At 42.8% G+C, this 69,496-nt stretch overlaps 9 protein-coding genes across 11 annotated transcripts; 5 read left to right on the top strand and 4 right to left on the bottom strand.

The window, feature by feature from the left end:
• Positions 1–807: 807 nt before the first annotated feature.
• Positions 808–2,447, top strand: LOC131884992 (uncharacterized; the record flags this gene model as incomplete). Its single annotated transcript, XM_059232907.1, is given in 1 exon segment — positions 808–2,447. A coding segment is annotated over 1 exon segment (1,509 nt). The 3' UTR covers positions 2,320–2,447.
• Positions 2,448–2,474: 27 nt separating this feature from the next.
• On the top strand, positions 2,475–3,127 carry LOC131884800 (NF-kappa-B inhibitor-interacting Ras-like protein 2). Its single transcript, XM_059232684.1, has 2 exons — positions 2,475–2,564; positions 2,636–3,127. Exons 1-2 carry the CDS (start codon positions 2,475–2,477, stop codon positions 3,125–3,127), a joined length of 582 nt encoding a protein of 193 aa, XP_059088667.1.
• LOC131884993 (transcriptional adapter 2-alpha-like) lies at positions 3,006–4,502 on the top strand. The gene has a single exon (XM_059232908.1). It carries the CDS (start codon positions 3,143–3,145, stop codon positions 4,478–4,480), a length of 1,338 nt encoding a protein of 445 aa, XP_059088891.1. The 5' UTR covers positions 3,006–3,142; the 3' UTR covers positions 4,481–4,502.
• A 2,234-nt stretch (positions 4,503–6,736) lies between these two features.
• On the bottom strand, positions 6,737–9,010 carry LOC131885350 (uncharacterized). 2 transcript variants are annotated; one of them, XM_059233376.1, is made up of 2 exons: positions 8,850–9,010; positions 6,737–7,663 (listed from the first exon to the last, which is right to left on the bottom strand). In XM_059233376.1, exon 2 carries the CDS (start codon positions 7,637–7,639, stop codon positions 6,809–6,811), a length of 831 nt encoding a protein of 276 aa, XP_059089359.1. In that variant the 5' UTR covers positions 7,640–7,663; positions 8,850–9,010; the 3' UTR covers positions 6,737–6,808. The 2 variants fall into 2 exon arrangements, with proteins under 2 accessions (XP_059089359.1, XP_059089360.1); XM_059233377.1 differs by having other exon boundaries at positions 8,765–8,897.
• A 9,563-nt stretch (positions 9,011–18,573) lies between these two features.
• Positions 18,574–25,802, top strand: LOC131884995 (uncharacterized). Its single transcript, XM_059232911.1, has 2 exons — positions 18,574–19,153; positions 23,483–25,802. The coding sequence occupies exons 1-2, from the start codon at positions 19,024–19,026 to the stop codon at positions 24,862–24,864; spliced, it is 1,512 nt and encodes a 503-aa protein (XP_059088894.1). The 5' UTR covers positions 18,574–19,023; the 3' UTR covers positions 24,865–25,802.
• A 1,360-nt stretch (positions 25,803–27,162) lies between these two features.
• On the bottom strand, positions 27,163–29,507 carry LOC131884994 (zinc finger protein 737-like). The gene is made up of 2 exons (XM_059232909.1): positions 27,413–29,507; positions 27,163–27,340 (listed from the first exon to the last, which is right to left on the bottom strand). The coding sequence occupies exons 1-2, from the start codon at positions 29,095–29,097 to the stop codon at positions 27,205–27,207; spliced, it is 1,821 nt and encodes a 606-aa protein (XP_059088892.1). The 5' UTR covers positions 29,098–29,507; the 3' UTR covers positions 27,163–27,204.
• Positions 29,508–30,145: 638 nt separating this feature from the next.
• On the bottom strand, positions 30,146–32,449 carry LOC131885549 (oocyte zinc finger protein XlCOF6-like). 2 transcript variants are annotated; one of them, XM_059233619.1, is made up of 2 exons: positions 30,728–32,449; positions 30,146–30,361 (listed from the first exon to the last, which is right to left on the bottom strand). In XM_059233619.1, exon 1 carries the CDS (start codon positions 32,338–32,340, stop codon positions 30,751–30,753), a length of 1,590 nt encoding a protein of 529 aa, XP_059089602.1. In that variant the 5' UTR covers positions 32,341–32,449; the 3' UTR covers positions 30,146–30,361; positions 30,728–30,750. The 2 variants fall into 2 exon arrangements, with proteins under 2 accessions (XP_059089602.1, XP_059089601.1); XM_059233618.1 differs by having other exon boundaries at positions 30,755–32,448.
• Positions 32,450–34,972: 2,523 nt separating this feature from the next.
• On the top strand, positions 34,973–40,563 carry LOC131885547 (coatomer subunit beta'-like). The gene is made up of 10 exons (XM_059233616.1): positions 34,973–35,290; positions 35,357–35,515; positions 36,330–36,522; positions 37,196–37,543; positions 37,625–38,015; positions 38,087–38,540; positions 38,609–38,739; positions 38,824–39,266; positions 39,762–40,165; positions 40,340–40,563. Exons 1-10 carry the CDS (start codon positions 34,988–34,990, stop codon positions 40,487–40,489), a joined length of 2,976 nt encoding a protein of 991 aa, XP_059089599.1. The 5' UTR covers positions 34,973–34,987; the 3' UTR covers positions 40,490–40,563.
• A 17,171-nt stretch (positions 40,564–57,734) lies between these two features.
• On the bottom strand, positions 57,735–67,083 carry LOC131885552 (uncharacterized). The gene is made up of 6 exons (XM_059233625.1): positions 66,926–67,083; positions 66,272–66,682; positions 64,662–64,998; positions 64,183–64,521; positions 58,175–58,370; positions 57,735–58,016 (listed from the first exon to the last, which is right to left on the bottom strand). Exons 2-6 carry the CDS (start codon positions 66,469–66,471, stop codon positions 57,808–57,810), a joined length of 1,281 nt encoding a protein of 426 aa, XP_059089608.1. The 5' UTR covers positions 66,472–66,682; positions 66,926–67,083; the 3' UTR covers positions 57,735–57,807.
• Positions 67,084–69,496: the final 2,413 nt, after the last annotated feature.

Raw genomic sequence — 69,496 nt, 5'->3', positions numbered from 1 at the left:
TAATATTCAAATAAACATAAATATTTTGGTTAGTTTCATTCTATTCCGAGAGTATTTCCCCCACATAATTAAGGTAAACCAAATCACAACATTAAAAAAATGACAAAACATTTTCGAAATAGATTCAACAATTGAGCTCTATGGATAAAGTAACTTATTATAGCCCTTGCTAGTGTCTACCTTGAAGTTTGATGCACAATGCAAAAAAACAATTTATCTTATTTGCATGATCACTCAAGATGAACATTTTTTGGCGATGAGAACAGTTATAATTTTGTGTAAAAAAAACTTGTTCAAATCCTGAAAATGCATTTTTGCTTAAATAAAACTTGTCACTTTTTGGTGTCCCCTTCTAAGTTTCAGGGTCAAAATTAGGAGAACATCAAAAAAAACACAACTGCATCAATTTTTACTGCTTTTCAACTTATTCTTCAAAAAGTTTAATTTTCAAAATATTACCTGAACGTACCCATTCAAAGAGTGCCAAATATGATTGAATTGTGAAACTGAAATCCTGTATGAGCACCCAAAATAAAAGTAGCATTGCTCTAGCATTTTCGCATTCCAAGAAACATTTTTTTAGCATCAATTTTGCACGAGCTAGCATCACTGGCTGAAGAAAACCTGGCCAGCCTGACTCGTCTTACTGCTGATCTCACTCAGTGGCTCTACAAGGTTGTAAACAAATTTTGTTGCAGACAGCCAAAGTCANTGATCTCACTCAGTGGCTCTACAAGGTTGTAAACAAATTTTGTTGCAGACAGCCAAAGTTGGTCTCATTAGTTCGTCTCGTGGCCATCGCCGTTGGCCATGCCCCCGTTCAAGGGCGTGTCCCGCTTGGAACACACCTGTCTGCACCAATTGGCCCAAGTGTGTAGCACAACGTGCACCCGTTTAGAGGAATGGCATCACGAGAAACGCCCGGATGTGTCTGAACTGAGTGGGCAATTCTCGGCGTCGATCCGCTTGTTGCCCACGGCCTTGCTCGAGCGCATCATCCCCATGGTGCTACGAGCCATGGCCGTGGCCTTGCGACGACGACGGGCCCATCGAGGCCTGCTCAAGGCCCTGGAATGTTTGCCCCAAAAGGGCCTCCGGAAGTTGGATATCGGTGCCTTGTTTGCCGATGTGCGGCTCTTCGGACCCGTCAATACCCAATGCAAGTTGCTTTTGACGCACGCCTTCCAGGCCTTGCCGCATTTGACGCATCTCAATCTGGTGGGCAAATGTACGGATGACATGTTGCGGGAGATTGCCCGTCATTGCCCGCAATTGCTCGAGTTGAACGTGCCCGTGTCGGATATCACGGACCGAGGTTTGATGGCTTTGTGCGGGGAGTCTTTGGGTTCGGAGGGAACGCCCATGAACGGTTGCCGACAATTGCGGAAATTGGGTATTTTGAATTGCGATCGTGTCACGACCATGGGCGTGGCCGGGGTGCTCCGCTATTTAAATGATTTGACCTCGTTGGTGTATGACAAGATGGCCAATGCTGTGGAGTTGTTGGCCAAGGTCGATTTGGATTACATCAACGGCTCCAAGTCCTTGGCCATCACGCACGTGGATCAATTTTCCACATTTTTCGATTTTGACAAACGCCCGGATACGATTTCCATCATACTCCGGGCGTGTCCGCATTTGGAGGCCTTGAAGTTCTACGTGTCGGATGCGGGATGCTATCAATTGACGGCTATTCCCAATATCAAGCATCTTCAAATTGAAACGGAGAACCTCCAGAGTGGTTTCTCCGCTCTCATTGCTCAGTATTCTCAACTCTTGACCTTGGAATTGACCTTCCGCCAGATGAATGTGCACCATATGTTGCAAATTGCGGAGACTTGTTCCCAATTGACGGTGCTCAAATTGATTGGGTTCCAAGTGGAACGCAGCGAGGTTTTGGTGGCCAAGAAAACATATTTCCGGCAATTACGTGTGCTCGATCTCAGGATGGTGAAACAAGACGACTTGTTCGAAGAAGAGGAAGAGGACGATGAGGACACGGTCACTCCGGCTTTGATTCAATTCTTTTTGAACTTCACGCTCAATTTGGAGGAGTTGACCTTGAGCGCCGTGGCCAGCTTTTTCAATAAGGCCTTCCTCATGGATATTTTGTCTAAAAACCATTTACCACAGATGTGGAAACTGGTCATATCTGTGAGTCAAACGGAACAGTTGGACCTAGAAACGGCGAGAGCGGTGATCTATCAATTGCCAAAATTGAAAGTCATGGGCTTGTCGCGGTGGAATGTCCAGTCTAATGAAATTGAAAAGTTATCCCGAGAAATGAAATCTCTCAATTATGATCTCAGTTTTGTGTAACACGAAATAGTGCCATCATTGAAATTTCCATTCAATACATGTGTGCCCATTCGATTAAGGAAAAAAAAAATCAGTATTTTTGTGCTATTTGATACGTTATTGAACATTGTCTTAATGCTCATTCCAGACTATGCCATCCAGCCCGTTCTAGAGTCATGGGCAAGACTTCTAAAGTGATCGTGTGCGGAGCGAAAAAGTGCGGGAAAACCACTATTCTGGAGCAAGCCATCTACGGTCAAGTTGGAGTAAGTGACGCTTCCGTGTTCATTTAAATCAGATTATGTCCTTAACAAACAACCTCTTTCTCGCGCTCTAGCCGTTTCCAACCACTCTTGAAGATATCTACGTCGCCAATGTTGATACAGATCGCGGGACACGTGAAAAAATCCGATTCATCGACACTCAGGGTGTGGATGATGGCACCGTGAAGGAAGTGCCCCGGCATTGGCACGCGATTGCAGATGCGTTTGTGTTGGTGTTCGCCATTGACGACGAGCATTCCTTTCAATTGGCGGAGGTGATTCGAAAAGACATTGAGAAAAACCGTGAGAAGAAAGAGGTGGTCGTCGTGGCCATCGCCAATAAGCTCGATCTTTCCAATCGACGTCAAGTGGACGCCACTCAAGCCCTAAACTGGGCGTCGCGAGAAAAGATCAAACTGTTTGAGGTTAGTTCATTGAATCGAGAATCGCTCTACGAGCCCATGATCTACCTCAGCTCAAGACTGAATCCGCCTCCGAACAAATCCGGATTTCCTCAGATCAATATCGGGAGGAAACAGCCCAAGGTCACCTCCAACGAAAGTTAAATTAAATAAGTCATAATGGATTCATCCGAGTGCTGCTCCAGTTGCTACTTGGTCCTCCGAGACCCCTATATACAATGCCAAGAGTGTCCCCCAAACACCCTGATTTGTACGAGTTGTTTTGCCAAAGGACGCGAGTTCCAAAAGCATCGAAGTGATCACGAGTATTCAGTGGTGAAAAACGATTTCTTCGTCCTAGAACCCGACTGGTCGGCACACGAAGAGAAAGAGCTCGTTGCAGCCGTCATTCAAAGGGGTCTTGGGAATTGGGACGATATCGCCAAGGTTCTAGTCAAGAAAACCCCGGATCAATGTCAGCATCACTTTCAGAAGTATTACATTGAAAATCATGCCCAAAATTTATTGGATGTTTGGGAGAAGCGAAGAGAGCCGTCACGGCGAGATCAACCCGTGGTGTTTAATATCGCCTCTGAAATCCCTTTAAGACCCGTGCACGGCTCAGCCGTCTACAAGGATCTGGCAGGGTACAATGCGGCTCGGGGTGATTTCGAGTTCGAGATTGAAAACGGCGCCGAGCGAAATCTACGGGCATTGGATTATGAAACCATGAAACAAGCAGTTACGTTTTTGCAGGATGAGAGGAACTCCTTGAACTCTTTGGACGTTGTGACTGATTCCGACGCGATGGATGAGCAATTAGTATCTCATTTGCAATTGTCTGCAGCTCAGGTGTACAACAATAAGCTCAAAGCCCGTCAGATGAGGAAACGGATTGTCAAGGAACATGGTTTACTGAATAAGGCTCGTACCACGTCTTTAACTACTACCTATCACGCCTTATGCGCAGCCGGACCTCACTATGAGCATCTCTTTAAGTTAGGTCGACTCATGTGTGCATTTGATTTCGATTTTGTCCTCGAAGGTCTTCAACATGAGCTCACTCTACGGCAGCAGATCCTTCACATGCAAGACTATCGGAGGAACGGGCTCAAGAAGTTCTTGAGTACCGCCGTTTTTACCAAATTAAAGGCCCAGCGACGGAAGATGAAGCGAGAGGTACCACAAGATCGGGTCACAGATTGGATCTACGGGTCGGCCCGATCCATGGGCAAAATCCTACCTTCCGTCCACAGCCGAAGGATTACCACGAAAATGGATATCGTGGACATGCCGAGCTACGATAAATTGACTGACGAAGAACGTTACTTGTGCTCGGATGCGCGGGTTACGCCCGAAAACTTCTTGGAAATGCGGGAGCTCATGATAGAGGAATGTAAGAAGAACAATGGACTCACCTTGGCCGGTGCAAGGCCAGTATTTAAGATCGATGTCAACAAAACCCGCCGATGTTACGATTATTTTTTGTCCAAAAATCTGATCTATAAACCGAAATAAATGCTTGGTTATTTAGTAAAAATCCGCATTAATAGGGAACACGTGTCAATACTTCACAAACTCTAGCGGCCAAAATAGGAAATAATGGATTAGTAAGCTAAAATCGCGACTGTTTTGTTAGCCTGTAGGAGTGCGTCACGCATGCCTATTTAGTATTTTTTTTTCTATTCATATTTATGTATGCTCCATCATAATAAGCGTAACAATAGAATAAAGTCATAAGATTTTTTTGTTCATTTATCACTCAACATGGCGAAGCCGATTAGCCGAAAATGCCTTACCCAAATGAGCCACATCTAATTCTCTGATTTACTACCAATACTATCAACACTGGAAAGATTCTGCAATGTTTCCAATCTGTAAAGGAGGTTTTCGAGGCCTTGGAAAAACACCTAGTATCAAACGGGAGCAAGGACTCTTTGGCCACTCAATTCATACTCAAATTCCTGTTCATGAATCTTGTTACAATATCATGACTCCATCCAAGTAACTATCAAGTAACTATGCAGAGGTTGATAAGCGAAGATATGATAATTTTGAAAAGATTAAATCTAAAGGCGATGAGACCGCTTCAGTTCTGCCATCTTTGAATGCTGGAACTCCTGTATGGATCCAAAATTTGACCATTCGGCTTTAGGGCACAATTGGAGTTATTGAATCTATTTTTGACACGGATCGATACGTTATTACTAGGGGTCGGAAAGATATTTTTTTAGGTTCAATTAAGCTGTTAACTATTTTGGTCATTTTTGGGCAAAAAAAACTGTTTCATTTATCTTAACTACAAAACAACCCAAAACAGGATTTTCGGGGGAAAGAAGGGTTTTGGTCAATTTTAGGGGAAAATTAGGAGAAATGCAGGGTAGGTGCAAAAAATTCGGGGCAATGTGTGTCCCCGCTCACAGATTTGTTTGACATTAAACCTCAAGCTTTCATTAAGAGGAGGTGTTGAGCACAAACAGTAGTGTCATACTGCCACGATTAATTTCAACATTAACGCGAATGGTAACACTCCCAGCCTTTGCCACCAAAAGAATGTTCTAAAATACAAGTGAGATCTATCTCAATAACACAACGAAAACCAAGGGCCTGCTGAAGACCGGCAAGAGGCCCAGACAGGAGGGTGAGCCTTTTGATGTCCATCCTCAAACCGTAGGTAAGAGGAGAACTTCATTCTTCAACTGTGAACTCCTTTACAACAGACCAGACCAAGGATCTGGGATTTCACTGAGCCCAAAGAGCCGAGATCGTGAAAAAGATTATTCAAGCAATTTTTACCTTAATTACCACATCAATACTTGAATTTCCAAACAAATGAGTACTAGATTCACTATTTCTTAAACTCATTTTTGCGTTTTCGGAACTTATTTTCATAGCGTAAAAGAAACCATTTTGACCATATGGGGACGTTTAGGCAAGCTCTGGCAGGTTCGTTTGTTTGCTGGTACCAGTGTCAGGGATGCAAGTTTGGGGCTTCAAACACGTTTTTTAGAAGCTGACCCTTCTTTCGCATTGCAATATGAGGAAAGGTCAGCTTCGTTAAAACCAGTTTGAAACGCCAATTTTGCATCACTNACGTTTTTTAGAAGCTGACCCTTCTTTCGCATTGCAATATGAGGAAAGGTCAGCTTCGTTAAAACCAGTTTGAAACGCCAATTTTGCATCACTGGCATTGGCAGGCAAGTTTGTTTGCTGGTACCAACTCTTGCCTAAATGTCCGAATACCACAAACTTTTTTTCCGACCCCTAGTTAATACCATTGCAAGACCGAAAAGCAACAGAGTAACTGGAATTAAGATGGCTCCTTATAATACAATTCAAATTTTAAAGGGTAATAGAGCAACACAATTCTAATGTTGTTCAAAGCTCAACTTTGAAAGACGATGGTTCTCGAACCATCTTTAGGGTATCTTCATCCTCAGGGCAACCACGTTTTGAAAACTACTTAGGTCAAACTCACAACTGCATGTTGCATGACCAGCAAGCCCTTTTAGAGAGAGAAGCAAAAATTGAACTTAAGCTTGTCTAGTAGGTAGTGTAGTGAGCGTGAGCTCTTTCAGAAATAACTGAAGTGATCGTCATCCTTTCAATTAGCCCAACATTACTTCGTTCGGTAGCGACGGCATACTTCAAGCCGTTCATGACAAAGAGTTAACAAACTCCCAAGAGATTGTTCTATGTAGGAACTCTAATCCGCTAACTTGTTCCTTTTTCATAAGCAACCATCCGTTTCTCATCGTAAAAACCACACTCTCATCAAGTTACAAAGTTTATTTAATTCCTAGCATTACTTTGAAACATGAGGCAAAGTAAAGGAGAACAAGATTCCTAGAACTTGGTCACATTCCTACTATCAATGGGTGGTTCATCCGTATCCTCACGATGAACCACAGACTGAACAGATATCACAGATGAACTCGACGAGCTCGAGTTATCACTTTCGGAAGCAGGTAACACTGGCGAGGAGCTCTTGCCCGTTTCAGGCGTGGAACTCCGAGAAGGCTCCTCATGTCGGCTCTGGATCTCTCGAACCATATTGTCCATGGCCATTTCCATGTTGTCGATGGCCAAGGTGATCTCCTGGTTCGTGGGTCCGGATCGACTCGACGTCGAGCCTTCCAACACTGACGAATGGTTGAGCAAAGTCACCGGGATGTCCCCCGGATGCGTCCGACTTCTGACGGCTTGCGGACTGAAGATGGCACCACGGCTATGTGATCGAATCAGCCGCTTGGCTTTTCGTCGACTTTCAACCGACATTTTCAAGATGCTCACCCACAAGAGCCAACACAACACGCCCACTACCACTCCTGCTGCGATGGCCAAAGGCACCAACCACACTTTCCCTCCCACGGTTTCGATAAAGAAATCTCGAGAGTCCCATTCTTGGGGCTCGAGAACGATTTTGGTAATATTGGTGTAATCGGACAAATCTACATCGTCCAAGAGGCGTTTATGATTGGGTGTGGGGGATGTGATTGGTTCTGGGAGGGAATCTGCGTTGTAGTAATCGATGTAATCATCGGATACGTCTCCGAATGAAAGAACACCATTAGAGGATGAACTGGTGACGATATCCGTATAGTCGTGATCAAATTGATCTTCCAGCGACGAGAATACGGCACGATTCTCGTCGAAGATTCTCCGATTTTGAGCCATTTTGCGTTGATTTGTGCGAGTACTCTGAAACAGATAATGAACCCTGTCGTAAATCACAAAAGTCTTCGGACGTACGAGAAAGTGGGAATTGAACAACGACGGTTGCTAGCCTTTTGAAAGTCGATTTGCGATTTTGTCGCCAAAACTGCGATCTTAGCTTTGGTACCTGATGGTGGCACTTTCATCTTTCTCGCCAAACCAATGGGAAGATTAGATTTTGTAAGATTAAAACTTGAGAAACGTCTACAATCAAAATGAAGTCCTCAAAGAAAGTTGTTCACACGACCGTACAAACCCCTTTAGATCCATTACCGAAATACCGCTAGTCGTTAGAGTTACTTAATAAGCCCGTTTATTAACAAATTAATAGCCATCCCCGCCCTTTCCAACTGAATTGGGGCAATCGTCTTTGAGTTTGCTTTGTAACGTGCCTACCTACACACAGTATAGTAGCAGTACTGCTACATTCAGTTACGTAAGCATTGAAGGTGGTGTGATGTGTCTCAGGCGTTCTCCCAAGACAATGACGACTGACCAACTAGTTGGGCAGGACACACTAAATTGGAGCAGGGTTTGGGGTTGGTCTTCCAATAATACAAGCCAATACATATTTGCGTCTAGTTTTCATTGCTAGGCAGGATTTTAGGAGTATGGTTTCACCTTCCACTGATGAAGGGAAAGGTAATCCTGATTTGACATGACGATTGCTTTACTTTGTAGATTGAGAGTGACTTTTGAGTTAAGTCGTGCTAGATTTGGAAGTGATAATTGATGAAGGGCGAACAATGAACAAGTCATGATGAATGTTGAAACCCAGCTTCATTTGCTGTGAATTGTTTTTGACGGAATTGTAAGATTGAACTAAGCTAAACGGTTGAAATGGACCGTGACCAGAATAAAGACCATGTCTTTTTGTTCTTTCCAATTCGACCCGGTTACTGACAAGAAGACTGTAATTCAGGATTCAATGTGCCTTCAAATTCAAGAACAATGAAGATATAGAATCAATTTGTTCGATTTTGATTCTCAATATTAAGATAAAAACACGAAACATTGATCAAGTACACCTCTTCTGTTGGACTGGGCTATGACATCATAAAAAAAAGAGTTTAATAAAAGCTTTACTTTCGAAAAACCGTTGTACACTTCAAGAATGACCGAAAATATTGACCCAAAAAGAATTACTATTGGTAAAAATAGCGACACTCACCTACTGTTTGACAATCCCGAGGATTGTTGCAAACCACAACTGCCAAAGACACTTCCAAGTTCGTTTGGAAAATCACTGATGAGTTGGTTCGTTGTTGCCAAAGTTTGAAGAGCAAATGCCGGTTTTGGTCCGAGCGCCGAGCAAGCTTTGACAGAGTGGAGAGCGTACGATTACTCCGCGCAAAAAAGATCATCCATCGTCCATCCATCGATTCAGCCAGCCCAAATCTGTTTGGAGCTCTTCTAGCCTTACGGAACTAAGATTGCATTACGTGGTTGATGTTTGATACGTACATATACCATTTACTAGGGAAAGCATGGGCTCCAAAAAAAAGCACCAAGTACATGCATCATGGTAGAAAAATGAAGATGCTTTGCATCATGTATAGACAACGATTTGCTGCGGTTGTTAGGATTGCTTTTCGGTTGAACATTAGTCTAGAGGTGCTTGTGTAGATGGTAGGGAGGAATTGTTATCAAACTAGAACATAATGAGAGAAGGACGGTTTTAAAGTTTGAGGCCTCCGTTTTTGTAATGACTGGTTTACTTATGGAAAAGACCAAACACTTACATAGCCATATTTTTTTCGTTTCAGTTTTTTTGTAATATAAATGAAATAAAAGTTCCATTCTGTCCAGTATAGGAGTAACCATGATACAAAGAATTCAATTGAAACTGACTTCTATTACTTCATTTTTTTACTTTGGTCCCTAAACAACTCTTTGCCATCGTGACACAAATATCAGGCCTCCTGACATGAAACTAAACATTTTTGTATTGGACTCTGAGGCAAAATCACACTTTAGGATTCAAAATACCCCTAAGACTCAGAATTGCTAGATAATGACCTTGCATGCAGAATTCTGCCAATAGCCATTTATTTAGTTATTGCAACTTGTATCCGTTTTTCGTGCAACCATATTTGATCACAGAATGAAAGACCAATCAGAGCGATCTTCAATATAGAATTAGGCTTGAACTGTGAGGATGGCAAGGTTGTTTTTTATGCTAACGGATTTTTTTCCAACATTCTTTTCGGATATTAATACAGGGGAATGAGTTCCCCGTAAATTATAAGCGACAAAAGATTTGTTCACATAATGTGTTCAAATTTGCCGCTCTAGGGCACCCTTGAACGAAAGGCTGGTCTGGGATTGTTGATAAAAAATGATCTAAATGTCGCTTAAAACTTAACAATGGATCATTTTGTAAATAGAATCGTCGAAGTGAGCATGGTAGCAGATTATAGAGGGTTGGTGCTCGGTTTGGTACGCAAGAGGATTTTAAGGTCTTCACCAACATTTTACCTGATGGGTAGAAATTAAGTATGGTTTCACATGTTTGAAAAGAAGAGGATCAAAGGCTTGCCCGAACTTCTTTTTGAATGAGAACCCCGTGCAGATATCGCGACCATGTGAATATTTTGAAATCCATATTTGTTGAAATACCATTACCGATTATTGTAACAGAAAATGAAAGATGACCTTTTTGCCATCATAGCATGATATTCTTAAATTTGCAAAGATTTGGCCCACGAGGCTCACGAAATTTCTGAGATTTTTTGGCTCCCTGGCGGCTACCTGATGTGTGCGATGGGGCTCGGCTTTGAACACATTTAGTTACGTGATTCTCAAAATCAAGTTCCGAATTCAGGGAGCCAGTGAGTTGATCAGGCTCGTTCTTCTGCTTTGGTTGAAACTGCGTAACGCAAGAGAGAAGCCGATCAGCCCGACACCCTGCTGACCAAGCACCAAAATGTGTTCAAAGCAAAGTCTCAAGTGGCTTGGTTGGAGTGACTTTTCTCTGGGGTCAATTCTATGTAATTGTAACACAATGTCGCAACAGCAGTTCAGATTTTCTCAGTTCTCTGTCAATTATTTCATAAATTTAATCAGTTACAATTGCTTCAATTTCAAACTTGTTTAATGGTAATTCAACGATCTTCAATTATTTTTTTTACATTATTTTTTCTTCTTGTACAAAAAGCTATACGCCATTTGTAAGTGTGTTACGAACTCCGTATTGAATTTTTCTTGCTCTTTTTGCTCGCAGTTTACCCTCAGGATTTATTTGAAATTGTTGTGTGACTTTAGTAGGAATTATTTTATAAATTTAATCAGTTACAATTGCTTCAATTTCAAACTTGCAATAGAGCCATTCAACGATCTTCAATTATTTTTTTTACATTATTTTTTCTTCTTGTACAAAAAGCTATACGCCATTTGTAAGTGTGTTACGAACTCCGTATTGAATTTTTCTTGCTCTTTTTGCTCGCAGTTTACCCTCAGGATTTATTTGAAATTGTTGTGTGACTTTAGTAGGAATTATTTTCATCGTCTGAATGGCTCTATTGGTGTTTCAACCAAATTCATATTTTATTTAGAATTGTTTTGAAAACCGACATTTCATGAATTCTTGTAATGCTACGTTTGAATTTAGAGATGCAAAGAAATTGATTACATTCATCTTCTTTTAGAAAACGCCTTGCTGAACATTTGTCAGTTTATCATCAGGGGTTTGCCAAAGACGATGGAATCTGATAAGATAGATTGGTCTAAAGCATGTAAAAACGGGTAGAAAACGGTTGGAAATATTTGGTTTCTTGTGCTGAACGACTCTGTATATCTAAGAATGATTTTAAAATCTGGGCGTAAAAAGGTGTCTTGTGGGTGAGAATGTAAAAGAAATAGCTCAATTACATTGGTCCAAATGGGATTATTTACAATTACTTTGAGTTCAAATGAGATCAGTTACAATTACATGAATCATAATTATGACACAAATGTGGGTGCTCCTAACAAGGAACAAACAACCTCCAGTTACAGAAAAGCACGAATAAAGCAAAAAAAGGAATACAATGCACACCAAAAAAAGTCAAGAAAAATGCTTGCTTAAATTGCATATTTTGTTTTTTGTGATTGAGTTTGCAATGTTTGGTATCACATTCAATCAATGCTCTCGCAATCCTTCCATCTTCCTTTTCAAATGGGAAAACCAATTCAAGTACATGTAATGTCTGTGATTCCCCTCTTCCCTTTTTATGTGCGCTTAACCAAGGAGTTGACTGAACCAACTCTAGTCATCTTTGCTGTGATACCGCACTCTAGTCAACTATTTTATCATTCTGTCCATTATATTATTTCATTCTTGCATCGTTCACTGTATTTGATATTTTTGCATCCAGTTTTATACATTTTACAAACTGATATGACCAAGAGTCGCAATAAAGATAATAGTTCAAGACTTACAACATGTTCTCCTCTTCTCTTATTGATCTTCTTTAAATAGGCATCTAGCATCCGTCCGTGAAACGCCTCAAGCATCCTGAAGTTCTCTTTGAACGATGAATTGCACAAGAGACATATTGCCAATCGCTCTAATTCATTGGCGAATATGATGGTGCTTCCCCTTGAAAACAGGCCAGTCAAGCGTCTAGTCCGAGGGTCAATGTGCACTCAATTTCAATGGCTCATCTTTGTTACAAGGTATGTTAAGGAAACTGAGGTTGAGAGAACATTCAAGTTCCGTAACGTTTGTTGCGTTTCATTCTCAGACTGTACTGGGTTAGAGCGATAAATTGATATAGTTTTGAACTTCATTCAAAATCAAAATGAGTGCAAGTACAGACCAAATTCGTATTTTGTTTAATTCTTTGGTGCATAGCAATCAATTTTTACTCATAATGTTCTCCTTCATTGTCAGCCACATGTTCAACCCGGCGCCTGAATGCCTTGCAGGCCCTGCCGACCTCCGTGGGGTTTGATTTGGCCATCTCTTTGGTAATGGACGACTTTAGAGATGATATATTTGCATGAGGAGAGGCACATGCCTTACTCTCAAGTGCACCCCATGAATAAAAATCACAGGATTGAGATTCGGGCTCTTTGGGGGCCAAAACTCAGGGGTCCAAAAGTGAGGAATATTCTCCCTCAACCAGGTCACCACCATCTTGGCAGAGTGGGCAGGGGACATCATCTTGCTGAAATGTGTAGGACCTGCCATCTACCACCTCGTCCATCCATGGTTTGACCACATTTGCCATCACATCAAGGTACATCTCCTTTGTCACCTTTTGGTTTACACCAAAGAAGTGGGTGGCATGGCGTGGCCCGTTGAGCTGAGGACCCCCAGCGCCATGATGCTTGACGGATTTTCGCTGGTCATGACGGCAGGGACATCATTAGGATCAGCACAGATGTAGCGGTCATTTCTGCGGTTGTAGGCTCGGTCAACTGTGAACATTTTCTCATCACTGAAAAACTGGATATGCTCCCCTCAATCATGGCAAGGTTTTCTTCCCTCTCTCAACACGAAGTAGCTTGTGCCCCTCTGTGACGAGATGCTTCTTGGGACAGACTCTGAAGAGGAAGCCCAGACCATCTTTGATGTCCTTTCTAATGGTCCAATGGTTCACATAACTCTCGCGGTTCTTGGCCAAGGTGGTGATGGACGGGGTTGGGTTTGCGGTAATTGATCTTTTTAGTCCAGCAACGAATCTTGGAGTTCGAATTCGGTCCCTTCTAGTCTTGTGCTCTGACCGGGTGGACTTGTCAGATTCTTTAAGGGCCTTCACGACCCTTTAATTGGTTGCCCTGGGGTCCTTGAGCAAGCGGGCAATCTTTGCTGGGGCCATATCCCGCGCGACCAAGTTGAACGATGGCCCCCCCTTCTTTCTTGTTCCATTTTTATTTATTGCTTAGTTTTGTTTTCGAAGGCACATTTCCATCACAGAATCTGAAACCTTTCATACAAAAAGTAATTGGGTTCTGTACTTCCAATAGTTTTGGTTCTGGGTGAAATTCAGAAGTGTTANTGAAACCTTTCATACAAAAAGTAATTGGGTTCTGTACTTCCAATAGTTTTGGTTCTGGGTGAAATTCAGAAGTGTTAATTTATCACTCTTTCCCAGTACGTAGGCCCGTATGTCCAAATCTGCTTCCTAATTTCGTCTTAATTTTTGTCTCTGTTTTTGATCCAAATCTATCTAAGATTAAATGAAAATGAGCAGTTTGAAAATGATGCCCGTTTAGTCGCTAAATACCAACCACCAGAAAAGATCTTATTTTTCATAACGGATAAAAGGACTTTTCTTTTGATTTAAATACTTAAATTCATTACCGTTACGTAAATCTGATATCGTTGCTCCTTTTGAAAATTGAAGCCTTTTTGTGACAAGGTTCTATCACTTTGAAGCAAACCACTTTTGCATTCCTTCGCTAAAAGCGCATTTGTGCTTATTTCAAGGTGACAGGAGTTGTATAAATTTTTCTAAAGTTTAAATGAAAGAAAGAAACATTCTTATTGAACTGGCTGTTACTACTAAAGCTCAGAACTCTGTCCATTACATTCTAAAATGTAATCAATTACAATTAAAATTACTTCATTGTGAAATGCGCTAATACAATTACTACTACTTTCTGATTATGAGAAACAACTGCAGGATTAAGTCCTAAAAAAATAGCCACTAGATGGCGGTACCTGATCAGATTTACTTTCAAGTGATTGTGTAATCACATTTTTGTGCCTTGAATCAATCCATTCAAGACATCTGTCTGCGGACAGTACATAAATAATGAAAACATTTATTATATTTCGGCGCAGGCCCCGGGATTTAATAACCTCACATGTCCACTCTCGACGGATCGTCAAAAATCCTTTTGAACCACTCAACCATGTAAGCAATTTAAATGTTCCTTGCTTTTTGCCACAATCAATGCCGTTATCTCAAAATGAGTGGAAAATGTAGTACGAGTCCCATAGCACAAACAGAAACTAGTTTTGCGATCGAATTTTAGTACAACTGAAGATTATGTGATCCCACAAGCTACTTAACAATGCCTATTCGAATTTGGTCGTTGACTTATGGGGAATTGCCATCTAGTGGTCATTTTCCAGAAGATGGTCCTGCAGCTGTTTCTTCTCAAGGTTCATTCAATTTCTTTTCCAGAATACTTGGAAAATAAAAAGAATAAAAGGAATTGACTCTCCATGCACCCTGAGAACAAGTAAAGAAATAAATTGTCCTATAAGTAAGATTAGAAAAAGGTCTGTGTATATTGCAAAAAAATATTGCAAAATTAAGAAATTATGTTTTGGATCAACTAAAAAAATAACCCTATATAAGAAACGATAAAAAAGAAGAAAACTTGAAGGATCTTAACATCTATTAGGGCATTTCCGTCAAACCTTAGAAATCATTACAACTAGTGCCCTGTATTAGAAGAGTACGACAGTTAGTTCAGCGCACCGTTGCGGTGAAATTTTGAACCTTCAATTCCGTTCCAAAACAATGAGTTTAAATGCGTCCCAGATCCAAACCAAACGCATCTTGTTAAATGTTTATCGCTTATTGGTTAGTTATAATGCTGAAGTTACTCTTTAGGCATCATTACCTGCAATCACAGCAACACCAAATTCAGATTATGCACTTTTCCCCAGGAAATGGACAAAGTGGCGCTTAAAGTGGTGTTTAAAACATTAACTTACGTTTAAGGATGTCTGAAATGCAACTTCAACCTTAAAACTAACCTTTAAAGCAATAACATTAAGAAAAACGAGTTTGGTGTGGGACTGGGACGCATATAAACTCGGTGTTTTGGAACGGAATTGAAGGTTCAAAATTCTGCCGCAGTGGTGCGCTGAACTCACTGTCGTACTCTTCTAATTACAACCATTGTGTCAGTGACTGAGAGGAGGAGCTTAAGCTGATTTCAAATAATCCAGCTATTGACTGAAGGAGTTTCCCGTCAAATCGGTCTACTTTGGGAGTTTGGACCCAAATTTTATTAAGGATCTGTGTCTCAATCTGGCTCAGTTAGAAAGATTCGATCTCAGTTTGAATGTAATTTTGAATCTTTCTGGGACGTCAATTATATCTTTTAAATTTAAAGAAACAAGATGCGTTTGATCACCTGGAAAAAAATTAGTTTTCTATGGAAAGTTTGAACGAAGTTGAACGATGACGAATCAACGATGGTTCCTAATTGTGCTTGAGTCTTAACATAAAACGTCGTCAGTCCTTAGTTTGGAACAAGCGACATAATACTGTACGCCTGATCCCATAGGACCGAAAAGTTTTCTTCACAAACTTTTGACATCGTTTCAGCTTATCATAAACATATTGAAGCCACATTGAAATAGGTGAAGACTCATAGAGTATCCTTTTATTAAGGCCCGAATCATTAGGATTGTGACAAGCTGAAAAAAGACCTAAGACCATGGGAATAGAAGTTCGTGAAGAACCATTCACTGTTTGGATCAGAAAGATCTGATTGCACAATCTGAGCCTCAACGATTCTGTTATTAAATGGAATACCTTTTTTGAAGCATCTATGCGTCATGTTTCCCGAAACTCGAAGACATGTACATTTTTTTCCATTTCCTTGAAGTTAAGTACAGTCGCTTTTACGTTTGGGGCTTCGTTCTCGGGTCTGCTTTTATTTGGAATTCAAATGCATTTCCTATAATGCCCCTGCCTCCACATTTTGAATGACGAACGGAAAATCCCGGGATAATGTTCTGTTTCAATCTGTATATCTTTAACTTGGAGAGTTGGGGACAATTTTTCAAAGGTTACAAGGCCAGCAATATTCCAAAAAAAAGCCGATAAAAACTGTCCAGGGTTCCCAAACTCAAACTCTAAAATCAAAGCAAGACGTTCGACGTTGTTCATCCATAGTATGTCCCTCAAAAGAATCGACTCCTGTGACGACATCAAATGCCCCAATGTCTGGAAAAATTGCCCAAGGGACGAAAGGCATTGAGGATGTCGTTTGTTCTAAGCTTTCATTCCGCAATTTGGAATGTTTTCTCCCAGCCACGCTATTCCCAGCCAAAGTATTCCGCATCAAATACACGCACAAGTTTCAACTCCCAAGGGACCTGACTGTCATTCAGATCTTGATAATCATGTTTAAGCCGGATCAACACTGGAGTACAATGTACATACTGTATGTACTGTCGTAAATCTAATCGCCTGACGAGCTCTCTAAAAGTCTATCGTGCATAATAACATTGAACGAGTTATCTTGCATAGCAGAGAAATTTGGAAATTTCTGGTTCGAATGGACCGTACCCACGTCGTTCCAAAAAAGAGCTCTCTTACTCCATCCTCGACCTGATTTAGCCCAAAACAACGATGCCCTTCATGCATGGGTGTATTTGTTTCTTATACAATCGTTGTCGTCCCCTTGATCTTTTTCCAGACCTCTAGCCAAGAAACGACAGACAAAGCGGTGAACGAAATAGAAAGGTTGAAAGGTGGGACAAGCCGCAAGCCCTCAGCACTAAGAATACTGCATATGTTTACGTGCATAGTATTTGCCTAAAGTACATTGGATCATTCGTACTGTTCGAAAATTGGCATGGACTTGCGAGAATATCTTCATAAGGCGTTGATTGAAGACATCATGTTTAGATTGACAAGTTTTGAAGATGTCTCGTAGATCATTTTGGGGGAGGTTCGTGTGGCCATCAAGCAGATTTTTCAGCCCTTTATGTAGATCATTGATTGAAATTGAACATCTTGTTGAGATCTGGAGGCATGAAATATTCATAAACTGGGCTTGAGAAGAATACTGATGGACCTTTTCAGTTATCAGTGATTTTCCTCCTATCTCAAGGATAAAATATTGAGTGGCTTCAAATGACGTGGACACTTGTTTTTTTTGCCGCACCCGAACAATTGAACCAAAAATATGGCATGCTTTCTTTGGCTTCTTCGACGGACTTGACCAATTTTCAGGCAGAAGAACGACTCGAGGTCAAATAAAACCTTGTAACAAATAAATCAACGGCGAAACCAAAGAAAATGACATTGGCCATTTTTTTTTTACTTTAGACCCCAGCGTTATTACCAAGCCTTCAGAGCAAAATGATTTGCACCAGCGACTCATAATCGACGTCTTCTACTATTCTGAACTTGGGCACTGTACTATGGGTAATTACAGGTTGAAGGTCCTGAAACAACCTCTTTTCTTCGTGCATGGCTTGTCCCGCTTTAACCTGAACATGCCTTGTTCCACTTTTCTTAGAAACAAGGCAGACTGAGCGGGGGGAATTCCTTCATTTCTCGAGGTGACCGGGAACAGATTTTCAGGCCTCAATGGCTTCGCAAGTATGGAAAGCATTTTCCTCCTTACTTCTGGAAGACAGTATCTACGCACATCCAAACAGTCTTGTCTTCAATACGAGATCAGCTCTCATTGGCATTGGCAGATCGTCAAGTCAATTGGCTTGGGATAAGTGAGCTTGGTTCCAATATTCTGGATTGATTTGGCCAATACCCTCTCATCACCCAGGTATGTATGTTACGAAACGCGTTGTTATGGATCACCCCAAGCTTCACTACGGTCGGTAGCCTCTGACAGTTCTTCCAGAGCAAAACACTAAAGAAAGAGAGCATTAGAAACCAAGGCCTGATGATTCTAAATCCAGTGCTCTTTCCTGTACCTTCCCGTGTCTTTTCAGGGGCAATCAGAGGCCTAACTCTGCCGATCAGACATTGACGTAGAGAACTAGATCTGAGAGAGGCGAGTAGCTCGAGCTAAATCCACAAAGAGAGCATTTCTCTATTTCTATCCACAAAGGCAAAGAGTACAGAGCAAGACGAGGAGAAGGAGAAGCGATGAGAGCGAGCCACGAGCATGGAGCTTTGAACAGATTTTGAGCACATGTACTACATAGTAGTGCTAGAGCGAGCAAAGGATAGTTGAGAGCCCGGTGAAGACGGTTGGCGAGTGGCGACGCGTCTGGCGCTGAGAGAGCAAAGTGTGGGAACATGCCCCTGAACCCTGACGTCCGTCGAGGTTGGGTTTAAAACTAGATGGAACGTGAGGGAAGGAGGAACACCTTTGAACCCACTCCATCGGATCTGTCATTCATATTTAAGGGCCCTCATTCCGTGGTTGGAATGATTAGTCTCAGTGAACATCCAAGCTACCACAGAACAATAGAGAATTCTCATTTCTCTCATAGTGCTATTTTTTCACTTTCATCTCCGTGAGAGCCAATCTCAAAGGCCGCCTACTCTCACCTTTGTTATTGCTTGGTCCAACGCTTTTGAGAACAGCTGAGCTTCGACTGGTCTCTTCAGACAATCAAGGACTGTCGTTTCAAGTCCGGGTTTATTAGTTCGAATTCTTCACAAATCGCAAATACAAATCACAAATACAAGATGACCTCAGGGAGCGTCAGCTTGAAAAGCTTTGCTTGGCCTTTGAAGACCAAGAAACGCCATCGTTCGGGGTCCGGTGGCAGCAAAGACCATGAAGCCAAAAAGAAGTCTTTCCTCAACCGTCGACAAAGTAAGTGACAGTCCATCTTTCAAATAGTTCAATATGCTCGCGTTCAAGTCATCTTTAAAAAATTCTGACATTATCCGGTTTTAAAGGCGTTCAGTTTTGAAAACAAAAACATTAGGTTGCATCATCTCAAAACCGCATGAGAGCTTTTTATAGAGGTTGTTGCGTCAGTGGAAAGTGATGAATTTATGGAAACACGGTTGACGAAATCGACTGGCCAAACCTTATCGTTTCGTGCTTACAAGTAGGTCAATATTTGGAGGGGAGCTGTTTCTAGGCCGTCATCAGTAAAAAATGTGCAACGAAATGGCATTGAATTCATTGGCGACAAAGGATTATCCCAACTAACATGATTGCCTCAACACGTGATTGCAATTTGTTGCTTGGCAACTCGAGGTCCATTTTGAATTGAAAGCTTCCTTCCAAATTTAGGCTTCAAATGTGATAATTGTTAAAGAGAAGAGAATAGCCTCGCTCTTACAATCCTTTATCAAGATGTAATCACGATTATTTTAAAGTACAAAAAGCACCGTTTCAGGTCAATGCATTGACCGAATAGCGATAGTACTCGAAAGATTAAACAAATATTATTGTCCACTTGGATTTAGAAAAACACGCCGAATTTTTTTACCACACGTGTACCGTCATGAAAAACGAAAACAAGAATCCTGATTTTTGGTCTTGTAGAAACTAGATTACAAACTGGGGCAAAATCTCATTTATATCCTCACATGGCTTAGTTTGATTGGAGAACTTTTCGTTCGAACAAAGACAAAGACCTTTATTCGATTGGGGTCCACTTGAAACCTTCAAAATAGTATTCTGCTGTCATCCTACCGTGATCGTTGAATAAGGTTATGATTGTGCCTGAAAAAGGTCCAAAACCAGGCATTGTTACTATGTGGGGCAAGATATGAGAGACAGAGAAAGACCTTGGAAATAGTTCCAATAAGAAAGCCCTAGAGAAGGCCAGAGGGCGAGTCAGCTGTTTTCTATACTATAAAACGTTTGAAGGCCAATGAGGGCTTAGAAGGCCAAAGAAGGACTGTGGCCCTCCACTAAACCGTTGCGAGAGGGAAAATCCCCCAAGCCAAGGGGAAACTTGGAGTAGGTCACGTTGAAGCGCCCCCTGAAGGTCTTTGTCACATTTAGGGACCATCATGAATGAATGGTGTGGGTAGTAGTTGGTATTTCCAACCTCAGTCATGACTCAAGTTCCATTCGGTTGAATAATCCGAGCAATGAGTCAGAGTGGAACACGATCAGTTTGTTGCTTTGTATGACGATTTAGTCCCCACTGCAAGCTTGGGTCATACAAACTGACTCCCAATAAGCTTTATTGACTGATTGAGTTTCCAAATTCGAGGAATATGGACAGAATACAGACTCACAGTTCAGATCAGGGATCTTAGTTTGACGTAGACCTTCCATGAAAGGGCAAGGGATCCCTTCATGTTTTAGTGAGCTCGATTAGCTCCTTTATCTCATGGAAGCTTTACAAAATCAGTACGATGTGTAGAATCCACATGAAACATAACCTTTTATTACGCTCCACGATCGATGAAAAGCAATTTCCCCAAGAAGTCTGACGTGAACCCACGAGCTTTCCTCTAATTGATCTTTTTAATCGTCAAATTGCTTGTTCCCATTTTCTCCCACGGCCGGGCCTGAAACGCACTTGATATGACCCAAGCTAAAGCCATTCAAAGTGGAACAGGAAAAAACCCACACAATTCCCGCATTATATGTGTATGTTCCTCTGTATATGGCTGAGGGTGCGTAGTACTTGCTCCAAGTGTTCCAAGGATGCTAACAGAACGTAGAATATTGTATAAGGCTTAGATGCGTCACACGTACGTCGACTGACTTTCTCCAGTTTGAACGGGAAATACCGCCCATGCGCCCCGCTTTTTCTCGTACTTACGTACGTACTCGTACAAAGCAAAAGGGGGATGTTTACTCATCAAGGCTGACCTCGAATGGAGGAAATAGCTCGATGACAATCCTGGGGGCTTGTTGGCCATTTCACCTTTGCTGAAAACAAACCTCACTTGAAGTGTCAACGTCCTGTTTTCTGGAGAGACATGAGTTGTCCCGTTACTCGATAATTGAAGCATCTTTGTTCCTTTGTTCTCCACGTTATGTATTCTATGATCGAAGGTCAATCAAGTTTCAAAAACAGACTTGGGAAATCAATTTGGGCGTAAAAAAGGTTGACTAGCGAACTGAAGCCTTGTCTCTTGACAAGTCAGCTCATCCATAAAATGAACCTAGTTGAAGGCTTAAAGTCCATTGAGACAGGTCTTCAACCTTGGCATATCTCCTTGAACTTTTTCGTGACAAGTTTCATCGCCTGAGTTATGCTAACGTCATTCCTCGTTTTTTAATGTGTACTTCTAAAATAATTGGCTTTAATTTCTTCTGGATCGTCATATATTGAACTTATTGCAATTCAGCCATTCCAAAAAGTTGAGCTTCAATCTTTGATGTCTGATCCAGCAGAAGGAATGCTCAACTAAAAAATGAGGGTCCAAAGGTCTCGGCGACAAACAACGTGCGCTCACTGTCAATTCACTCAACTGAAACGTGATCTGCTTTAAATTTTGAGATTCATGAAGCAAACAGACTTTGGGGACTTCATCTCAAATCTTGCCTCTTTACAGTTCGTGTTCTGTATGACCGTCTGAGCTTTGAGCTCGTTCGGATTCACACACGTGTAGCACCTCTGATTCAGGCCATTTTTACGACCCCGCCTCAATTGCCTATTTTGCCGAAGAGAACATGTGTGTTGAGAGTATGAGTATTTTCTTCCCACACACACACCACACACCCAACAAAAATCTACACTAAGAGTTACGTTCATGCACTACTTTTGTACTCTACTGAAGGAGTGTACGCCATTTTTATCATGGAAGGAGCAGGTTGAGATTCAAATTTGGGGAAAGAACGATCCCGTCAAGTCTGGGTTCAAAAAGTATGTCGCCCAATAAATAGTGCCGAGAGCAATTCAAATCGGGAAATTGACCTTGAATGAAGTGCTACTATAATTTGTGAGCACGTGGGAGGAACATGAAAAATTTGTATTTATCAATTTAAGGGACGTTTTGACATTGCCAGGAAGAGAGCCAAGACATTCCTATAATAACAACTGATCATATTACGCGATTCAGCTCTTGTGGATATGCCGGTAACGTTACCGATGAATCTTAGTTCCGCACGTCAATGTAAACAAATGGATATCCTGGCATTCATCTTGCAAAACACGTTGAAAGCATGGCAGGCCAAAAACGAACGCGCATATCCTGAACTAAAGGCCAAAGCTCAATTTCTGGCCATGATATCCTGGCTTTTGAGGATGTTGACGTCACGTTTCGACCCAATCGACGACGATGGTGTTGCAGCTTCGCAGTTTTGCAGTTCCATTGGCCTTGGACAACTTGAGAAGGCTGTGGAACAAGGTGGCTAGAAAACGTTCAATGTTTGGAACATACGAAAATCCTAATGCTACTCTTCAAAGGCTGTACTTTCAAAGAAGACTTTCCGCTGTTTCTTTAAGACGTTAACGTATGATAAGAATTCGGAGACCGAAGGATATAGTCTCTTTGATGTCAGGGAGAAAGGAATGAAGAATCACCTTTTTTTTATCATTACCTCCGTCGGTCATATCAATAACCCAACAACAAAAAGGTTTGGCAGGCATTGAACATGTTCGTGAGAAAGTCAATGCGTGATTCAGGCGTGATTTGAGTGCTGCGGCCAAAATTTTATGGAATCTTCGACGTCGGTTACGAAACCTTCCGGAAACACTTTTCGTGCATTTGGGAGTACTTCGCTCACTTTGAGAAACGTCTCGGAATGCCCTTGTTGATCCTTTGGGGGTGCATGGTCTATCGCTTTGCAGACGCGAAGGTATTTAGGGATCAACTTTTTGGCAAACAAATGAAAGTTCTAGACGTCTGAAACGACTTTGCAGCTATTAACACCGTTGTCAATATTGTGGCCATTTAATAGTAGGCACGAATGTTGTAGATTACAAATACTATAGCTTTCACAAAATACAGATGGAACTTCATCTTTTTCATCTTTACAACACAATACGTTGCTTCCGGAGGGTTTCGCAAGTTAGTGTAAACATGGGAGGATGTGAGCAGAAGAGAAAACACTAGATTTTTCATGATATCTGGGCCTCTTTGGAAACGTTTGGACTCGTGACTCGTTCCAAGCCCGAGAACCCTTGATTATGATCGGTCGGGATGTAATCACCATTTACGAGACGTATTCCTGTTCCTATTCGCGCTCGACACTCTTAACAAATTGATTTTCTTCATTCAGGTACACAAGCTCGACGTCCGAGTGGATTTGGATCCTCCACTTGCAATTTAGAAGTAGTGGCTCCAGTCACTTCAGATGTTGAATTCAAGTTTTGCTGGCCCATTGAGGGCTTTTTGAAGCAGGCCAAGGGATCTTCATCTCGCTCTAGTATCAACAGCAACGACTTTGAAGATAAACCGAGCAGCGGATTGGACAGCAAAACATTCGAGATCAATGTCAATGGAGTTCACACCACCTGGAATCTATCCATTCGCTTTTGGACCGGCGAAGATGGAGAACGCCTCGCCAACCCATTCGTCCTCTGCTTGAATATGCTCTCTTGTTCCATTCGAAAACCGCTAGATGTGGGTATCAAGTACAAATTCGGCGTCCTTAACCGATGCAATGGAGACTTCGAGATGGGCTCCACGGAGATCAAGCCTGATCTAAAACTGGAAAACACCCAAGAACTCCGGTCCATCGGCTACAAAAACATCGCCATCAGTGAAAAACATATCAATTCCTCCGGGGACATTGAGCTGGTTTGCAAGATGAGGCTGTTGAAGGATGACTCGGAGAATCACTCATTGTCCTCCGATTTGAAGGCACTGATCAATGATGAAAAAAGCTCGGATTTGATTCTTGAAGCCGATGGAAAGACATTCAAAGTCCACCGAAACATTCTTTGCGCACGATCTTCCGTCTTTGCCGCTCTCCTCAGTAACAAAATGACCCCATCTTCAAGAGTCGAAGTTGGGTCGACCCAATCCGGAATGCTCCGGAAAAGTCCGGTTCAAATTGGCGACGAGCACCAGCCGGCCATTGAGAGCGAAGATGATTCCACAAATAATAACAAAGTCCCTCTTCAAGCCAAAGATGATGATGACTCCGTCCCGCCGTCGGATACGGATAAACATGAGATTCATCCAGTAAGCGCCATTCAGAAATTGGAAATCAAGGATATTCACGCCAAAACGTTGGAGCAATTGTTGGAATACATTTACACCGATAGCTCATTGAACGTCGATGCCAAGAACAGCTCCCTATTAGCGGCTGCTCAGAATTACAAGCTCTTGGGGTTGAAATCGCAGTGCGAGAATCACCTGGGAGAGATCATCAGTCCCAAGAACGTCGCCTCGGTCCTTCTCATTGCGGACAAGTATGAGTGCCAAAAGTTGAAGAAGTCGGCCTTGGGCTACTGCAAGTCCAACCATACTTACATTATGAAAGACGATCAATGGAAGACCATTGAGGAGGAGAAACCGGGTCTCTTCGAAGAAGCCGTTTCCGAAGTTATCAACAAGAATATGTGCCAAGCTCACGAGGAGTGCTTGAAAAAGAGTGGAAAACGCTACGAGTTTGAACGTAATAGCTCGGAAACACAACTTATTAACGAACACTAAATCGATGATGTTACACGTACTGTCAATTGTTGCCATTTTTTTTCTTCAGAAAGTGCTTCGACACATCCGGGCTAGTCCCCCCCATTAACCTAGAAATGAGTTGCCACAAATTAAAGCGCTTCTAAAAGGATCATGGCCGGTATTTTTGTTTTGTTTTCTTGTAGAACAACCCGGTCTCTGAACAGACGTATGTATTGACTGACTGGTACTGTAAATAAGGTATTTCAAGTTGGGCTTTTACTCTTCCAAACCTTTTCCCCTTCTCCCTGTAGATTAACGATTAATGGCCCGCTAAAGAAGTATTCATTAATGTCAGACTCGTTCTCGAATGACCCCATTTAGATTGATTGTCTGATTTGTATACAAATATGGTATGAATAACTATTCAAGCTTAACCCCTTCTCTCAAACGGGATGTTAGTGTAATTGTCGACAGCCACCTTTTTATTATAAGGCAAAACTTTGGATTAGTCCTGCCACTTAAATATAGATTTTCGTCACATTCCCCCATCCAACAACTGCGAGATCCCCCATGATTGTCTGACCCATTAAGAATGCTTGAACCTTTTTATATCTCTGACCTTATTAATATACTCAAGGATTTCAGTGCGCTCTAAAGAAGTCCTTGATCAACTCCTCCGCCTTGAACAGCCTTTCTTTGCCCTTAACCCCGCCTATTGAGAAAATTCATTCAGATTGTAGAATTTCATCCTGGTTTCTTGAGCTAGAATACAAATCTCGCAAACACGGAGAAAAATGATTGATGATTGATTGTCCACATGCCGATCGACCTTGTAAGCGATATTCAAGGCCATTATCTATCTTTTCACTTTGACTGAATTGTATTCGTGATAGTGAGTACACATGTCCTCTAGTGCTTCTAGAGATGTTTGTCAAATTTGTAAATACAAGAAATTCTCATCCCGCTGACCAGCTCTACATTTGTGTCACGCTTTCTTATTTTTCAATCGCCGGATGACGTTCGCGGAGAAGCGGAACAGGATCTCCTTCAAAAGGTCTCAAGGACTTCAAGTAAGGTCCTCCTAAATTGAAGGAAAACAGGGTTCTTCGTAAGACCACGTGGGATGCCTGAAAAGCTACGCAAAATGAAACTGACTTGGACATATAGGATACTTAACGTACATCCATATTCGTCGTTTTTCAACTTTTTTTTTATTCCAAAGCAGAACGCAATGTTTAGCTTTTACTTCCATACAAACTCGATCGGTTGGAGCAATTAAGAAAAAGTGATGAATGATGATGTTCATGCCGAGAAACCTTGAAACTGCAACTCAACTCCACCGTCTAAAACTTTGGTAACTAGGCCTAAGAAGTCAGGAAGATGGATATGTGGATGTCCTCGTACCAACTAGTGCTGGGGCGAGTCCAGACTGGAGTCCAAATGCACTCGAGTCATTTAATCGATTTTGGAGAAATTGGCCTGAATCGTCAAAAAACACGTCCATTTTTTCTTAGGATTTCGCAACACGAGTCTTTTTGCTAAAACTGACTGTGGTAAAAGACTCGGCGAGTCCGGCCAAAAGTAAAAGAATCAAAGGACTCGTACGAGTCCGAATTTTGCCGGACTCGTCCCAGCACTAATATCAATCATGCGTGACTTGGACCGAATATTCTGTGCCTACATAAAAGGCAATCTGCACTTCAAAAGGCCTCCGGGTTTTCTACGTCTTTCAAATGGACAGGTTTTTGAAAACATCTTTGGCAGTTATGATTTGTCATAATGTAAATGGACATATTGGAAAACTGTATCGGAGGTTTTCATAACGATGATCAATAATTTGATAACTATTATGCGGGCTCTCAGCTACTCAAAAATATATCACTTGCACAAACATTGAGTTCAACAAGAATGCACTCTCTATTTGTTCAACATGAGTTTAGCATATTTATGCATGGTTTTCATTGATTTGATCTGATTCATCCTCAAATACCACAGCTCAATCCATCAATGAGACTTGATTGATTAAACAATCTAAACCAACAATTGGATCCCACACAAATATCTTTCTAAGGACTTTTCGTTATTTCCCCTTTGTCAGGGCTCAAACAAGTTGGTCATACATTGTCCAAAGGTTTGTCAACAATAGTGATCAACTTGTTATTCAAAGCTGAATTGAAATCAACCCTTGATCTCTCAGATCACCCTGTATGGTCTTAGTTGCCCCAATCATTTTATCGAACATCAACAGAGCCCATCTTAATTGGATTAGCACTCTTGACCTGCCGCCGAATACTACCCGGATATAGACGAAACAAACCAACTCTTACAATCTAACTCTTTAACTAACCACAAACGAGTATATTTCAGAGCATCACCGTTCTAAGCTGTTTCCGTCGGATCTTTGTCATATTCCACCAAGGGATGTAATGAGAGCTTCTTTCCATTATTGTGAATGAATTTCTTATGAGCACTCAACGTGGCACTGGATTTGCAACTGTACTCGCATAACTTGCACCTAAATGAAATAATGAAAAAAATCCTGTTATGGCTTGATACTAAGTAATGAACAAATGCATCAAGAACTTACTTGAATGGGTTTTCTCCAGTGTGAATCCGCTCGTGAGAAATCAAAGAGGCCGACGTCTTCATCATCTTGCCACAAAATTTGCATTTAAATTCAGGCTCTCGGTGTGTGCGCATATGTGTCTCCAGTTCATATTTACTGCCACTACGGGCGCCGCATTCGCGGCAAAAGAACTCGCTGCTTTCGCCGTGAATCCGGTTCTTGTGCGTGGTCAAGGTCTTTTTACAGCTGAAGGTCCGTTCGCATTGATCGCAATGAACCACGCTCGATTTCTCGTGAACACTTTGAACATGAGCCCTCAAGTTATACTTGTCGCGGTATTCCTTGCCGCAGAGGTCGCAAATGACTTTCTCTAATACCCCTTGATCCACGAGATGTCGGCGGTGATGAAATTGCATGGACACTTTATAAATGGTCTTGAAATCGCAAAACTCACATTGGAAGGATTTATCCCCCGTGTGGGTCTTCAGATGCATCTTGAGAACCGTACTGGACCGGCATATTTTTCCACATTCCGAGCACTGATTCCCACCTTTGGTCAAGGCGCTTTCAGAGTTCTTCTTGTTCTGAGATTTCTGCTTCTCTCGATAGCATTCCTTGTAATGTTTGTCCAAGTCCTTGGGGTTCTTTGCAAATGACAAATCATTTTTACAAGAAGGACAATTGGCTTCGAAGCTTTCCTCCGTGTGGACCTTGATGTGATGGTTAACGAGATCGGAAGCGAACTTGACCTTTTCAGGGCAGAACTTGCACACAAAATGCCCGGCAAAGTGTTTCCGCCTCATGTGAACGACCACACAACGCTTATTGGTGAACTCTTTCTGACAAATATCACATTTCTTGTAACCAGGATGTTCCTTAGTGTAGTGACGTCTTAACTGGATTTGGGAATTGAAGGTGGAGAAACAAATGAAACAGGTGATGACCTCCTTGATATTGGGTTGCGGCTTTCTGGGCCTTCTCGAGCTTCGAGTAGACAAGGATGAGGCGATATGAGGAGGTTGCAGTTCCACTCCCAATAAAGTGGGAGCGGGTTTCCCTTGGGAGTTCTCATTGGGAGTCTCCGGTTCTGGATCGATCTCGATATGAGCATCGCTTTCGTCTTTCATGGGCAAGACTTCCCCGGGAATATCGATGTGGGATGGGTCGTCCAAATCGCTCTCTTCTTCAAATTTGGGGAATGCCTCTGAGCTTTCTTCTAGGACACAATCAATGGTTGGAATGAGCCCTTCAGAGAAGGTTTGACAACCCGAACAACTGGTCTGATGAGGCTCATTAATGAGGATCTGACATTGTTCGGACCATTGACAGGATATCGGGAAATTTTCCTTTTCGGCTTTGGCTCCCAAACACGGTTTGGAGCCTTCGAAGAAGTCTTTACATTTGTCAAATAACGAATGCTCCACCTTCAGGAATCCCTTGCTCGTGGTTCGTCCCAAAACCCGGCAGATGAACTCGAATGATTTGGGATGGAAAAGCAAAACCAGAGCGGTGAACGGCTCATTGTTGTTGTAGAGATCAAAAGTCTGTCTGAAGATCACCCACCAGCCTTCCATTTCCACGCACATAAGATTCCATTGAGAGAGCTGTTCTCTCAAGGAATCTCTGAGGGAACAATCTTGCTGCTTCACAGGATCAGTAGAAGTATTCGTGGGAGGATCAGTACTCATGTTTGGGTCACCATTCATGGTTCCTGGGGAGGAATTGTGCGTTCCAAACAAAGAGTTCTTGATTTTTTGGACTCAGTGCAAGCTGGCTCGATACTGTTTTGTATGGATGCACTGTACGTTCATTATATGAGAGGGCTAGCTCTCACCGCTTCTCTGGTCCTTCCTGGACTTGCTGTATTACCCTCTGCGTTCAGCGACATCTAACGCTTAAGAGGACAAAGGGCGAACGAGAGAAGCTCCTCTTGGGGCCTTCGAGCGAATCGCCATTGGTTCATTTAAAGGCATTACAACCGCCAAAATATGGCACGAACCTGAAATGTTCAGGCCGTGAATCTTCAATTCCAATTATATGCAGCAAATAGCGTTTTAAATCATTCAGTCTTCTTAACAAGGCACTTTCAAGTTTCAGCTTTATCTAATAACTCAAAAGTTATGGCCTCTCCAGGTTTACTACATAGCTCTATGAAAGATAAATGAGTCAGCCCTCTTCTGGTTAACAATTGCCACATTCAATGTTGAGATGTATTGGAACTTGTGACCTTTAAATGGGTATACAACTTGACCTAGTTGATTGATTGAGCTGAATTTGAATCACACACGTAATCCATAGCAACCTGATATGAAAAGAACTGAACGTTATAGCTCGAATTAAATAGGTTAAATCTTGGTTGTTTCAACACCATCCATACTTCAGTGGTTCATGAACCATTCAAGTGAAAACTAAGCTGAAAACATAACCGTTTCAAAGCACAATTCAATTTTGCATTCTTGGGGCAAAAACATGAAAGGATTAACCCTTGCCCGGCCTTACACAGATCCAATGGTCAATGTCATGTCTAGTATTAATATTGAGGCGTTACGTCTTAAGGTGTGATTAGTGTCTAAAAGTTTTCTAGCGAATCTTCCGAGAGGAGATCGAACCGGATATCGAACGGAGACTTATCTCAAACTAAGAGATGGCGGTAGCTACTAGCCCAGGTCTCATCACATTTCTTTTTGACTTGGCTGTTCATGCTTTGTCGTCCATTGAAAGGCATTATTTTTTGCGAGAGAAATGGATAGTGAATTCAGGCAAATATATTTATTTCGAACAGGGTACGTTGAGCCTATCAAGGTATGACTTTTGTTGAACGCGTTGGGGAGCGATCGGATTGGAAGTAGCAATAAAAATCAGGACATCACCAGGGGCTTTTCAGTGAGATTCTTGCCATCATTGTGGATGAACTTCTTGTGAAGACTGAGAGTGGCGCTGGATTTGCACGAATATTCGCACAATTGGCACCTGAAATGACATCATTATACATTGAGTTCCTCTCAATTTTCTTTTACTTTGGGCAACAATCCATATGCAATTGAGCATATAATTGCAGCCATCAAAAAACATAAAATAAATCATATGATACCAAATACTGTAATCGCAATCAATCATTATCACCTATAATCTAATTAGAACGAGCTGGAAACCAAAGTACTTCATCTTGTACATTAGAACTACGGAAGTAATTAGTTCCACTAAGCGGCGTTTCAATTAAAAATGTCATGAAGTCAATTAATTCAGGAAAGAACCAATTTCATTGGATTTGAATAACCTAAACAAAAAAAAAATGATTTTTTTCCAACTTAAGCCACTCAAAGAAATGCACCCAACTCTGCTTGTATTTATAATTGTGCTCACTTGAATGGAGCCTCTCCCGTGTGATTGCGCTCATGATTCTTCAGCCCATCCTCACGACGAAATCGCTTCTCGCAGAATCGGCACTTCAATTTGGGAGCCTCGTGCACCAACATGTGTCGCCGAAGTTCGCTATCCGACCCGACCTTCTGGCTACAAACTGTGCACTTGAAATCGTCGCTTTTGTTATGAGATCGCATCACGTGTCGATCCAAGGCGTTTTTGTTGCAGATGATCTTGCCGCAATGGGGACACGTGCAAGCTTTGGGCGTGGACGGATCGTGCATGTAAAGTTTGTGTCGTTTTAGGGCGCTCTTGTCCCGTACCTCCAGCCCACAAATATCACAAATGGGCTTGGAGATGACACCTTTCTTGATGAGATGGGTCTTGAGATGACTGCGGAGGTAGGTCTTGCTAAACGTCTTGAAATCACATTCCGAGCAAGCAAAGTCCATCTCACCCATGTGTTGCTTCTCATGAATCTGGAGTTGAGCGTTGTACTTGCAATCCTTGCCGCATTTCGAGCAAATGTACGGCTTCTTCCGATAAGTCAAGTTCTTCTTCCGTTGTTTCTCTTTTTGTACTTGATACTTATTAATCGAGCACTGGGCAAAGTGAGCGGGTAGACCTCCCACCTCTTTGAACATGTTCACCGATTCCTTGCAACTCGGACATACCGTGTCGGATATCTCGGGATGAACTTGGCTGCAATGGGTCTGAATGTCCGGCGCCGAATCCGTTTGAAATTTGCACACCGAGCAACCGAAAAAGCCTCGTTGATGAACTAAGGCCAAATGCTTGGTCAAGGAGCGAGAATTGGTGTACGTCATGGTACAATGCTCGCACCCAAACGATTTCCTCGACCTGGAATGCGAAATCGAGGCCGAACGCGGAGGTCGAGGACCCCGGTCTGTTAGGTGAGTTTTCTGATGATTCTCGAAAGTCCGGCGCTTCTTAAATGATTTGGGACACTGTTCACATTCAAACAAAGTGGGATGGGATTCGATTTCAGACTCGGCATCGTCCACCTCATCCGATTCGAAGTAATCCACGGGCTCGATTTTCATTCCTCGCGTGCGTGGCGGTATCCCGGGGTCAGCCAAATTCAACAAATCAGGGACGGATTGTACTTCCACGGGCCGCGGCTCCACCTTCCAATCCAGCCCGTGGACCTTTTGGGCTTGCGCTTGACACGCCCCACATCGCTCCGAAGCCTCGCTCTCGTCTAGTAGAACTTGACAATCGAGGGCAAAATCGCAGGACAAAGGGAATTGTTCATCCGGTGTTCGCCAGCCCAAACACGCCCCCCGGTGCTGGAAGAAGGTGTGACACAGAGCTAATAGTGCGGACGGGTGGTCTAGTCGGCCGCTTTGGGCCGTACGACCTAACACCCGGCCTAAATAGCGCCGAGAAGGGGTGTGGTAGAGGAGGGAGAGCGTGTTGAAGGGTTCGTCGCCTTGCAACAGATCAAAATCCGTGCGAAAAATCAGCAGCCATTGTCCAACGGGTATCACGTGCAACGTCTGCTTAAGCACGTCCAACCACGGCTCCGGCGAGGGTGGGCGGGGCGTAGGCGGGCTGGCGCTCATGGTGGTTCAAACGGGTCTAAACATGATGATGGAAGGACCGGGGGGATCGTGGAGGTTGGACGATGTTGTGACATGTATTATGATGCAGTGCCGCCAGGTGGCGGGCGCAGAAAAGGTTCACAATTTACACGGTTGTCAAAAAGCCCTATCAAGTTTCCCAAATAAAATACCTCAACATTTTGGAGCATTTTTCTAGCTCGTAAAATCAAAAGATATATTCCACATAAAAAAAAAACTATATGCTTATAAACATAACCACATAACAAGAAACATAAAACTATAAATTTCAACACCCTAATTCATGAATATCTGGAGATCACTTTGAAACTGGCCTAGAAAGTATGATAATACAAAATAAATTGGACAGGCCTTGCAACGTCACCCAAAAAAGTTTTAAAAAAGTGACGCTTTACCATTACCGTTACCTTTTAGTAGAAAATATAAATTGATGACCCAAGTCGGAGCCTCCCGTATTTATTCATGTGATCCTTTCAGTAGCAAATAAGTCACTGCTTTTGAGACGGAGCTTTTAAAAGATCAGGGCGGAAACTTTTATGCATTTTTTCTCTTCCTCATTTAGAAAAGAAGAAAGTTACGGCAACAGGAGAGCTATAAAAACCCGTACCGTTGCTTTTACAGAAAAGTATTGCGTTACCAGTAGAGTTATTTAAATCCATTTTTCTAACCGCTACAGAGAGTCTAGTCTTTGAATGTTGGGTTGATCTGGATTGCTACTTAAAAAATTGCCCATGTCTGACGCATTCCCTAGGAATATCAGAGGGAAGCCAGTCCAATAAGAATGTTTCTTTCTTTCATTTAAACTTTAGAAAAAATTATACAACTCCTGTCACCTTGAAATAAGCACATATCCGCTTTTAAAGAAGGAAAGCAAAAGTGCTTTGCTTCAAAGTGATAGAACCATGTCACAAAAAGGCTTCAATTTTCAAAAGGAGCAACGATATCAGATTTATGTAACGGTAATGACTTAAAGTATTTAAGTCAAAAGCAAAGTCCTTTTATCCGTTATGAAAAATAAGATCTTTACTGGCGGTTAGTATTTAGCGACTAAACGGGCATCATTTTCAAACTGTTCATCTTCATTTAATCTTAGATAGATTTGGATCAAAAACAAAGATAAAAAATTAGGACGAAATTAGGACGCAGATCTTGGACTTACGGGCCTACGTACTGGGTTAGAGCGATAAATTAACACTTCTAAATTTCACCCAAAACCAAAACTATTGTTTTGTTTTTTTGGTTTGTTTTTTCACGGGCTTTTCTAACCGCTACAGGGAATGTAATCCCCAGTACTGTTAAAATGAAAGGTTATAATTCGTCTATTTATTACCTTTCAATTTTTATGTGATATTTGGTCTACCAACGAATTTGAGTTGGCAGACCGAGCTAATCCTTGAATGTAGGGTTGATCTGGAATGCTACTTAAAAAATTGTCCATGTCTGACTTAAATGATTTAACTGGATCAACAAGGCCTACGTATTCCCTACGAATATCAGAGGGAAGCAAATTAAACAATGAAGGAGCCCGAGAAAGAAGAGATGTGGACTCCATTGTTCGAACTAGCCTGGATTCTCGAGGGCTTGAAGGTGCACATTAAGCCTCTATAAAGTCACTAGAATTGACCCTAAATCCTGGGTTGGGACAAAGCTCATGGATATTTTTGAAGACGTACAATCTCAGATACCTTTCATACCTTCTCTGAACACTGTACCGTCCCAACTTTTTTAGTCTCTCCCAATACGAGAGTTCTCTCATTTCTGTGATGTTCCTAGTGAAACATCTTTGGACTTGTTCGACCTTTGGCAAACCTGCTGAACTAATTGGAGCCCAAATGGGGGGAAGCATATTAAAGAATATAAAGGATGAACAAATGGCTAGTATAGAGTTAGCATCGTGATGCTATCTCTGGACTTGAACGTGCGAAATATCCAACCACACATTTGAAAAGCTTTACCCACCTTCAACTGGATATGCTCATCAAATTTTATTAGTATTATTTTAGTATTTGTCCAGTTCATGCCATAGGGTCCCTCCAGGCCAGAATGTTACATCATTCCGGCTGGAAGGGGTATAGTAAGTTTTTATTTCCCTCCTGAGCTAATTTCAGCCTTCATGTTCACACCATCCATATCTTTTAAATAATTTTGATATAATCGTGTCCAATGTCTCGTAGATTGTTAGGCTAGCGTTACTACCAATTATTTTCCCCGAGCGGAAATTGCGACATATTGACTGATGGGCCCACCAAGCGGGTAAAATTATCTCTGTTTGTCTGTCGACCTATCGAAATAATCATTTCATCAGACATTTTTTGAAGGACCTGGCTGACCCTTGGCCACCCTGAGCATCCTTCCGCACACTGACATCCAAACTATTTTTCGTCTTCCACGCCGATCACCCTGTCCCATAGTGACTTCATCACCGGGCCTTTCACTTTATCGGCCTCCATCCTTCCAGCCCCACACCGCCCCCAGACACGACTCATCTCTGCCTTTCATCCTCCATATAACATATTCAATCCCCCTTGGGATCTATCTTTTCGTCTTCCGCCCCCAAGTCTGGCCCTCCCACGGTTCGGCCCAGCCCCCTTTGGGTCTGAAATTGGTCACCCTCAGCTATTGACTCGACATGTATGAGTTGTCACAACATTTCTCCACTTTTCCCGTCCAGCCTCTCAGCCTCTCAGCCTCTCAGCCTCTCAGCCTTCGTATTCGCCCGTCTAGCGCTGGAAGAAGTTGGACTCCGTTTCTCAGGCTTCTTCATCCACTCCATCCCATCTTCCGGCCGCCCTCTCGACGTCTTCTGACTTGGCCAGATCCGAATCGTCTCTCTCGTGGGCTTGACTACCGATTGGCCCCTCATCGCTCCTTGCCTCCCTCCCATCCCGGGTTCGAGCCCGCTCCCGACCAACTACTGGTTAACGCCAGGATGGTGAGTGGTCCGGACGGATCCAACATGATTGAACGGGTTTATATTGATGTCTGCTTTCGGTTGTAGCCTTTACGATTGGATATCAAACGCCGTTTAACGGCTCGGAGTGATCGGGTGAAATGTGTGGATTTGCATCCCAGTGAGCCGTGGATGTTGGCCTCGTTGTACAACGGCAATGTGCACGTGTGGAACTACGAGAATCAGACCTTGGTCAAGTCCTTTGAGGTGAGTTCAACCGGGACTGGCATCCCGGCATGCAGGCGTACTTGAATTCTGGCATGTATGTATATATGGCCATGAGCATTCCACTTATCCCACAGCCGCCCATCCCTGACCCATGGTTGGTTTAGGGGCGGCTGACATCGGTTGATCCCTTTGGAGTCGACCCAGTGTTTTCTGTGAGTTCTGGACCCATTCCGACACGACATTCCGGACCTCGGTTACCTCAGCCAAAAACTGAGGGGCTACCAATTATGTTAATATGTTGACGTTTACGTGATTCGGCCAAACTGAATTTGAAAGGACGGGGTGAGGATGGTCGACGAGATTGAGGACGTCTGCTAGTGGGGTGAGGGGCCAGACACGTTAATATATATGGCAATCGAAGTGATGTTTGGGCCTTTGTACGCATATAAGAATTGCGTGACTGATCTGGACTGGCCGATCTTGATTGAACTCCAACCTTGGAGCTAGATCGCCCAGCCTGTCAAGCATAGTTATTAAGCATAGTTGTAATTGGTATCTGGAGTTGTAAAAGGGCTAACTCAATTGGATCGAACACCTGTAAGACTAACGAAGTTGGGTTATTCGTTTCGTTCATCAGGTTTGTTAGGTTCGATTACGCTTCGGAATATTTCAAAGACTTAGGCCGCCACCGTATTAGCCACCAAAACGTCCATGACCTTCTCGACCATTCTCACTGTGTACTCGTATGTTCCAGTGCAGCTTTATCCAATATTCTCCGATGAGTTGGTGGGAACCCCATTTCAACTCTTAACCTGATGCTTAATCCATCCATGGACCGTTTCGTTCGTTGCAGGTGTGCGATTTGCCGGTGCGTGCCGTGCGTTTTGTGGCCCGCAAGAACTGGATCCTGACCGGATCCGATGATATGATGATCCGTGTTTTCAATTACAACACATTGGAGCGACTCCATCAGTTCGAGGCTCATTCGGATTATGTCCGTTGCATGGCCGTCCATCCCAGTCAACCTTACTTGTTGACCAGCAGCGGTAAGATTGGTTGAAAACTAGTTAGCTAATTTTCTAATCGTTCAGTCAATGAATCCGGGCAGACCTACCTATGTATAGTGCCAATACCATGTAATTGCATCTTGGTTAATAGTGGGGTCGATGGCTGAAGAGTAAAATTGTCATGGAAGAATACTGAAATAGCCGTTGATAGCAGGTGCCACGCGTACCCCAGGCTTTACCAACTTAAAGATGCAACATTGAACATAAGTAGTTTAAGTGGCCGCTTATAGATTGATCTGTTATTTGTCTTACATGGTCAGGATTTCAAAATGTGGCCGAGTGTTGACTATTATATAATGGCATACAGTCATTAGTCATCACTAATCGATGCATTTCTTTCAAAGTTCAATTAAGATGTCGAGGTCAAACAAAATGAGGAAAAACACAATTTTAACGAAATTTGAAAGTCTTAAAAGTGCTTTAGATATTTCTTCACCAGAAAGCCAACTCGCAAGCCAAATGTAATTGTTCCCCTTGGCATCTTGATTCTAAGAAAATACCCCCGCAAGCACTGGAACATGTATTTTCGCCCAGTTAATAGTCTGCATTATGGGCATAGCCTTAATGTTTGAACGCATAGGTTTCATTAACTTTGAGCACGATTGTCAAAGTTTCGCTCTTTTCAAGAGTTCCTATCAATCAATGTTTTTAGATGACATGTCAATCAAGTTGTGGAACTGGGAGAAGAATTGGGTCTGTCAACAAGTGTTCGAAGGCCACACCCATTACGTGATGCAAATTGTGATCAACCCCAAGGACAACAACACCTTCGCGTCGGCTTGTCTAGATCGAACCGTCAAAGTCTGGCAGCTAGGTTCGGCCACGCCTAACTTCACCCTCGAAGGCCATGAGAAAGGCGTCAACTGTGTAGATTACTACCACGGCGGGGACAAACCCTACTTGATGTCGGGCGCGGATGATCGTCTCATCAAAATCTGGGACTACCAAAACAAAACCTGTGTCAAGACCCTGGAGGGACACGCCCAAAACATCTCGGCTCGTAAGTGACTGAACTTCTTAGTGATCCTGACAAACGGAGCTTCGTCAATAACGGTGATATGATTTGTTCGTTTTTTTATAGTCACCTTTCACCCCGGCTTGCCCATCATTCTCACCGGTTCCGAAGATGGAACGGTGCGGATTTGGCACGCCAACACGTATCGCTTGGAGAATACATTGAACTACGGCTTAGAGCGTGTTTGGACCATATCTGCCTTGAAGGGCTCGAACTCTGTGGCCATTGGTTACGATGAAGGCTCCATTATGGTCAAGCTGGGACGAGAAGAGCCCGCCATGTCCATGGATGTGGGTGGGAAGATCGTTTGGGCGAAACATAGCGAGATTCAGCAAGCCAACCTCAAGTCCATGGCCGATTCCGACTTCAAAGATGGCGAACGGTTGCCCTTGTCGATCAAGGATATGGGCAGTTGCGAGGTCTATCCTCAAACCATCAAGCACAATCCCAATGGAAGGTGAGGGTCATCATTGTTTGAAAAACAACCGTCGTGTGTTGAAAACTATATTTTTTATTGTCATTTGACAGGTTCATCGTTGTGTGCGGCGATGGCGAATACATCATTTACACCGCCATGGCTTTGAGAAACAAAGCCTTTGGCTCAGGTCACGAGTTTGTGTGGGCCGTGGATCCATCTCAGTATGCCGTTCGAGAAAATAGCTCCAGTATCAAAACATTCAAGAATTTTAAGGAGCGGAAGACCCTCAAACCAGATTGCGGAGCCGAGACCGTTTTCGGAGGTCACCTCCTCGGTGTGAAATCGCCTTCTGGTCTGTCATTTTTCGATTGGGAGACTTTGGCCTTAGTCCGCCGCATCGAGATCCAACCCAAGAGTGTGTTTTGGTCGGAAAACGGCGATCTCGTTTGCATAAGCACAGAAGAGAGCTACTTCATTCTCTCTTACGATCAGAGCGCCTACAACGAAGCCGTGGAACAAAACTCCGCCGAAGAAAGCGAGGATGGCGTAGAGGCCGCTTTCGAGGTAATCACTTCGATCCTGGCAGCTCTGATTCGCTCACGAATGTGAATTGCCATGAATATATGTTTTAGGTCTTGGGTGAGGTGAATGAAGCAGTTCGGACCGGACAATGGGTGGGCGATTGCTTCATCTATACCAACTCTTTAAACCGATTGAACTACTATGTTGGAGGCGAAATTGTCACCATCTCTCATTTGGATAGGTGAGGATTTTTTAATTCTATTCATATACATATACGGTCTATTTATGAGTGTTGTCACCATTCATGCATATGCGTTTCCCTCAGGACCATGTACATCTTGGGCTACATCCCGGCTGACAACAAGCTCTATTTGAGCGACAAGGAGTTGCATGTGGTATCTTTCCAATTGCTCCTGAACGTGTTGGAGTACCAAACAGCCGTCATGCGGCGTGACTTTGAAACTGCTGATAAGGTTTTGCCCGCTGTGCCCAAGGACCAGCGAACCCGTGTGGCTCATTTCTTGGAGAAGCAAGGCTTTAAAGAGCAAGCCTTGGCCGTGTCCATGGACCCAGACCATAAATTCGAATTGGCCATCCAGCTGGGCAAGATCGAGGCGGCCTACAAGTTGGCTCAGGAGCTTCAAAGCGAACAGAAGTGGAAGGATTTGGCGGATGTGGCCACCGAGAAGTGCCAGCTCGATCTGGCTCAAGAATGTTTGCACAAGGCTCAGGATTTCGGTGGATTGCTACTCTTGGCCACGGCTACTGGTAAGATCTTTGTAGTGTTTTATTTCTCAAAGATAATTGGGGTGCCCTCATTTAGTACTTTTGAGGAGATTTCTTTGAAGAAAGCGGTTTTTTAAGTCCTCGAAAATTTGAGAATTTATTGAGAACAATTTAAGGAAGCTGATAGTTTCTTTCGTGGATGGGATTAAGGTTTTGATTGATTGATTTGTATTTTTCTTGCAAAACCGATTTTGTTTTTACTTTTTACACTTAAATGCTTATGCCATGCATCAAATGTAAATTTATTTAAATAGCAAAGAACTCGCCGAAATGCTACTGAATATAGAGGTGGTCAGTACTAGATTAAAAACTCCGCATTTGTGAGTCATTGATAGAGGATGATTTTACTTGTTAACCGAGGATCTTCAAACTTACGACAAAGTCGAGTCCATTTGTTAACAATTGGCCATTTTTAAGCTGCTTCGTGTTTCTCTAGATTAGAACCTGATCTAATTCGAGTTTTCGTCCTTATTCCAGGCAACGAAAAGGGATTTTCAATGCTGGCTGATTCGGCAGAAACCCAAGGCAAGAACAATGTGGCTTTCCTGTCAAAGTTCCTGGTGAATGATCTCGAAGGGTGCTTGAATCTTCTCATCAATACGAAGAGATTGCCCGAGGCCACCTTCTTCGCTCGAACCTATTTGCCCAATAGGACCTCGGAGACACTCAAATTGTGGAAGGAGCACATTGGCACCATTTCCGAGAAAGCTAGCCAGAGTCTGGCGGATCCCGTGGAATATCCCAACCTCTTTCCCGATTTCAAACATGCGATGACCACTGAAGAAGAAAAGGAAGAAAAGGATTTGTTGGAGCAAATAGATGACGACGATCATGATAAATACAGGGAAAAGTCGAAACCCAAAGACGAAGAAAAAGAAAAGGTGAGTCCAAGATAATTGTCGGAACTATCGGGACCGATGGTTTTTTTTCTTCTTTTAAGAATGACATAAAACCTATGATTCATATCAAACATTGATTTTCTGTACAATGAGCCACTTACCTGAGTGCCTAAAATCACAATAACTGAGATTGGTTCAATGCTTCCGTGCTTTTAGGAGTCGACTGGCACGATGTCGCCGTCGGAACAAGCGATATTGGATGATTTGGATGAGGATATCAACAAAGGCCTGGAGAACCTCGACTTAGATACCATTGACACTTCCGGGATCAACATCAATGACGAAGAGGATCTTTTAAGCGATTGATTGGATTGTTTTTCATTGCTATTTATATTTTTATTGCGGTGTTTTCGAATATATTATGAGCGAAGTTGTCGTGAGCCCATACTTCCTTATTAAAACAGTCATCAATTACTCTGACTAACACGGGGAAACATCTCGCAACATTGAAATTGAGAGCTAAGGATACATTTCACGGTCCCATGATCAAAGTGGAATAACAGCAGTGGTCGAGCAATGAGTCTCATGCATATTTCATGTAATCAACCCACCAACCCACCCGTCAGGCCTGGCTGGCTGGCCCTCTGTCGATCTGGGTGATGTAGTAGTGGTGGTTATTAGAGCAACAGTATCCACCGAGTGAGAGTACGTACATTATGGCAAAGTTGTTTTCCTCCTTCCAAGACCTAGATTACGACCAACAAGTTAACCCCGACAACATAAGTAAATGAATGAACATGCCGCGTTCCTGTAGATTCGGCCAAGAAAAGTTGTTGTTTTTTCTGTTGCTGTTTTTCGGGTACACGGAAACAGTTGTAATGAGAAAATGGAAAACGAAGCATGGTTTTGGGTGTTTTCTACCGCTGATAAGATGAAGCATATTTTTTGGAAGTCCCCCGAGGCTATCAACAATTGGTCGTATGCTGTTTTGTTACGATCTTTGATTAATTGTATCCTCCAACAAAATACCATGATTCAAATTAGACACACTTGAATGTGTCTGGCCATGATGAAAGTAATAAAACAGTTACTCATTGGAGCGTGCAATAATCATACATATTCATGTGTTTCATTCGTTGCTGGAACCCTGGATCCTTTTTATGCTTTCGAATGGTCTTCAGAAGGAAATGTACCTCGACTCTCATTTCCAAAGATCACGCACGCTGTCTTGCAGTTTTTAAAAGTCAGTGGTGCATTTTATCGATTTCAACTTTCCTCTGATTGATAAGGGGGAACTTTTGTGGAACTTCTCCTGAAGGTGTCCGTGGACGTAACTGACTGCATTCTTGCCATAGAATGGCAATCGAGTATCATCATGCTTCTTAATATTACACTACCAACACAAAACAGAACCATTAACAGACAATAATCTTCAGTTTGTCAAAAAAAAAAATGCCTTCCAGATTAAACCCGGTTTCCAGTTCATGTTTGTGTTTCAACGCCAACTCTCTTCGCGTTCTCTCGGATCCATGAATTATGAATTAACATTGTCCAACCCAACCCAACAGACGTTTCTCCGATGGCAAACTCGACTTTCATATTTCTGGTGATCCAATATCAATCAGCTCGTTTTGTTTCCACTCCTTATATACGTATACAGATACACGGAGAGAGGAGCGGAGAATTTCCTATAACGAGCTTGAAATCTGCACCCGATCCTTCCCGAGAAAAAAGGAGGATGAGACAAGAAACGAAGCGAAGGGCACAATATCAGCTAGCTCTCATGCTCAGCTCTGTGGTGCTATCTCCTCAACCACGAACCAACCACCGCTCTCTTCAATGCCATTGTGCTGACGAAGCTAGTTATACTGGTGGGCAAAAGGATCTTGTTCTTCTGACATTGTTCCAGCATGCCCTTTTCCATTTCGGATCAGATATGTACATACTACAACAGGCCGTGGAATACGATACTCGTTGCCGTGGCCGTCAGTCAGTCAGTCAGTCAGTCAGTTAGTCAAGGGATGGAGCCGAGGAAATCACATATGGACATCGATAATGGCTGCTGAAAGAAGAAGCGAGATATTGTGGTCTAATCACGATCTCCGTGCATAATTATGTTACTGCATTCCCCACTCTCAAGCGCACAAGAACTGAAGGTTCCGAGAATCCAAGACCCGTGGATTGAATCGAATCTGCCCTTTCTCCGTCCACTTTACATAATTCCTAATGAATTAGATGATGAAAATGATGCGGTCATTTTCCTCGTAGCATTGGATCGCCGCCCTGGACTAATGATTGCAATATCATTGGGGACCACCATGAATTACTTGATTGATGGTCCAGGATCTTGACAAATGAAGGCATTTGACTTAGAAAATAATGATTTATGTATGTGATGGATGCCCTGTGGGTGAAAAGTCCTTTGTTTTGTGAATAAATAAGTGTTTAAAACGGCGAAAATCTGAATTTGGTTGACTGATTGCAACCTCTTGTCCCGAATCATTTTAGACTGTGTGATATTGTCATTCAAGGTGGAAATAGTAGCTTTTGCCTTTTAACCTTTAAAAAAGAGTAATGTAAGCAAAACTTTGAAGCACTTCTCTCTGACCAACTGTACTAATTTTGATCGGCATACAACTTATCTGGCATGTAAACCTTGTGTGATCAATTCTACAGTAATTCCCATTTGTCTCCCAAGATGTGTCATTTATTAGGAAAAAATCAATTTTTATACACTCTAGAATACCTCTGGAACAAACACATCGTCCGTGTTCGAACTTATTCCCCGAGTCTGAGTAAACATGGAGTAATTAGAGACACTTTCAGACGTCACCTTTTCCTTGGTTAGATCGAGCCAATGTCGTGACAAGAACTTCTTTTCTCGTCAGCTTCTCTCTCTCTCTTCCATGTTCGAGAAAGAGCTCGATCTGCATCATCAAAAATTTAGTGCCACAATGTATCTTGTAGTACATAAAACATACTGCAAGAATAGCTTGACGGAATAGCCGGCATGAACTTTGTATCAATTGAGAATTCAGTTAGATTTCGACACGAGAACTATCGTTGACAATTTGACCATTCCACATGAGAAGGAAGAGCTAATGACGATTGAAAGCTGATAATCTCCTGGTATAAGTGGAGTTCATATTGATTTTCCACTCTGAATGTCGGTCTTAGTTATATGAATGCACACATCGGATTTCAGAACATTGCTGAGAGAAACCTTCCAACGGTTGACGAAAGAACATTGCCCATTAGTTGGGATGATGGATGAGTACCAAAGGTACTGGAGTAACAGACCTCCTAGGCGAAGAAGAAGAAGAAGCAGAGGAAAAGCCTCTTTGCCAGCTCGAGCGACTCCACGACAGATCTCTGCTCGCTGCATCTCGAGGGACCCGGTCTTACTTAACTTTGACTCAAATTAAGGAGCATCAATGAATTTTAATCTCTGTCCCCGGGAACAACGACGACGGACGTGAGGATTTATGACCCCGTTTCTACGATCAAACGTCATCCATTACTTGGCCCGTTTCTTTTTCCACTCTGGTGATTGTTCTTGGATCATTGACAATCCGCAAGATCCCGATTGTCTCACAAAAGCATCATTGCGGGCTATTGATAGGACTGAAAGCTGCAAGCCACATTCGGAGCTTTCCAATCTGGCTGATGATTTTTAAATTGATACCCAGTCAGATTTAGTCGCACAAACGGGTTCCATTCAACCAAGCGAGGGATCGCAGCAGAATGGGAAAGACAAATACAAGCATCTAGTCTATTGAGGCTCCACACGAGTGTCAAAGATCCAACCGGGTCAACCCTATGTCCTAGGGACACCTTCAATCTAGCATCCTCCGTGCCCATCTCTGGCTTTAAAGGCTTACTTATAGCCTGGATGTACTTGAAGATGCCGTAAACGGGGAAGGAAATACGACTGCACATTTTGACTGTAGTTATACAATGAAACCCAACAAGAAGCGGGGGAAAAGATGGGTAGGGAAATAGTGGGGAATTGGTGCGTGGGCAAGACAATGGCGCCGGTGGTGCCAAACTACCAACCATTGGAGCTAGATACATCAGTACACAACAACAGGAAGAAAACGGGAGAAAGCCGCCATTACTACGACCACGAGTCCTTCAGCCGCTTCCATCGCCATCACCAGCACCACCACCACCGCTACCACCGGGGTCTCCATGAGCTCAAGGCGAGTTTCTACGAAGAATTCCAGAGATATCTCGTTCTGATTCTCTATGGCAAACAAATCGCACCCACTCTCGATCAGAGTGGAACCCAAAATGCCTCCATAACCTGCCAGACCTCAGGAAAGAGAGCTTCGATGAGCCTATTTGGCGTTCCATTTGGACCATCGAGTCGAAATCATTTGATCTCCGACGGGTTCAAGGCATGATGGCTCGCTCGTGAACCGTTCTGAATTTGAAACGTTGATGAGAGCAATAATTTCCCTTCGTGATCGCTTGAGGGGAGTCGGAATGCCTATCATTTGGTAATATTTACTCAATACTAACGACACAACCAAGAAAGTTTGTGTGAAAGCACTGCCAGGATTGCCGCGGGAGGAATCCACTTTTTTTTTCTTCTTCTTCATCATCGTGTTGTTCCACTTCCTCCCGCTGAGCTGCATTCAATCGTGCACTCCAAGAACCCAGAGAGGAGCCTCGTTCCTTCTTGGTCCTCCTCCTCGGTTCTCTCCTTTCGTTCCCTCCTGCCAAAAAAACGAGCATGCTTTGCTTACTTGCTTGCTTGCTCTTCCTCTTCTTCTCATTTCATGTATTCACTCCTGGATGATCGCCCTCTCCTCTGTCTCTCTGTGTCTCTCTCTTTCTGCCTCCCCGCCTCCCTTCTACCATGTACTTAGTCCCTTGGCTCTTCGCTGGAACCGGCTGGCACCATGTGCACAAGTGAATCCCTCCGATGGATGGGACCGAGCAACTTTGGTTGGAGGCTCACCCAACCGGCAAGATGCCGTGCGCCGGTCCAATGACGGCGAGTTCCCTGGTATTTTCCATGGAATCAGCCAGAGCCCAACGAGGGAAGGGGACATGGCGAAGGTCTGCTCACCGAGTCCGTGGTCTACTACAACACTGTACCAGGAGTGTGGACTGTTCCAAATGGCACCCGAAGAGGATGCGTGCCACTGAAAGAAAAGACAGCCGCCACTCCGATTTGACAGCTGTAACGTGGATAGATTTGGGACCACTGGGGATGGTAGCCGCGTTGGTAGCAGTAGTTGTCTAGCCTGTTCTAGTGGGACTATGAGGCAAAGTTGATCGCTTGGCTGTAGGATTGGTTGGTTGGTTAGATGGATCGTGGGTTCGTGGTAGTGGCCGCGATGGAAGTTGCAGTCTTGGTGGTAGCAGAGGGGAGCCATTGACGGCCTCTCTTCTCTCTCCCTCCTCTTCCTCCTCTCACTTCTACATCTTCTCGTATCGGATCCACTTTGGAAGTGGAAGTTTTTCGTGGAAGGCATCTTCAAAGGAGAAGACGACGGCGGAGGAGTAGTTCCAGGGAAGCGGGAGCAGATGATGCTTCCACCACTACCACCACTACCACTACTGCTACTACTACTACTACTAGTACTGTTACTACTACCACCTCGGTAGGACCATCTTCTCTTCTCCCTTGGTCTCTCTCTGGTTTCTCTGGAGTTGTTGTACCACAACCACCACCAGCCTTGGACGTGAAAGAAGAAGCCGGGAGAAGGAACAAGAAGACTGGAATCTGGGAAACCAGGGGTTGAAAAAGCTTGAGGGGGCGAAGATGGACCCAACACTACCGAGATAACTGTGATCCCGCTGCCGCTTCAAACGCACTAAAAGGTATTGAGAGGCCAACGAACACTTACTTTATACAGGGCTCCTTCCGACCAAACGACATCAGTCAAATCTGAATCTTGCGCAACTCAAGGTCCTCTTTTCCTGGTCGTCGAGGTTTGAGAACAAACTACATCTTCACCTCCCTGTTTCTCATTCGTCAAGACCACATAGAAGGACACAAACCCACGACGTTTATCCCCATCCAGGGATCGAGCCAGTCATCACATACATGTGCCTTATCCAACTCTCATATCAAAACGTCTCCGGCCCCGAGCAAACAAGTCATCCCAAGAACCGGGAACACCACCGCCTCGTGAGGTAAGCAATAGATTCATATATAATTTGCCTCTGACATTTCAAAGCTTTCGCTACCTCCAAATGTGAGAGTGGCGTGTCTTGGGAATTTTTCCTCTCAAGCTGGCTGAGCTTTTATGTCGTTCCAAAGTTGTAGTGTGCTTTATCATTCGCCTCCAGACGCGATCTGCTGAGTCTTCTTGAGGGAGCTAAAGTGGAACCAGTTGTTGAAGTACGGTGTTCCCGAATAAGGGAACGACGACGTGGTAGTCTTGGTAGAAGAAGCGGTGGTCGTAGGTCATAATGATGGGAGCAGTTGTTGTAGCAGTAGCAGTCATGGAAGAAGGTTCCTCGACTGTTCCACCGAGTAGAAGAAGTAGTAGTAGTAGTAGTGGTGGCAATGGTAGCAGAGGAAGAACTTGTGCAAGACGTCGTCGACGGCTTAGAAGTAGTAGGTCTTCTTCTTCTTCCTTTTCTTGCTCTCCTCTTTGCTGACATCAGGAAGAAGCAAAAGGAAAAGGGAGGAAAAAGAACTAATGTAACTCATTTCCAAAGAGAAAAAGGAGGATCAAGACGAGAAGGGAACTAGTAGTTCCAAGGGAAGGAGAATGAAGACCGAAGTTTGGACTCCCAAGTCTTGAGGGCTCAAACAAGGAAACGAAGAAAAAAAATCCACGGCAACGAAGTGATGGCCCTAAGACAACACAGCCAAAGTTTGTGCCTGACAGAGTGAGGACTGGTCAGAACCATATTTCAGAGGCTATTCTTTAACTTTCAGATCACTGGCGGCTAGCTCCATCCGGCTAGTACTTGCAGCAGTCCTTCATCCTCTCTTCCTCCTTCATTTCATTCCGACCATCGGTTGTTGACTCTGTTCTCGCCATGAGACCGCTCACATGGCATCAAAACAATGGGCGGACATTTTTCAATGCCACCCCTACGGCTCAACTCGCCTTGGCATGGTCTGGAAAAGAAACTTGAGACCTCGACGTCCCTCAAAGGAGGCTCGAGGACATCTGCCCACGAAAGAACCAACCAAATCCTTCTTACTGTAGGGCATCAGGATCGGCTCCTCTCCGCTCACACAACCCACCAACGAGGGAATCGGTGACACTTTTCTTGGTAGCTGTCGGACAACGAAAGAGCGAAAGAACGAACGCAGGAAGACACTAACGAATGAAGAAACCAAGTCGAGACATAGAGGCAACCTCGATAATCCCTACAGCCTCCGTTTTGAGGATCAGATCGCTTCGTCGGCTTATCTCACCATCCCTATCAGCATCATTTCGACCATCTCGCCGAAGACAAGGCAAGACTGAGAAGACGGAAAACTTGAAACGCTGTTCAAAACTGGGTTGCTCGGCTTTCACGGTTGGCTTTTATGTTTTATTATATTCATAAGGCACGCGGTGAATGCCAAGTAATCCGAGTTACTCCAGCCAGAACGAGGCAAGCCAACCTCCACTACCTGATGCCAAGTTCATGTGTAAAAATGTCCCCCCTGGCACTTACTTGAACGGGGACATGAAAAGCCATTGCCATTGGCTAGGGGGTCGATATTCTCACAAACAATGTCGAGTCATGGCATGTTCCAGGCATCTATTTCTATTTTCCAGCTTGACACCCCATCATCCACATGTAGTCTTGGTCCGCCCCAATGAAACTCGCCCCAACCAACAGAATTATGTATTGTACTTGCTCACCCATTCCTTTAGCAGTCTGTCCATGGGTCATCGGGCTTCTGAACTCGTGTACTTCACTGCCAGAGCATTAGTAGTGCTCACAAGGAAAAAAGGGGGACCCAACCGGGTAAGCTTCCCCCCTCTTCCCCCCTCTTCCCCTGTTAGTCGTAAACGTAAACGTTGTGTTGTATATTTGCTTATTTCCATTTATATCGCTGTAAATATTGCTCTCGCTTTTGCCGCTGATCTCCTCTGATCTCTTTTCTCCACCACCACCACGACCACCATGCCAAAATTCTTGCCACCTCTAGCCCAGAGTACTGGGACTAGGACTGCTAAGCATCACTTAACACAATATCTGTCCATGCCCGGATCGCCCATGAGCAAGGGTGATGTTAACATCAGGATCAGGATCATTGGCCAGATTGACTCTGCTTTGGCATCCTTCTTGTCCCCGAACTCTGCCTCAGGTCTGTAGGAGCTCCGCTCTAACCACCAACCACTTCTCAGCTTCCTTGCCATTTTTTCGCACCCACTACATAGCTACGTATTGTGTACAGTTCTCGCGACACTGTTCTCTCTCAGTCTTTCTCTCGCTCTCTCGCTCGCTCTCTCACTCTCTGGCCTTGAGCTTCCGGTTCTGTGGAGGACACCAGGTTTTTTCAGGCCAAGGCCCGGAGTTTACAGATGTCGTTGCACTTCTCCCCGAAAACTTTTTGCAGCCTATAGTACGGTAGTAGTTACAAATCCCCGATCAGTTCCCGTTCCAACCACCTCGATTGGGATGGTCTTGGTACTCTACACCTGATGGCATTCCAGTTTGTGGCCTTGGAAGAAAGAAACCAGTCTTGCTCTAACCACGTGTCTTTGCTTTGTTATTACACGATATTGCTCAATTCACATTGCCAATATGTAGTAAGAAAAGCAGTCAAAGGAGTCTGTCCAAACTAAAGAAAAAAATGATCAACGATAATCAAAACGCACTCGCCACACCAACTTTTAGCTCAGACTTAAGTAAAGAAAAGCAAACATCTACCCAAGCAACCAACACAAAGCAACCAAAAAACATCTACCAGGTGATTTTTGCAAATGGAGAAGAATAGATAAAACCACCCAAAATTGTTGCATTTAAATACTATATATCTTCGTGTTACTCATTAGAAAGTCAATGTGGTCAATGTTGAATGTTACCTAATTTTATAGAGATATATCTATCCTTCTAATCGTCCAAGTATTGAATGTGATAAGCTGAAAATGCATTTATGACCATGTCGATGTCTCCTCATCCTCTTGGTTATCAAAGTCTATTTCACAATAAACGCCTTAAAAACAACCCTCCAACTCCCTCGATCTCAACGGACACCAAAACCATGGAAAGGATCATAGCCATGGATCAATAGTTTCCTCTTTTTCGATTGATTGAGCTTCGCTCACAATTGGGGTATTAGCGGATGCCACAAACTAACAAACAGCACAGCAAGAAGCCGTGCATTCGAGGCTCTCTACTACGTACGTACGATGTACGTACGTACTTTCTCTTCAATCTGAATCGAGTCAGCCGAGAGAGCTCGACAGCAGTACTGGACTACACTGCACTGCACATGGTTCTATGTGCTCCAAATGGATGTATACCATTGAAAGGAAGGGAGAAAACCACCCTCTTGCTGCTCCCTCCAAAGCTCCACACAACCAATCGGCTTGGATGCATCTTGCCATCCCTCTGTTTGAGAGAGAAGCAGTTCAGTGAGTGGACTGAGGAGATGGATGGATGAATGGATGCATTCCTCACTTTTTCACCGAGTTTATCCACTCATACACAATGCTGATGAATGGCATCGGAAAAAGCCAGTCAGAATGCGCTGAGCATCTTCAAGGGTGGGGAGGAAATTGTCAAATTGACATTAGCGTCCCAAGAGGCAAGTGTCAATATTTGAAGTACGAACTTGGGACAATCAAATGGAACTTTGACTTTACCTCCCGGGATGGACGGTTTGAGAGCCTCAAGGACTTAATCCCTTTCAACTTCAAGTGAATCAATCCCCCCCCCCCCCTTTCCCCTTATGTATATTCTCAGCCATCTCAATTGTGCTGCTAAGTAGTTCTAATATCCAGGCTTAATTTAGAATTCCAAACGGCTTTCAAGCTCACTAACAGGATCATTACACGGAAGTAAATCTCACGTATACTTGAGTAAGGACAACCTTTCCTCGTAATCATCCCGTATTTTCGACCTCGAATGGGCTTGTTAAGCAAATGCTGACAAACAGGCTTGCTACGTTTACGAATATTCTGAGTTTGATATCCATTGTTGGTATTTTGGAATCCAACTAAGTTGGTGTTTTTTCGAGTCTTCTCACTTGACGAAGAATTTGTTTGCTTGCTTCTTCTCGTGTTAGCACGCCGTACGTACGAGTTCTACGATCTCCATTCGTCGGACGGGACTCCTTTTAGGCCAGGAGGAGAACTTTCTTGTTTTTAAAGGGCTGCTGACTCACTAGAAGGCGAATTCGAAGGTAATCTTTCGAGTCACAAAATGTGAGTTTTATGTGATTAAAATGAAAAGTGAAAAATGGACACAAATGTTGGGGAAAAATCCAACTCTTAGGATGCCACAGTAAACTTTCTTGGAGGTTGGATTTAAAAGAAGTAAAGTCTCGGAATTTTATCAAATAATCTTTTTGAAATAAGAAATGTAGCTTCATGCAAGTTTTCTCAATAACGAAATGATAATGACAAGTTTGAGATTAAGTTACTGCTCATCAAAATATTCAAATGCTGGTATTGCTTCTTTTGCTAAAATTTCACAAGGTACTAGACAGACCTTGTTTGAATTGATGTGAGGAATTAAAAGTGAAAAAGATACCAACTGTAATTTACCACCTCTTCACATGTCCCTAAATTTTTCTAATGCCAAAGACTTGCAAATATGCCTTCTATTCATCCCTTCGATTCAGATTAGATTGAATGTAAAATTCTCAATATTTGTACGCATACTATGCCCATGTCCAATTATAATTATACGTTCTAGCCTTTCTTTCTGTCATTTTATTGATTTTTAAGCCTCAACCATCGCATTCGAAGCTTCAAGTACCCAATGTCGTCGCAAAAATAACGTTACTCAATTTGAGCTTCATTCAGTTCATTTTTACCATGCCTCGTCCCAGTCCACGTTTTGGACATCCCACATTTTGAATATCGTGTGCCATTTTCCTTTACGCGTACGCTCTACTTTCAGTGTACGAGACTTCCCTCTTGGATCGAACCTCTCTTGTACGAAGTGATATGGATGGAGCTGCTCCGACGAGTATGACATTCTGCTTTTATCGATTTCTCAATTGTCTTCCTCGTTTTATTCTGAGTTCCAAAAGCATGTTCCCAGTTCAGTAAGTATAGTGTACGTATGTAGTGCGCTATGTAGGCTTCACTTACTCCTAGCCGGGTCCGTGGTGCAATGCCAGTATACCACTGAACTTAGGAGTAGTACTAATGGCATACTAGGAGTTTCTTCATTGACTTGTGTCTACATACCATGTTCGTCGAGTTGTGAGTGTATGAGTGTACGTACATGTAAGTGTGAGCGTGAGGAGAGCAGCGTGCTTTACTATGGAAGAGCTACTAAGAGTTGGTTGGTTGGTTGACTGGTTGACTGTGGTTGGTTGGCTGGATGAATGGATAGAAGCTCTTTAAAGTGAGCACGAACGTATCGATTTGGGACATCACGAGCCCCCTCTTCCAGATCCAAATCATTTTCCAAATTCTTCTCTCTCTCTCTCTCTCTCTCTCTTAACTTCACGCTCTGAAATGGTCTGAAATGCTCTGCCGAATCCACACTCACTCGAATGGGGTTGAAACCTCGAAATTGTGAATATGAGACTGAAAATGGAAATTGCCGCTCCAATTTTTCCTCTTTTTCTCCTTTTTGGATCGGAATTCTCGGGGGAATCGGGATGGATTAGCTGTTCGCAGAATTTTTCCATTCTTTATCATCCAATCAAAGGTCTTTTCAACTTTTTTGCTAGCTGCGCACATTTACTTTGCTGGCTTTCATTTCTGCTCTTCTCGAGGGGAAAAAACCTCACAATTTTTATTAAGGCCCTCTTCTATCGGCAAAACCAGGCGGGCATGATGAATTCGCAGTTCAAGATTGCGGACCAAACGAAGTCGTTTTTGTGTAGTACTCGAATTTCAGATTGGATTCTCCGCATGTATCTCCTCAAAGTCAATGTTGGGATACATTTACAGAGAGTTGGTGTGGTCTGAGACAAAGTGGAAAGAATGGTCCCTGTACGGTGATTATGTATACTTTATGGTTATGAGATTTGAACTTATCATGGCCCATAACTTTTTGGGGGAGAAGGGCGAAAAGCACTGAGGCTTACTTTTGGTCCGACGAGAGCCAGTTGTTGGCAGAGGAGTCCAGGGCAAAAAATCCGTTTGTCATGCATGACCAGCAACTCCGATGATTGTCAATGTTCTTTCACAATATGACAGGAACTGGATTACGCTCAAGAGAAATTTTTGAAGTCAGGGACATCTTATTTCTTCCTGGACGGCTGATGGCTTTTTAAGTCTGTTGACTATTGAATCTCAGATATGACGAACCGAATGTCTGCCTCTGCTCTAAATTTAGATATTTTTGACATCTTTGTTACTTCATAAAACCTGAATGAAATTAACAATACTTGTGATCGATAATTCTTTTCACTAAGATGGAAGTATGTAAACTCATTTAATGTGTGAATTAAATCCATCGTTGCTCAAATGTCTTGTCTTGGTCTGATGACAAGAGCCTCGGGAGGTGCATCTCAAGTCAGAACACACATTGAAGTACCCAAAACCGGACAATTTATGCCCTAAATAACTCTTTAAAATGGCCATTTCCCACACCAGCAGCGGGTTCACCAACCTCTCTCTTTCTTTTCTTTTGTCCCAACTGGTTAAAGTTGGTAATAATATTATCTCACTGGGTTCCTGGTGTCCAGTTAATGCTCTCTCCGTACCTTCTTGTTCCGCAATGTTGAACACAAAAGGCCGATTCTCAAAGGCTGGGTGACGAGAAGGACCTCATAAATATAAACATTAAGCCTGGTAGGCCCATGACAAGGCCCAGCTAACAATGGCATTAGAATAATTCAGGGGACATAACGAGGAGCTTGCCGGTTGCTGTTTTTCCTCCTCAAGGGTCCAGTCCAGATGCTAAAGGCTTTGGCGAGCGGTTGAGTCGTACGATAAGTATAGGATCTTACTGGAGGTAATGTCACATCTGGCCATATGGAGTCGCCTCTCGCCTGAAAACGGGCATTGACCATAAAGGACTCTCTCCATTCTCAATATCTATGAGGATACTTAGACTAAAAACTACATAGTACACCTACTGTACGTGTACAGTAGTACTTGTCGAGTGGACGTCGAGGGGAAAGTAGTTTTCTCTCCTTCACGGATTCTCCCTCCCAGGTTCTCGTATCCTCCTCCTACTCGTCCTGCTCTTCTTTTCTCAATAGCCTCTCTCTGAGGATTGGAGGCCAATGGTTGGAGATGGTTAACCGGCTTCCAGGCTCCACCATCTAACCACGGCTACTGTACATACTTCTACACATCCTACTACTCTGCGACTGTTTGGAGGCTCAAGAGTGGAAGAGATGGTCGATGGTCGATGGTGGTGAAGATGGTTGGATTGTCGAGGCAGGCAGCGGCGGCACTGACGGCTGTGGTGAGGGCAGCAATACCAGGCATCGAGGCCAAGACCAACCTCGAGAGAAAATTGAAAGACCGTCGAAACAATATTGAGTATATATTGCTTTGCTATGGGTAAGCCGCTTATAAGGGGATCACACGGGTAAAGCGGAATGAGACTTTTACAACTCCCACTCCACAGCAGGAAAGACCAGAGTAGAGAGGTTTGTCCCTGGATCTGTCAAGAATAGGAGCCATTGAGGCGAGGGCGTAGAGTCCCTGGATAAAAGAGAATTGAGCCAAACACTCCAAGGTCTTTCGTTATAATCATGCTTAGCTGTATTGTATCACTGGTATTTTTCTTTCACTTCAGAGCTATGGCAATAGAAAATAGAGCTTCGATGTAGTTGTAGTTTTAAGTAAAGTTTGCAATTTTATTCAATTTTCGAGTAAAATAACTCCCAAATATTGTTCACTCGAAAGGCCATTTGACACGACAAGTGTCGAATGTGTTTGATATAACCCTTATGCTTCTCATTTTAATTCAATCAATATGATAAGCCTTGACCTTGGGCAGGTCTGTAATTCTAAGTGAACGAGCATTCTCGACGGGACTCTTTTGGTTTGGTTAGAGTCCTCGACAAGTAGGAAAAAGAAGATTGCTGACACAGAATTCTCTTTTAGACTAACTCCGATCTACTGACTCAAATAAAAAAAAAAAAGAATAACTTCCTGGCCCTGACACACGTTGTTCCCAAATGCTGAAATAACATATCTGAATATCAGCCCAAGGTACGTAATAACACGGGAGTTCTTGAGTTTCCGGAATCATTCTCCTTTCTCCTTTAGAATCGCATCCTCTTCACGTCGAATATGAAGCAACTCCCCCTCAAGAGCTACCTTGCTCAACTGTTTATGTAGTACGCATTGGAGTGCAATCAAGCCTTCTGGTGTTTTTCCATCCATTGGGACCCAGCCTGGCTTTCTCGCAGCAGGGAATCCGTAATCAATTGACCATTGCTCTTACAAATGACTTTCCTCGACTTCTGGCCTGATGTGTTTGACTTGGAACGTGCCATAAGGAGGGCATAACGAAGCAAGCCAGAGCAAAGGCGATGCTCTCATGTACCAGGCACACCACTTATATATTGAGAGAACATATCCATTGAGTTCCAAACGAAAGTAATCGTGCCTTGTGCCCAAGATTCGAGTAGAGTTGGAATTTCCTGTTCAGTAAACACTTTGGGCACCCTTCAAAGGCTTCTTGCAAAGATCTCTCTTGGCTTTACGGCAAGAAGAAAGAGGAGGACAAGCTCGTCGGGAAAGGTTATGTAGATCGTCGGTCTTGAAATTGGTTTTCTTCGGCTTATGCATTGACTGTCCACTCACCAAGTCGGTTGGTTGTAGTAGAGGGGTCCAAGAGGACCAAGGGGTCCAAGCTATCGAAGCTCGAGGGGGGTTGTTGCTCTTATTTGGCATGCTACGGGACCCTTCACGTTTAAGTGGCTTCGAGCGAGGCTTCTTAACAGTCTTGGCATTCTTTTGAATCAGACATGATCACACCCAACGTTCCATATCGTTTGAAGGTCCAACCTCTCCCTTCAGCAAGCATTGACCACCCCATCGTTGCCTGGGTTCCCACTTGTTCCAAATTCTCTCAGAAAGAAAACCGTGGAACTAAACTTCAAGACCATCTTTGAGGGGAGTGAGAGTGGCCATATATAAAGTATTGTTCATGGAACATTCGTCAGGAATGACCCAAATCCGGTGGAAAATAGCCAAACCTAGCTCAGGGTTAAGCTTGGTCCAAGTGGTCCAAACGACAATATTTAAACATGACGACACGCCTCTCTATAAAAAAAAAGATAAATCACCGGTCTCGTTACCTCCGTGTGGGACTAGCATGCCCATATTTTGCATTCACCGGACTTCCAAAATAGATTTGCATTGAAGGACAAGGAGGAATGTAAAAGTGATCCGATCCAATATTAACGTGCTGCTTCACGTTGAATCCTCTCGATGATGTGACGGATAAGACCAGCTTCCTGTCTGGAACAAAGGAGCGATGAAGATGATTGGTTTTGATGGACCACTCTATTTCTGTGCGAGGGCTTGGTGGGCTCTCCAATCTCTGAAGATTTCCATCCTTTCATTTCCCGTCAAGACATCTCCAAAGGTATTCGACAAGCGGGACCTTCAATTGGTGAACGGGAACGCTATCGAAATAATGACAAGCACAATCCGAACAAAGCCAGTTCTTTTTTACTCAACCGCTGAGATTGCTTAGTCACCTCTTTTCCCCATGAACTTCAGCAGTTTGCAATCATGTCAAATGGGGAGCCAATTGGGCTATTATCCGCCTCCCTTCTTCCCTCGTCTTTTACGTTTTCTCGAATCCAATACCAGCCAGCACTCTACTAGTAACCACTGACTTGGTTGGTGGTCCATTTCGTGGTCATCGAGGGTTTGGAGGTTTGCTACGAAGTGCCTTCTTGTGGCTCTTTTTGACGTGAACTTCTTTCTCTCTCTCTCTCTTTCCACCCAACCTTCTCTGACATTCTGGTCATGTATCGAGCACTTGCCTCGCCAAAATGAAGTGAGTTTACGGTTCATCTCACGCCAGATTGAGGACAAGAAAGCCCAGAGAGAACCAACGGCAATGCTCAAACCTAACTCAATACCACTGTACATGTACGTACAACAGCAGCTAACGCCAATCTCTCAAGGTTTCGGCAGGAATCCAGGACTGACTTGGAATGCGGAACACTGATAAGCTGGAATCTGTAAGCCTCAGCGCGGAGAGAAAAATAGCCCCATTACAAACATCATCTGACTGGGATCCAATTGAAAAATCACTTATATTTTGGGAGACACTATCGAAATAACTACCTATGTTCTACAGTAGTTGGTTGATACGAGTTCGTAAGCTTCATTGAGGGTTTCTTTGTTGATGTTTTCACATACAACAACTACATGTAAGTATAATAACTGCTCTGAATCTCTCTTCCAGAACAATGGATTTTGAATGATGACCAGAAAAAATGAAACCCCGTATAGAACAAAAAACCAGTTTGCGGTCAAATATCTGCTTCTCATCGTTCCAAAGGTTTGGTGTTCTTGGGATGGAGAGAGAAGAGGCGAAAAAAGAGGTGTACGAAGGTGGAAGAAGGAAATTGGGGCACAGGATTTTATGTTGTCATTGAGGCACCCCTTCCTTCCCATTGTGGCGATTGAGTACTGTTTGACTTGACAAATTGGATGGACATTAACCCGACAATTTATGGCAGACAAAACCCTCGCGAATTCCACATGTTCCAAGTACTCTAGAGTGACTGAGTGGTCTGAGAGAAAGTTGCATCCAACGAACTCACAATTGATCTTTTTCCAACCTTCAAGATTTCCATAGGGAGGCTTTTTTTATTGCAAATCTTGGCAGAACATTTGTATTGTTGGTAGTACAGCAATCATTTCGATCATCGTATGATTGAGGGAACACGTCTGACTGTATGTACCTTTGATTCCCATGGAGAAGCTCTGCATTCGACACAAAATATAGTTCGGCACTCCTTAAAGTAAAGATCAAAGCCGCTTTCGATTCTTCTCGTTTTCCATTTGTCTCCAAATTATTCCTCTTTCCCTGATCATGTGTAGTGTCCATTTTTAGTCACATTTTGGAGTAAACATTTTTTGTCGCGAAGGAAGAGTGTGAGTGCATCAAATTGAAGTTCAAACCTAAAGTTCAGGGCAACCTCGAACAGATTTGTATATGTTAATAGTGGTTTAAGTTCTTTTTGCTCGCATCCCCCTTATTTCTGAAGGGCTTGTTATCAATCTTCAACTTAGATGTTGGGTTACTCCCCTGAGTTTCCCATATACGTAGAAATGGGGGGGGGGCAAGAAGAAGAGGAGGGAAAAATTCAGGGAATTGTGCCCTCTTCTGTTTGAATAGCACTGATTGAACAAAAAGATATTACCCTAGAGGGATTCCTCCTGAGAGAGCCAGGGACCAAATGAGAGAGAGAGAGAGAGAGGATATTACTATTTAGAGAAGGCTCATCATCTTGGGATCCCTGGGGAGGAAAACTAACTCAGAATCTCCTATGGTCCACGAAGGCAAAAGAGGCATGGAACAAGTTTTAATATTTGTCATTATTTCTTGGCAGAACCCAGATATCTTTGATCATGCACTTGCTTCTGACTATTCTACTGTACATTGAACTTGTGCTTCAATGCATCCCGGAGCTTGAAGTAGTCTTCCTTGGTACTGTAAATACTGCCCGAAATTCGGGTCCAGAGTTGTCCTTGAAAACAGGCCACTTGAACCACCACGTTGTATTCGTCCATGATCTCTCTGATGAGTTGCTCCGCCGTCTCGAAGCAATTTTCGCGACCATCCGGCAGATTCGGCAGACCTTGGGCGACAAATGAAATTTCACTTAATTGTTAAAGAATTTTGATGATAAACTCGTAAAATGGAATTTTGTAGATCGATCTATCATTGATGCTAGGTATGCAACTTTGCAAAGTGTATCTATCATCATCAATGGAGGCAAATGGTTATTTTTCTTACCTACAACTTTGAGATAAGGTGACTCCATGGTAGCTGGAATTGGCAGTTTCTTTGTCCCAAGGGCTTCTCCAATCATGTCGCGGGCCCATTTCAATAAAGGGACGACATAGCCATGAATGCCCTCGAAACCTCCCAAACCATTGAAGAATTCGAGAGCGGCCTCCGAGGCCAAATAGTTGCTATAGTCATCGGTACCCTAGAGGAAGGGGGGGGGAAAACATAATACCATTTGAGACTGGCATACCTTCGTTTTCTTCAAATACTGTATACAGAGAATGGGCAACCAATGGTATTAACCTCATCATCAATGTCGATACGAGGCAGTCTCTTAATCAGACGTTATCCTCATCCTGTCTCCCTCCCCCTTCCTAGCTCTCTCTATGTACTACGTACGTAGCTCTCTTGGAATTGTGGGGAACGATAAGTTGTTCTTTCTCGCTTGTTCCAGTTCTTTTGTAGATCGGCTTTGGCAGTGCTAATACCTTGCTGACGATCCACATTAGTGTGCTCTTATAATGCAACATGACCTTAAGAACGTTCTACCAAGCACCCAACATAAGCTCAGTTGTTATCGACCATAAGCAAATCTAGTTAAGCATAGTAGAGTGTAGAAAGATATCTTTAAACCGGTTTTGAGTAGATATATTGAGGGTGATCTCGTCGGCTTTGAAAACTGGTAATTTAAGCACAGTAGAAAGGTGTACTCCGGAGGTGTGAAATTTACTTAACAACTGACATATGAGCGGATATTACCAAGAAGTACGATTTGGGAGTATACTGCTAATTCCAACGCCGGTGCTATACTACTATTCTTTATTTTGACTTCTGCTAAACGAGCGCCACATCAACAACTTCTAAGTATACCATATGTAGATGTTGTTGTTTCACAAGATGAAGACGACGTCGACGACATAGTAGTAGTGGTAATAGTAATGGTGGTAGATGTACCGCCGCTATACTGAATAGTACCACTCGACCATCATGAGCTCCTACTTCCTACTCAAGCTCCGACTAATACGGGATTATGGATATCCGGTATTGTTAGGGAAATAATTGGACCCTCGGTTGGCAATGGCATTCACCAATACTCGAAATTGCTCCGCAAACCCAAGCGATAATACTTAATGCAACTTGGCTTTGATCACCCAGGGCCCTTCCTCAGTCCTTCCCCACCTTCCCCATGCCCGCCTATTCGTTCCAATTAGTGTATGACAAGCTAATTGGCAAGGAAGTTGCCTGTCAGTCCAATTTACTGCCCATGTTAATTATCTACAACGCCAAGGCTGGTCAGGCTGGCCAGGCTGGCCTGGCGATCAAAGGTGGCTGCTGTTGTTGGGCTTTGTATCGGGTATTTGTTCCCTATTCAGAGGATCTCATCTGGCGGCAAATTTGCTTCTCTAACTCGAGTTTCCTTCACATCAATCAACAGCTAATTCATGGCCAATTTGACTTATTCCAGGCCTACAGAGACGTATACCCACTCACTCTCACACAGGGAAAGTAGAGCTTGAACACAAGCGGATCTTCCTCCCAAGCCCATTCCATGCCACTACTACGGCACCTACTCGCAGTAGTATGTAGTGCTCCTATTTTCTAGTACTACGTATATTACTACTACTACTACTACTGCATTCTACACATCTCGGAAGCCCAATATTCCCACGAGATTTGTTGAGTGGTCAGGCAGGATTTCGAGGCTCTCAAACGGCCTCCGTCCCTCTTTCAAAGGAACATTGGTGAGTGAGGATCCGAAGTGGACAACGAGGGGCTTCGAGGCTTCGAGGCTACAACACCACGGAGAAAAGTGCATCGTGGACCCGAAGCTCCTGACGGATCTCCATAGGGAATCCACGTGGTCCTGAGTATTGAAAGCAAGGCTAAACCGACTGACGAGTGGTTCTTCAATGCCCTTACTAGGCTCTTTTAGAGCCGTGCTTATTGCCTTTTAGGTACAATGTACATACAGGAGGAACCAGTTCCTAATTACATCCAGTTCTGACACGATCATTGTGGCGTGAACACAGACACATCATCGACAAAGATGTAGAAAAAAGATGACGACGACGATGATGATGATATGAAAGAATGATGCCCTCAGATTGGGATGTGTCCAAGGATAACATTCGTGAGTGATGAAGGCCTTGTTCATCCTTAGGGAACTGAAGGGATGTTAGCTAGTGGTTGTTTCTGGTAATATCTCATCCTATGAGATACTTGATACGTGTAGCTTCGATCGACAAGGGCTCAAGTGGGCCCTTTGGTCCCTTGTTCGTGACATTACTCACATTCCAAAGATTCTCTACACTTGCCCCCTTGACAAGAAATCTAGAATAACAAGTCCTTGTTTGTGTCACCAATCACATCTCGAGCTGCTCCTTTCTTACCTGGGTACAGAATCGGTGGGGAACTACGTGATTTTCACGAAAACACACTTGACAGGGGATCTTCTTTCACGCATTCATGTACGTAATATGTTTCCCTTGGAAAGGATCTCTTAAAAAGACAATCCCGATGGAAAAGGTGGCAAAATACCAAAACACTTCAGCATGTGCCAATAACGCTAATTCTCATCTTGAGGGTTCACTTTCGTTTTCATTTAGATGATGAAGCAGATTGTCCAAAGAGTATGATTTCTTCTTATTTTCTACAAAAATATTTGTCTAGAAAAGCCCCTTTCACCAGAAGAAACCCCTGTGTTCCTTCGACAACAGTTTGTTTCTAATAATTCCGCAAACGAATGAGGAACATTTTACAAATCATCAGAAATGCCGACATATTTCAACATTGTTGGCCAATCAGGTTGGTTGGGATTTGCACCCCATATGGGATCTGCTTGTATCTGGGCTTCAATATTTTTTCAATCGACGGAAAGTGGGCTAATCCCGGGGTTTCTCCATCTCGGTCAAAATGAGCGCAACAATGAGAAAGAAATGGTGTGACGTAATTCAAAATCTGGGGAATTGCTCGAATTGCTATCACTGTCCGCGTTTCATCATTGCTGGGCTCTTCTGACTAAAACAAGTCCCTTGTAGTGAGAGTGCTCATTTTAAGGGACGCCCTCTACAATATAGTTGTCATGTCAAGAGTTCGTGTTGGATGTCAGTTCCAAACATGAACTTGCGGGAGAGTAATAATAATGTCTCCACCACAGGGTGACCCTGGGAGAAAACGAGTGAATAGTTTGTTGGGAATATATGCAAAATACAATAAAAATTGCTTCTATCCTTGATTAGGGCAAAAATTGGGTGGGAAGACGTGCAGTAATGTCTTGCAATGAAGATTAAAAAATTGATTTCAACATTGCCTGCCTCTTTAAAGGAATTGTTATACAACATCCAGAGGAGACTTGTAATTAAAGAGTAACTGAAGCGCTGGATGGCAACTTTGCATATTTCGTCAATTATTGTTGACCCGGTAATTCTAATCAAAAAGGATAAAAGAAAAAAGTCAAGTGATATTTCGGGGAAAACTTTATCCCACATTTAAGAGTTGTCTACATCTACTCACTTGATTTTGATTAGATATTGTATCCATCCGGAAAACAGGTCGAAATTTGATGCCGCTCCAGTCTTTTTAATTTGCTTAACAGGACGAGCTACTGAATTTGTTCAAATAACATTATAACTAGATGATCTTTCAGACAACACGTTCTTTTGATTAAGTTCAAATTTCGATCATGGTTAATGTTTTATTCACCTGAATTCCAAGAATAATGTTCAATTTCCCTCTGAAATTATCGATTGCCTGTAGTTTTGAAAACACAATGCCTAGAAAACAACTTAAGACATAGAGTAGCTTCTGAGCATTGAGTTGACAATTTCTGACTGATAATACAACTACAAGCTTGAAAAGGTCAAAAGAGTGTACTTTACCAGAGGGAAGAACACCCCTTGAGCTCTACTTTTTTGTAAGCACAATTTGACTTATTAAGTACAAACGCGTCGCAACACCCTGTGCTCTGTGGCAGTATCCCTCAATGGTGTGAGTTCGAGTGAGCCACCGAGTCTCTCAAAAGACCTTCTTGTCTTAAGAGAAGCATGCATTTTACATGATCCTATCTTGACGCAGAAAACACCATTTAACACACTCTACCCGTTAGGATAACAACAGCTCTTCTTCCTAACACACTGACTTTAATTGGCATTTAAGTGGTTTATATGAGTATCTGTTTTGCCATATCCCGCAGGAGGCTTAATGAAGCATATCAAGAGTAGTCATGGTTTTTTTAAGGGCAACTCTAACAACAAATTGGCTCTGACTCGTGAGTGGGGAAATTCCATTCTCACTTTGTGTGCGTTCCCTTGTGGAACAGTTTAGCTCCAGATACCAAGCACACATACAGTACACACACGACATCAACTCGAATCTTCGAGGCAGAAATGTGTCACACAATCATGGCTGTGAATAGATGTTGGAATTTAATTTATCCCACTTGACATTTCGAAAACATTCCAAACAGTCGTTGTGTACTTTTTGCGGAGGGGGTAGCGATGCTTTCAGAGAGGAACAGACCCCTAATGCATTTTCGGCTCAGGAATTTCAGTCTCTTTTATGTAGCAAAAACCAATTCTCGAGCCAGCTTTGGCCTTTTTGCGGTGTGCAGCAGATCCTTGTGTGTTAATCAATGACCAAAGTATCCATATTCATTTACGAGTGGTTGCCAGGGTGCTCGATAATTCGAACAATCGCCTTATTAAGGTCAAGAGCTGAAAAGGATTTCGGCTCAGCATTTATTGATGGACGATTTTCTTGTGGGTTGTCATCCCTGAAGGAAAACTAAACCTCAATTGGGTTATTTTAGCAATCACTCTTTTGCGAGTGAGTTTGTTTCCACTCAAGCTAGAGTAACGTAGTTCAATCGGGCATGGTTTTGTTAAATAAAACGGGACATGACATAATGGTAATCCCAGTATTCGGTTTGAATAACAAAAGACTTATATATTATGATCAAGCAACAACACCATGGCGTAATCAATTGAGCTTGTTAACATTTTTGTCTATTTTTGTTTTTTGATTGTCTACTGTGGGTGAGTTGCATTTTCCACTAAATCCATCCTCTGCTAGGATATTAATATTGTTTATCAAATTCCTTCTTTTCCAATTAACTCTCTCTCGAAACAAGCCTGAAATGTCCCGAGGGATGAATAGAAAGATCCTTTTCTAAACTGACTAACTACGTCAAACTTTGTTTTCTTGTGAATGACTTGAGTTGAGCGAGCAGATCAATCAACCATGCTTCAAAGTTATGTCATCAAAATGTCACCAAGGTTGTTCAAATTATTATCCAAAGAACTTTTCGAAGCCAACAATGAAGTCTACTCAAGTATTGCTATGTAGAACACACAAACAAAGCAGCAGCATGTTCAGGTTCCATTTTCCCGTTGCTCAATTGAATAACGTGACATCAAAGGACCTTTTTCGAAAAATCCTCAGAAGGGTATTAAAATGCCAAATCCTGTTCCCAGATATTTGCCGTTTGGCACGGCTTGTCTCGACAGCTCCAAGCATAGCTCTGTTTTGTTCGCTCATCTGTCAAGCAATCTAGCCATTTCCAACAAATAGGTATGAATCCCAGTTCAAATGTTAAATAGAGAGCCACCTACTTTCGCTCTCAATTAATTCTAGCCACTCCCCAAGCCTGACTAGTGTGTTATTTTAGCACTGGAGGGGGTCGAGTTCAAAAGCTTGTTCATAATTCAGCAGATCCTCGGCCAGGCCTCTGACCTCGTGATAGGGAGCTCAATCCTCGGATTTGAAGGTGTCAGAGGCGGCTTTAGTGAAAAGAGGAAAGAGCCCTCTTAATGAAGTTCAATATTGGATAATGTATGTGAAGGCTCAGTTTCGCTTCTGTCCAATGTATCATGTACAAAGAGCTGTTGGTGACAGACACGGACTGAGCTGAAGCTAGTCAAAGTGGAACGAGCTCTTTCCCGACATGAAATCATGATAAAGGCTCTCTTTCCGTACACTACTTACAAATGCTGAAGGCGACGGTTGGGAAAACTTACGGCCAGCTGGAAGCCCTCGACAAATGACTTTTTGTAAATGTTACTGGTGACCAAAGGTTGAATCATGTGATGGTGCCTGGGATGGACCCACAGGAAGCCACAGCCTCGAGGGGTGAAGAGCCATTTATGCAGATTCCCTGTGTAGAAATCAACTCCTGCGTCAGCCAGGTCCTTCATGTCCAACGGGACTTGTCCGGGAGCATGGGCGCCATCCACCATGACCAGTACTCCATATTTATGCAGTTTTTCGGCGATCCTCTTGATGGGAAATTGGATCCCTGAAGGGCTACTAATGTGGTCCACCACGGCCAAACGAATCGAACGATTCCTTTGACAAACCTAATCAATAGAAAGGATCACTGTCGTATCATGTCATTAAGAAAAAAAAAAACAAGTGTTGTCATCAAATCGCGCTTTGATCCATTTCGGGAGAATATACCGGTCCTGTCTAACTAACAATAAGTTGATCATCCAGTCACCTCCGAGTAGAGATCCACAATTTCCTCCTCACTCTCGATGGGGAAAGTGAAGTCCAAGGACAAAATGTCAGCATCATATTTCGTCACAGTGGCATCCACCGTATTCTTGACGGCCATATATGTATGATTGTTGTGGAGGATCTCTTCTTCAGGCTGAAATTGGAGGCTCTTGAGCACCGTGTTTACACCCACGGTGGCATTGGGAACAAATACAAGATGGTCAGGGTCCGACCCGAGGAAGTTGGCCAATTGCTTCCTAGCCTCATTACTCTTGCCAGCGAAGACCTTTCGGAACCAATAGTCAGGATATGCCTCCATTTCGTCAACTAAGTCGTGTCTGGAATAGCAAGTATGGCTCGGTTATGTGAGACCACATACCATTAGTCTGATTCTTGAGGCTTGTCTGAGATACCCAGGAACATGATTTGATTAATAATAAGCGAGGCTCCAAGTTCCAAGTCCGCTATTCCATTCCTACATACTCACATCTCACACAGAGAGAGAGAGAGAGAGAGAGAGAGAGAGAGAGAGAGAGACCTGGAAAGGATCATCTCATGGCAAAAGTGCCGGGAGCATGTGGATATAATGCAAAAGAATAGCTCCGGCAAGGTTGGCTTTTATTGCATTTCCAGCGGAGGAGCTGGGGGACCAAATTCCAAAAAAACACATTTCTTTGCAAATATTTCTTTGCACATACAAAGAAGGCCGCAGGTGTTGGTTGAGAGATCTTTCTCGCTTTCGTCTTCCTCCAAGTCTTGCTTTGGTTCCTTATTCTCACTCTTAAAAGTTGGTTTCTCGAAGGCCAAGAACACATCTTTCGTAGTGTCAAAACTTATTCCTCGGGAAACTCGCTCTAATTGGACTCGAAAGTCCAATTCACTAACCGTCCCTTAGCGGTCGGATTTAGGCGGAAAATCTCAAATACTGTGGGGTTTAATTGATCATTAGCCAGACCACGGAAATTTGAGCCTAAATCCAATTCCTTCCGTAACTTGAGCAAATTTTGAGAATTTTTTTTTGCCTCCTTTTACTGGCCTTTGCTTCTCAATTGCCCCGTGCCCCTTGCTTCACTTGTGGATCAGGTTGTTTGCTTGTTTAAGACACGATCAAGCAGTGGTAAGAATGGTGTGGGCATTGATGATGGTAATGTAGTAAGGTGGCACTATCACACGGGGAGGACTACTAATAATAGAGGCGACGGAAGTCCAGGAACAAAGTTGGAACCCAGTGGATCATCACTGCCTACCTACCTCCGTACTTGCTTGCTTACTTGCCTCCTTAAGTTTGTTGGCACAGTTTCAGGATACGGCCAAAACTTTGAAACTCATTCCATGGCGGCGGCGAGGATCTTTAGACAGCTCTCTGGGGCATACTCTACAACATAGTAAGTAACTTTACCGGGAAAGCGAGACTCCCTGACTGCCGAAGTATGAGTTGTAGTAGTAATAGTAGTAGTAGTAGTAGTAGTAGCTGTAGTTGCTGTTGTTTTAGAACATGATAGTGGTTGTTGTAGGTAGTGTTCCAGCCTGTCAGACTTGTCTTTTCCCCATTCCTCAAACCTGTCTCAAGATGGCATGTATTTCATGGTGAGCGTTTGCTCCATCACTTACTTGTATTGAACGACTCGCCTCGGACACACGCCATAGGATCCCTGATTGCAAAACACAATCTCTTGGAAAGCCAACCCGAATTCGGCCTTCATCTGCTCTCCAAATTGAGGGATTTCATTTCTTCCTCCATCGTCTCCATCGTCTCCTCCTCCTCCTCCTTGAGCCCACAATTGAAATTTCGCCCCTCGCTTTGATGTCATTCTTCTGTTGGTTCTGTTCAGGTCCTTTTTCTTCACTCGTCTTTCCCGGGAAAATTAATCCATGAAAAGAAGGCCAAAGCAAAGGATGGAGACGACGACAAAGAAGAAAGGCTTGTTAAACCCCACTCAGAAGCTCAACAACCTCAAGGTTTGGCGAGGGGAAGTCTCTCGTTCCTTTTCTTCTTTTGGAGCACAATGGAGGGCAACAAGTCTACGAACAAATAATCAGAAAGAACGGATGAATAATAGGCAGATTTCGTCTCGGAAAACTCTTCCAACTCGATTTGTCTTGCTTCTCAATGGATGCTAGAGGAGGATGCTTGACAACACGTGCTACGTGCAGAACAGTAGGTTTCAGTGACACCTTTTCTCCTCTCCTTTCTGCCTCTCATACACAATTTGGAGATTCTCTTCGTCACTTTCTCAGTTCTTTCAATACTACTGTACATCTTACCGAATCCAGATCAGTCGCAGGATTGCTCGGTGACTTTTGTTCCCTTAGTTGAAGAAGCACAACTGAGATGGAACTGGTTTTCAACATTAAACCTGATTGGCTACAATGTTTGGGGAGGTCACTAAGGTCTTGGGGCAATAATAATCTCAAGAGATCTCAAGAGAACTGCAATTGAAAAAATGAACCCAAACTGATTTTGATGGCAACATTTGACACATGAATTTACCATGAAACAGAGAAATTTCAATGGTTCAAAACATAATTTTAGTGACCTTAAGATGAGCTTATTGTCATCGAAATCAAACCCCGCGACGATGTTCACCACATAAAGAGACTATAAATATGTATTGTAATTGATGTCAATGGTAATGCATTTTGGTGAGCTGGCTTGACAAGACCAGTTTGAGTCAACTTGTTTAGCCTTTTCTGCGTTTTGAAATCCGTCTTGAACAAGCACCCTTATTAAGATAGCCTTTACTTCCTTCACTCATGCTTAACTGGATTTGGCCGACAAAGTAATTCGAAGCGATACTGACTTAACGACGACGCAATAAGATATTTGTTAAAGACCGAAATCAAAAGAAAAAAGCACCTCCCCTTTCTCAACAAAAATGATTGCACGGTATTTAAATATACCTTATTCATTAACAAAATATGGATATTGTGATGGAGTAGCATAATGAGCTACAATTACGTTTCATCTTTTTTGACCAACATAGAAAAAGCTTCTGAGGAGCTTTTCCCTTTTTGAGCAAATATATTTAATCCAAAATTCAAGTACATTAAACCGATGAATCGTTGTTAGATATTTTTTAAAGTAACAGAGGGGCCTTTGCTTCAAATATTCAATATTAGAAACAAGTTCTTAGTTAGTTGTAAAACTGGACAATCCAAAAGTTAAGAGTCTCAAATGCTCCTCACCCCAAAAGGTACATGCAATAACAAAATAAGAGAAGGTCCATTCTCAAGGAAGTTCAAAGCTTTAGTAATATATTGGAGCAATAATCATTGTCACACAGGTCTCAAAAGTCACCATCAACGTTCCGATTCAAAACAATCAAGTAGAAATTATTGATTTGAAAATGTCATTCATTTCCGGTTATCTTTAACCAAGGTAGCTTGTATAAAGTTGGAGTCCATATGTACAGTTGTGATTTTACTTTTTAGTTGTGACTCAATTCTTCACAAACAATACGTTAACAACAGAGAACTAAACGCATTTCTGTATAAGACACTGAAATAAGTAGATGTGTCATTTTTAATCATTTTGATGGCTTTTGCTGACATCAAACCAATTCCGATGAATATTGAAATATTGGTTTACGATGACATAGGGCCTTCTTTCAAATTCAAGGTTACTAAACTGAACTGAAATATCACTGTCCGTTGCCATTAGAAGGTTGGCACGCACTGTCAGTTCTGACAGTGCGTGCAATATTGTGACAGTGAGCAATATTCATGTCAACTTCATAGAACATTTTTTCGTCTGCTTTTATTTACGATAATGATTGAAAGGCATTTTTTTACTTTCGGGATTGTCCGTTACGTAATTCTTGTTAAAATGGCAGACGTTATTACGAATTTGAGCACATTTATTGATAAACGAAGTCCTTAATAGCCCTAAAACTAAGTGCTACGAATTACTATGCATGGCGAGGATAAAGAGAACATTGTCACAACAAAATTATATTCACATTTTTTATTATTGGATAAAAAATAAGGTTGATCATGATACAAACTTCTAGAGAAGCGGGGTGCGAACGGAAGGAAAAATTTCTTATCTCCTAAACCGTTCACTTTATTTCAAATAAGCCTTGATAGTACCACAAAATCTTGTTGAATGTATGAAATTGACCAAATTTGAGCTCAAAACTATGCTTAGGGAACTCAGGAGATATGTACAAATTTAAGTAGTAAACACTACATAAAATTCGAACTTTTGGCCAGCTCTTGGTCAGTTACATAACCTTTTGACAACATAACTTTGAAACGAACCACTTTCCAAGTAAATAGCATAAAATGACTTGCCTTTAATTGAAGAGATCTACTTGTCTAATCTTCATACTTTAATTCGAAAAGTGGCTCAGAATTGCTATGACCAAAAGCAGGCCGATTTGGCGGGAACCTCGTTCACAGTTCATATTTTTTAATTATGATAAAAAATTCATGTATAGTTAAAAATGGATTACAAGCACTCCTCGAAATACACTTTTAAGTTTTAAAGACAATCTCTCTTGCACCTTGTGTCTTAAAGCATATTGCCGTAAACTTAAAAGAAGACAGATTGAATTTCAGTCATCATATTGATCTCATGATCTGGACCTCCTTGCATCAATCTTGAGCGATTATCATTTGCCAAGCATGCCTAAAATTTTAGGATAGTACGTACCTTCAAGAACCAAAACTAAAGGAAGGAGCAAAAATGCTGTCATCGTAAATATTTAAAAGTCTATCTTATATGATTTAATGTACCTTTTTAAAGTGCACCTGTTGGTCTCCCGAATTCAAATAGTGCTCGTAAAATAATCATAGTTCAGTTGGGACAAATTCCCGTTTCTCCCTGTCAGGTAT

Source organism: Tigriopus californicus, chromosome 8 (assembly GCF_007210705.1).
Source record: "Tigriopus californicus strain San Diego chromosome 8, Tcal_SD_v2.1, whole genome shotgun sequence".
NCBI classification, from domain to species: Eukaryota; Metazoa; Arthropoda; class Copepoda; order Harpacticoida; family Harpacticidae; genus Tigriopus; species Tigriopus californicus.
Note: the sequence above shows the minus strand (reverse complement) of the source record. Positions and strands in the feature narration are given on the sequence as shown.

Excerpts from the sequence above, each read along its gene's own strand:
- LOC131884994 (XM_059232909.1), bottom strand. The coding sequence starts at position 29,097 with ATGAATGGTGACCCAAACATGAGTACTGATCCTCCCACGAATACTTCT. Across the intron at positions 27,341-27,412 it reads ACTGGAGAAAACCCATTCAA|GTGCAAGTTATGCGAGTACA; the intron begins GTAAGTTCTTGA and ends TATTTCATTTAG.
- LOC131884800 (XM_059232684.1), top strand. The coding sequence starts at position 2,475 with ATGGGCAAGACTTCTAAAGTGATCGTGTGCGGAGCGAAAAAGTGCGGG. Across the intron at positions 2,565-2,635 it reads CCATCTACGGTCAAGTTGGA|CCGTTTCCAACCACTCTTGA; the intron begins GTAAGTGACGCT and ends CTCGCGCTCTAG.
- LOC131885549 (XM_059233618.1), bottom strand. The coding sequence starts at position 32,340 with ATGAGCGCCAGCCCGCCTACGCCCCGCCCACCCTCGCCGGAGCCGTGG. Across the intron at positions 30,362-30,754 it reads ACGGGAGAGGCTCCATTCAA|GTGCCAATTGTGCGAATATT; the intron begins GTGAGCACAATT and ends ATGTCATTTCAG.
- LOC131884993 (XM_059232908.1), top strand. The coding sequence starts at position 3,143 with ATGGATTCATCCGAGTGCTGCTCCAGTTGCTACTTGGTCCTCCGAGAC.
- LOC131885552 (XM_059233625.1), bottom strand. The coding sequence starts at position 66,471 with ATGACATCAAAGCGAGGGGCGAAATTTCAATTGTGGGCTCAAGGAGGA. Across the intron at positions 64,999-66,271 it reads AGGCGAGTCGTTCAATACAA|ACACGACTTAGTTGACGAAA; the intron begins GTAAGTGATGGA and ends TTGCTATTCCAG. Across the intron at positions 58,371-64,182 it reads TCGAGGGCTTCCAGCTGGCC|GGTACCGATGACTATAGCAA; the intron begins GTAAGTTTTCCC and ends CCCTTCCTCTAG.
- LOC131884995 (XM_059232911.1), top strand. The coding sequence starts at position 19,024 with ATGACCTCAGGGAGCGTCAGCTTGAAAAGCTTTGCTTGGCCTTTGAAG. Across the intron at positions 19,154-23,482 it reads TTTCCTCAACCGTCGACAAA|GTACACAAGCTCGACGTCCG; the intron begins GTAAGTGACAGT and ends TTCTTCATTCAG.
- LOC131885547 (XM_059233616.1), top strand. The coding sequence starts at position 34,988 with ATGTATGAGTTGTCACAACATTTCTCCACTTTTCCCGTCCAGCCTCTC. Across the intron at positions 36,523-37,195 it reads TTACTTGTTGACCAGCAGCG|ATGACATGTCAATCAAGTTG; the intron begins GTAAGATTGGTT and ends CAATGTTTTTAG. Across the intron at positions 38,740-38,823 it reads ACCATCTCTCATTTGGATAG|GACCATGTACATCTTGGGCT; the intron begins GTGAGGATTTTT and ends CGTTTCCCTCAG.
- LOC131885350 (XM_059233376.1), bottom strand. The coding sequence starts at position 7,639 with ATGGCTCAAAATCGGAGAATCTTCGACGAGAATCGTGCCGTATTCTCG.